The sequence below is a fragment of the Symphalangus syndactylus genome, chromosome 7 (genome assembly GCF_028878055.3).
Source record: "Symphalangus syndactylus isolate Jambi chromosome 7, NHGRI_mSymSyn1-v2.1_pri, whole genome shotgun sequence".
NCBI lineage: Eukaryota > Metazoa > Chordata > Mammalia > Primates > Hylobatidae > Symphalangus > Symphalangus syndactylus.
Window position 1 is genome coordinate 108731452 of NC_072429.2, and position 72089 is coordinate 108803540.

Genomic DNA, 72089 nt, shown 5'->3' on the forward strand with positions numbered 1-72089 from the left:
AGGGTCAGAAATATTGTGTTACACTTGCGTTCATGTTCTTTTTGCATCCTGAAATATGACTGATTGAAAAAATACAAACCAAAACAATCAGTGTTTGGTCTGTTTTAGTGAAGATAATCTTCTACTTGGTAGTACCTAGTCTAGTTCCCCGAAACAACTATATCTGCCTCTATGTTAAGCATTAGGAGCCATCTGAAAGAAAAATTCAAACACCTTTGTCAGTGTTCATGGCCATGAAAGTAGGAACTCGATTCCATTAATCCTTCGTTCCAAATTCCATCCTTTCTCAATCTTCTAGATTTTGGATCATATTTCTGTCTCTCATTTCTCCTTACCACATATTGGATAAGTGGTGCCCAAACTTGGTTGCACCCAGTACCTGAAAGATCAGATTATGTGATGATCAGGCCCAGAAATGTGCATATTTAACAAGAGCCTCTGCTGATTCTATTGTAGCCACTTTGGTACTAATCTTTAGCCTGGCGCTTGGGAACCACTAATCTAGGATCTTTCATTATGAAAATTCTTCACCAGTCTGGCTTAAACTATGTTGGATACATACCCCTTCCAATTTTACAGAAATGGTTAAGATCAGTTGTGGAGTCAGAATTCTGGGTTTTCATCTTGGCTTCAATATTACCAACTTTGGGTAAATACTTTGGGTTTCCTGATCTGTAATTTTTATAATGAGATTGTTGGCATTACAAAAATTAAAGTGTGTATATTACCTGCATAGTGCCAAGAACATAAATTGTTCAATAAATATTAATTTTTGGTGCTCATATTGGTTTTGAGATTACAACTTGCATGCTGGAAGCCTGATGGGATGGCCCTCTCTGGGCCTTCTCTAATCCCAGAGATGAAATCTGATAGATAAAGATGATTTTGTCATCATAGAGGAGACTTAGGATCTTACGAACTTGTCTGAACATTCACATTATACAACAGTATTCAGAAGTTAAGCGTGGTCCCAAGACATTTGCCAAGTTGAAGGCTAGACTTCCTGCTGATAGTATAATTTTATATTTGGATTCTGTGGCTTTAGAATTAAAGCTGTTTCTAGCTTTAGAATTAAGTAATCGATGGGCACTAACTTCATTAAAATTTTTCATTAGATTCTTCTGGTGTCATTCTAAACTAAATTTTCTAAAAATATTCTAAAATAAGTTTCTGTTGCTTTCCTCTTGAAGTCGTTTCTGTTGCAGTGGTATTTGAAACTCTGGTCTTTTCTCAGGGTCGCATATATTAGAAGCAACCCTGCCCCTCCTGCCATCCTCAAATACTCTTGTAAGAATGGATTAATGTCAAGGATTTTACTCTTTACTATTCTTATTTAGGTATTAATACACTTGGAAAAGTTATACATTGAAGGAATAGTTGGAGGCCTGAAATCTTACTCATGATCAGACCACTGCTACTCATTTGGTTCTCTTTTCTTTTGTTAATAACAAATATGCAGTTATTAACTTCTATTGGTGGAGACATAAATATTATTTGCCTATTTACATAATTTTGATATTTTAGCTTTTGAATGCCACCATTATTACATGTGTGTTCTTTGATTGTTATGATTCAAAGCTGTCCTCCTAAGATCTGTATGTTTCTTATTTATTTCTAATTTATTCAAATGAAACCATTTCCAGTGGCGACTGACAGTGATGTCCATAGTTCTGATAGCTGTAGATGGTTATCAACAATGGAATAAATTTTGCATATTTTCCTGCATTAATTACAAAATAACATTTATGAATGAAAAAATGAATGGAAAAATAATTGAATTTCTATTAGCTCTTTAATTTCTTCTTAAATTTTGATTTCCAATATATGTGTTTATTTTCTTGAGAAAAAGGCAAAATGTGCAAAAATTATCTAGAGGCTGATATTACCATTTTATAAGTTAAAAAATAATTTTCAGGATGCTAGTAGTAAACAAACTAAATAAAGATTTATTCTCGGGCCAGGAGCAGTGCTCATGCCTGCAATCCCAGCACTTTGGGAGGCCAAGGTGGGTGGATCATCTGAGGTCAGGAGTTCGAGACCAGCCTAGACAACATGGTGAAACCCCATCTCTACTAAAAATACAAAAATTAACAGGGCATGGTGGGACACGCCTGTAATCCCAGCTACTCGGGAGGCTGAGGCAGGAGAATCTTTTGAACCTGGGAGGTGGAGATTGCGGTGAGCCAAGATTGCACCACTGCACTCCAGCCTGGGTGACAGAGCAAGACTCCATCTCAAAACAGACAAACAAACAAACAATAAAGGGCTTATCCCCAGGTGGTCCTGGCCATTATAATGATCAAAGACTTTTTAGTTTGAGAGACAATGAAAATACCAGTTTTTTTTTTTTAAAAAGTATTCTGTAGAGTATGGAAGAGAGAGAAGTCACCTCTTTACTAGGAAAAAGTAGGAAATGAGATTGGTATTTTAAAACTATTGTTTACGTGTACATATTTCATCAAAACATGAGTCTTAATTTGTCATGATAAAGAGAGATAAGGTTACAACTTCCTCCAAAGCAAGTAGAACAAAGTGTTTAAGACAACTATAACAGTAATTTGCAGACTGGCAGAGAATGAAAAAGTATTTCGGTTATTTTTCCATCTTTTTAATTTCTGTTCTTCCGTGGAGTTTCATTTCCCTTCTCAATTTCTCCCCTGAAGCTCTCACAAATAAAGATAAATAATGAGAGAATGCTTTGTTATAAAAACGAAAACAAAAATAGATATCATGGAAATATGTTAGTTAAGACCACATTCACTTTTTCCAAAAGTATAATTGTTTGCATTTTTTTCACCTGACCAGAGCACTTTAAAAGGCAAAAGATATATATGATGTGAAGAGAAACCAGAGTACTGACCAGAGCATTTTAAAAGATATGTTCAAAATCGCCTTTGTGCGTACCTTTTAACAGCTGAATTAGAGCAAGGATATCAGTCACCTAAAGCAAATTAATAATAATAGGAATTTGTGCCAAATCAGAGCAGAATGTCAACTTTTCTGTGGGAAAGATGATTCAGCTATTTAGCCCTATATTTTTTATAATGACAATTTTTTTTTATTGGCAATTCCCGTAGACCAGTGCATTAGTCTCAAATTTAACCATTGGATTAAAATATTTTTTATTTTGTTTCTACAGAAAGCATTTTTTTCAGAACATCAAATGAGCATGAATAATAGTATGAAATGAAAGTCAGGAGGATAAAAGAAACAAAGCAAAGGGAATAACTGAAATTCAGCACACCTTACAGGGAAAAGTGTATTTTTTTAAGAAGAGATTTTATTTAATCAGGGCAGTATAGCAGTCAAATTTCTTGGTTCTCAGATTATTGATATTCAAGGACTACTTTGAGCTCCATAGGTTTATTAACCGGAATTTGGTGCAATTACAGACTGTGGCTTACAGTGAATCAAGAACACAGAAGAACCTGACCCCAAAGCTATTGATAAATACATTTCTGATTAGTTGGGTTTGGTGTTTTGATAGAAATTTCCCTTTTTTGTCTAGAAAGAAACTTTCTTTTAAAATTTAGATATTTAATACTAAATATTATATAGATAAATAGAACTTAACTAAAACATAATAAGCACCAGATACATAAATTGTTCAAAATACAATTTTGCAATAGTACAACGTTTTATTAAAGCAAATGACCATGTGATGAGTTACTTTATCTTAAAAAGGAATGTAAAAGTATTATCCACTATTTATTAGCATTTAGAAAATTTATTTCATTTTAATAGTTTTCAGGGAAGCCTTTGCTCTTGTTTCAGGGTTCTTTCACTTTCACTCAACATTGTGTTCAAGTTAAACACGTGTTAAAAATATCACAGAAATATGTGAAGACAAGGTTCTTAGTTACCTCTGTTAAAAAATGTACTTTCAACAGGTCTATTTTTTAAATATTTTGTTAAAGTATAATTTCCAAATGCTAAAAGCATGACTCCCATAAAACTAAAAAATGAACACATGTCAAAGATTTTATTTAGCTTACTTAATCAAAGGAGAATTTGAAGTTTGAAATATATATATATATTTCAGGTATATATATATATATGCATTTCATATATATTTATACATATATTTCATATATATGGGTGTGTATGTGAGTGTGTGTGTGTCTAATCTTCAGGAATATATAAATAAATTTGCTAATTCATACAAAAATGGTTACTACCTCATAAGGTAATACTATACACTGTTTGGGTCACCTTTTCTATAGAATAGGAATAAATTTTATCTCTATTAGAAAAAAAATCACTCATTTGCATTACTATGAATGTAAATTATTTGCATTACTATTAGTTTTCTGCAATTTAACTTATATCTGCAGAGTTGCAAAATGGCCTTGTTAATAGACAATCAAAGGAGAAGGCTCTTATATGAAAAGATAATTCCTGGGGGAATCTTTAAACAATTTCTGGGCCTATTTGCTTCTTTATCTTGCTTTCTTGTTCCTCTGGGGTGGTTTCTGGAACTCTAATATCATCTCTCTCTAACTTAATTTCTTTCTTTATTTTTTTAGACAGTGTCTATAAAGTTGCCCAGGCTGGGGAGCAGTGGAACGATCTTGGCTCACTGCAACCTCCACCTCCCAGGTTCAAGTGATTCTCCTGCCTCAGCCTCCTCAGCAGCTGTGATTACAGGCACATGCCACCACATCCAGCTAGTTTTTGTATTTTTGTAGAGACAGGGCTTCACCATGTTGGCCAGGCTGGTCTCGAACTCCTAACCTCAAGTAATCCACCTGCCTCAGTGTCCCAAAGTGCTAGGATTACAGGCATGAGCCACTGTGCCTACCTCTAATAATTTCTAATCTCTGTTCCAGGTCTACATTTGTTATTTGAATGCATTAATGTACTTCATGGAACAAAAGAGTCTTTCATTTAATTTGAAAGCAGTTGGGTGTTAAAAATAATTTTCTTCCATTCATTTCATATGTATTAAAAACCTCTATAGATATCTGAAAACCTTTCAGGTAATCCTTGGCCAAAATTACTAAATGTTTTCTCTCCATGCCTTAGATATTTGCTCTGTCTGCTGCTACAACCCTGGCTCCCAAAAAATGAATTTCAAAACTTTCCTATAAGTTGATAACATATTTCTACGTAAAATGCTAATGAGGATCTTAAGAACAGGACTCTTGGAAGGAGGACTTCTTACTGGAAATGTAGGAATCCTTGGTTCTTGTCTAACTTGGAAGAAAGGATTTAGCCAAGAGATGCATAGCAAGGGTTAAGTAAGAGTTTATTGAAGGAAGATAAAGTACATTTCTAGAGAGGAGTGGAAAACAGCTCCAGACTGACCCAGTTGGAAAAATAGCAGCAGCAGTGTTTATTTAAAGAGACAGTACACTCTGAGAGATGAGACAGAGTGGGCTGCTCAAAAGAATGAGCCAGCAGCAGCTTGTGCTGGGGGACTCTATGAGAATCTTACATGATTATTCCTGAAGGGGGGTGAGAGGGTGTCACTCGCAAGCATGTTTTGAGACGTCCCTTTGGGCACTCATGCTCTGTGGTTATACATGGTAGTAGACATGTTGCCTATCTCATTAGCATCTAAAATATCCATCCAGGGGTGTGTTTGGTACTATTATAATGAGCAAAAGGCTACTCTGGGGCAAGTTTTTGGAGGAGCGTGCATGGGCATCAACAGGAAAAATCCCTAGCATTGTTATATCTGGTTAGGGCCTGGTAAGTCTTCTTCAGGGCCAGAGGAGCTCAGCCACAAGCACACGTGTAGCCAATGTAGCCATTGTCCTTTTTGCTGACTGTCAGTTGGCAGTGCTGACTATCAGTGGGCAGCATCTCTAGAACTTTTAAAAAATTCCAGGGTGGCCAGGCATGGTGGCTCACACCTGTAATCGCAAATCTCAGCACTTTGGGAGGCAAGGTGGGCAGATCACCTGAGGTCAGGAGTTCGAGACCTGCCTGACCAACATGGTGAAACCCCATTTCCACTAAAAATGCAAAATTAGCCAGGTGTGGTGGCACATGCCTGTAATCCCAGCTACTTGTGAGGCTGAGGCAGGAGAATAGCATGAACCTGGGAGGCAGAGTTTGTGGTGAGCCGAGATCGCAACATTGCACTCCAGCCTGGGCAACAAGAGTAAAATTCTGTGTCAAAAACAAACAAAAACAAAACAAAAAACAAAAACAAAAACAAACAAAAAATTCCATGGGCTCCCTTTCCTGCTTATTTCTGGTTGTCTGCCTACTCAGACTCACCAGTTAGTCTAGCCTAGGCAATTGGTTCTCTTGGAAACCATGCTTGCTGTTTTACTAAACTACAAAGATCATTCTTTCTTTACATCAAAATAAAAAATATTATGGTTTTAGTGTTAGAAAAACTTCATATTAATTAGTCATATCGTGTCCGGAATTGGTGGGTTCTTGGTCTCACTGACTTCAAGAATGAAGCTGCGGACCCTCGCGGTGAGTGTTACAGCTCTTAAGGCGGTGCATCTGGAGCTGTTCGTTCTTCCCGGTGAGCTCGTGGTCTCGCTGGCTTCAGGAGTGAAGCTGCAGACCTTCGTGGTGAGTGTTACAGCTCATAAAAGCAGTGTGGACCCAAAGAGTGAGCAGTAGCAAGATTTATTGCAAAAAGTGAAAGAACAAAGCTTCCGCAGTGTGGAAGGGGACCCGAGCCGGTTGCCACTGCTGGCTGGGCAGCCTGCTTTTATTCTCTTATCTGGCCCCACCCACATCCTGCTGATTGGTAGAGCCGAGTGGTGTGTTCTGATAGGGCGCTGATTGGTGCGTTTACCATCCCTGAGCTAGACATAAAAGTTCTCCACGTCCCCATCAGATCAGTTAGATACAGAATATCCACACGAAGGTTCTCCAAGGCCGGAACAGAGCAGCTAGATACAGAGTGTCGACTGGTGCATCCACAAACCTCAAGCTAGACACAGGGTGCCGAATGGTGCATTTACAATCCCTGAGCTAGACATAAAGGTTCTCCACATCTCCACCAGACTCAGAAGCCCAGCTGGCTTCACCCAGTGGATCCCGCACCGGGGCTGCAGGTGGAGCTGCCTGCCAGTCCTGCGCCGTGCGCTCGCACTCTTCAGCCCTTGGGTGGTTGATGGGACTGGGCACTGTGGAGCAAGGGATGGTGCTCCTCGGGGAGGCTCCGGCCACACAGGAGCCCATGGAGGGGGTGGGAGGCTCAGGCATGGCGGGCTGCAGGTCCCGAGCCTTGCCCCGCGGGAAGACAGCTAAGGTCTGGTGAGAAATCGAGCGCAGTGCCGGTGGGTCGGCACTGCTGGGGGACCCAGTACACTCTCCGCAGCCGCTGGCCTGGGTGCTAAGCCCCTCATTGCCCGGCCGGCAAGGCTGCTCCGAGTGCGGGGCCCGCCAAGTCCACGCCCACCCAGAACTCCAGCTGGCCCGCAAGCGCCATGCGCAGCCCGGGTTCCTGCTCGCGCCTCTCCCTCCACACCTCCCTGCAAGCTGAGGGAGCCGGCTCCCACCTTGGCCAGACCAGAAAGGGGCTCCCACAGTGCAGCAGTGGGCTGAAGGGCTCCTCAAGTGCGGCCAAAGTGGGAGCCCAGGCAGAGGAGGCGCAGAGAACAAGCGAGGTCTGTGAGGACTGCCAGCACGCTGTCACCTCTCAATATTAGGTTTGCTTAGTCATTGGTCATATGTTAGGTTAGCTTTAAGAAGTGTTTGATGCATTTTTGTGGGAAATATATGAGGGCTATCCATGTTCATTGATGTAAAACTTGAGGGCTTTGGTCAAACAGAAATATCTTTCTCTTTCCTTCCTACCCTTTTACCTTCTAATCTTCCTTTTGGTTCTTATGAAGGTGCATTTTTGTATGGATAGTTGTTTAATTCTGTGTTCCTGCCAGGGTGTAATCCATGGAGGGTTCTCTATAGCTACACTTGCTCTGCCTCCTTCCTCAAGATCCCTAACTTTCTTTCTCTTCCTTTTTACCACATGTATTCATTTAGCATCTACTAAGTGACAGTCAAGTGCTAAGCCCAGGTTTATAATTGTAAATGAAAGAGAAAATCTGTTCTCAAATAGCTTTAAGTAGGTGGAAACAAATACATCTATTTATTATAAAATGGAATTATAATAAAGTGTCATGACAAGGGAAGTACTAGTATTACAGGTGGACATAGTAAGGGTATTGTATTAGTTACCTATTTCTATGTAACAAAGTTAGTGACTTAAAACAATAATAAGCATTTATTATCTTCAGTTTCTATCTGTCGGAAATAAGGAAGCGCTTAGGTGCATGGTTCTGCCTCAGAGTCTCTCACAAGATTGCAGTCAAAATGTAGAACAGGGCTGGAGTCATCTGAAGGCTGAAGTGGGTCTGGAGAATCCACATTCAAGATGGTTCACTCACACAACTGGAAAGTTGGTTCTGACTGTTGGCAAGAGGCATCAGAGGTACTGACCTCTCTATAGGTCTGCTTAAGCTTTCTTATAATATGGTGGCTCACTCTGGCTTTTCCCAGAGTGAGTGATTTAAGAGAGGACAAAGAGGAAGTTTTTAATATATTTTATCACCTTTCCTTGAAAGCCCCACACCACCAACTCTTAAAATATTCTGTTGGTTTCCTAGGTCACCCCTATGCATTATGAGTGGATGGAGGAAATATACAACAGTGTGAATACTCAAGAGATGAGAATCATTGGTGGCCATATGGGAAACTGGCTACCACAGAAACCCAGCCTAATTTTGGCAGGGAGAGTGGTTTAAACATCTAGTCATGGAAATGAAATTTAGATCATAGAAGATTTAAAATACTGGGAAAAATAACTGATTTTGTGGCTCTAGTTATTTTAATAATCAATTGGATTGATTATATGGATGACAGATCGTGCAATGTCATAACTGAAATGCCTAAAGATCTTTGCTTGGAAATAGCTGACTGTAAGTTGCATAGCTGTATCTAATGCCACCGTTATGTTTTCTAAACCTCATTGCCTGTATTGTTATCAGTATTATCAGTGTAAAATTATCAGTATTAAAATGTTCAAGAGAGCTGGCAATGAATGACATTTTTTACTAGTTGACTTCCAAGTACACCAAATTTAAATTGGTTGTATGTTCTTTCTTCTTTCTTGTTTATAAAGAAAATGTTTTCCACTCCTTTCCCTTCACATTCTCTCCACCATATTTTGACTCTTTTTCTCTGAATTATTTTTTAAAAATATTTTGAATGTCATTGGTATACTCTCCCTAGAGCCAACCCTGGGAAAAAAGTAGACTTTCATTTTGAGAAAAGAATGTCAAGGGTCACTCACTGTTACCATTGCCATTTAATATTGAACAAGAGTTCCTAGCCAGGGCAGTGCAGTAAAGAAAGAAAGATATACAGATTGAAAAGGAAGAAGTGAAAATGTAGTTTATGGTGGTAATATTAATTGTGTATGTAGAATTTACAGATAATGTATATAGAAAATGAAAAATAAATAAATTACTAAGTAAGCTTAGGAAGATTTCTGGACAGAAGGTCAACAAGCATTTAAAAAATACATCAGGTACATAAAATACCTAAGAATGTGTCTAATAAAACACCTCTACATAGAAAACAGTAAAACAAATTGAGAGAATTAAAAAGATTCAAATATTTGGTGGGCTTGTGCAAGAGTTAGAAAACTCAATATTTTAAATATATCTCTCCCTAAATGAATAAATTAAATCAATGAAGTAATAAATATTAGAAGTTTTTAAAATGAAATTGATAAGCCGATTTCAAAATGCCAACAATATCCTGGAGAAGCTTGAGTAAGAACGAGACGGGAGGACTTGCTCTAGCTGTTACTAAGAATTATTAGAAACCTGTAATTAACATAAGATGGCACAAGATGGCCAACTTAGACTCACAGGTTAAATGAGGGATCTGAGAAGAAGAATCACGCTTATATGAACACTGAAAGTTCAACTAATGTGGTACTACAGACCAGGGAAGTTTTTCTAATAATGATTTTGAATTGTTGTTTTTTTTTTTTAATTAAAAATAAGGAAACCAACTACATCCACCCTCCTTCACACCATATAAAAAATAACTCCAGGTAGATTGTAAATCTGTGTCAAAAGAACATTTTTTCTAATAAAACTTTTAGAAAAAAATCAGGCCGGGTGCCATGGCTTATGCCTGTAATCCCAGCACTTTGGGAGGCCTAGGTGCGTGGCTCACCTGAAGTCAGGAGTTCGAGACCAGCCTGGCCAACACGATGAAACCCTGTCTCTACTAAAAATACAAAAAATTATCCTGGTATGGTGGCGGGTGCCTTTAATCCCAGCTGCTCGGGAGGCTGAGGCAGGAGAATTGCTTGAACCCAGGAGGCGGAGGTTGCAGTGAGCCAGGATCGTGGCACTGCATTCCAGCCTAGGCAACAAGAGTGAAAACTCAGTCTCAAAAAAAAAAAAAAAATTCATATCCTATTGTGTGCCATAGTAATGCAACTCAAATGGTAATAAGCAAAAAAAGTCCTTTAGTTGTTAATGTATGTAATTAGAAAATCTGTGAGCCTCGGTATCTGAAAATTGTGAGCCTCGGTATCTGAAACCCTGTGTTTCTTTCCATCACTTGGCTCTCCTAACTCCTGCTTGGTTTTGTTTTATGTATTGGCCCTCTTTCAGGTGGACAGTAGCCACCTGTGGTGTCAGAGTCACATCTTCTGACACTGGCATCTCCACTAAAGAGATTATCTTCTCACTTACTGACTTTTCCTAGCCTTGGTTCGCATACTCATGGCAAATAGAGCACAGTGATCGCTGAGGATAGTGGCCATCTCCTAGTTGATTGCCTCAGCCTTGACTGTGCTCCAACAGTGAGGCAGGACAGGACTGCTCACCTAAAGTGGCATAAAGTGGTAGAGCGGTTCTTAATTTAATTAAATTATGTATTTATTTATTAATGAGATGATGCTGACAATTTAGGTTTAAGATGAAAATTGCAAAAATAAAATTTTGGCCTTAAACTCATAAATTATATGTGAGTATAATGTAACAGAAAAATGACAATAAAATGTTTCATGCAGTTTTTAAATACTGCACATATATTTTTCCATGAATATAATAAAATGTATTGTGTATTAAGCATATAATAAGTGCCCTGCTTTTTATATACATCATCTCTACTCTTTACAAAAAGCATAAATTATTCTCTTTTTATTCCCATTTGAAGAGGAGGAAAAATGTCAACATGGCAAGATTGTGATTAGACACCAAATTTGTCTTGAGTCCAAAAACTGTTGCTTTTCAGTGTATAATATTGCAGTTCAGTTGAAGATTTGCTATCTCAAATAACAGTCAATAGCTAGTATAATCAGCAAAAGTCAATAGGTAGCTCCTTGTGAAACAGACTTAGACATAAATTTGAAAAATAATTAAGCCGCAATACAATTTTTAATTGTAGGGAGGACAATTTTTACATACTAAATTTAGAGTTAGATTGCATATAAATTAGGAATAACAAGGGTAAAGCCAGAAATATTAAAAACAGCATACATTGTTTTCCCTGTGACTAATACAATATTATTTACGGGTTTGGTTGCTGTGGTGATGGACTCATATGCTCATCTTCATCCAGAAACCTAGCAGATATTTTTCTAATAATGTAAATAAATTCCAAATTAAAAATTTTACTTTAAGATATCACCTAATTTTCATAAATACAGAAAACATTCAATTATATAATTATATTATATCCCATTATTAGAGTAATACATTTAAAGATGTATTAAAATCTGTAGACTTCTAAGATTAGATTTGGAAAACAGGATTCATTCCCTCCTGATATATACTTTGTTTACATATTCTGAAAATGATGTGACTTCTTGTTGTTATTGTTAAGCCTGGGAAATTTGTAACCTTTCACAAAGCTAATAGTGCAGTTGTAACGAGTAACTTTTCTGTTTGATTTTTTTAATACAAAGTCCAAATATATATATATATATATATATATATATATATATATATATGGCATATATATATGGCTATATGAAATGTCCACATATAAATAAATAAATATATTTATATATATATAGGCTATATGAAATGTTCAGCCATTTGGAGGAAAAATATTTTCCTGCATGATCTCAAACTTTCATTCTTATGGGGACACAGTTCCTGTTTTCATCACATATAGATATTTGATGTAGAACTTTCCTATTGAGTATTGAACATTTATGGTATTTAAAATCCACGGTCATGTTAATTAGATTTTCTTTTCTTTTCTGAGATGGAGACTCACTCTGTCACCCAAGCTGGAGTGTAGTGGCACAATCTCAGCTCATTGCAACCTCCGCCTCCCAGGTTCAAGTGATTGTCCTGTCTCAGCCTCCTGAGTAGCTGGGACCACAGGTGTGTGCCACCACGCCTGGCTAATTTGTTGTATTTTTAGTAGAGATGGGGTTTCACCATGTTGGCTAGGCTGGTCTCGAACTCCTGACCTCAAGTGATCTACCTGCCTTGGCCTCCCAAAGTACTTGGGATTACAGGCGTGATTTCCATAATTCCTTGGGATTACAGGCATGATCGTCATCCGGCCAGCTTTTCTTCCTTTGCTACCCTCTTCCAATTTCCTTACATTGATTTGAGAGCTAGATCATTTAATTTTGCCATTCATAGCCAACTGAATGACTAATTGACTATTTTTTGTGTGTTTCTGGATGTTGGGGTAATGTGTATAGAGTATTTATTTTGACAGGTTAATAATTTTTCTTTGTTTTCTTTTTTCGATATCAGTATTTAATTTACCCTTGTCAGAGATTAAATTTTTTGTCCTAATTGCTGTCAGTACCTGGACATTTTGAAATGATCAACCTGCATGTAGATTAACATTAACTGTCTGATAATTATCTAGGAATTGGTTCTAAAGGCTTATGATAGATAGTTTAATTGCTGAGGGAGTAAGGCATTTCTAATTATGTATGAACACAGCTTTTATTTCTGCATAAAGTGGATTACTAGTGGAAGTCAATTTAATGTAATCCTAGGTGATGATATTGATGAAATTACAGCATTAATGTGCTGATTATATTTTCCTAATATACACTGAAATAATCATTAGGATTATAAGACTGTAATATCTCACACAAAACGTTCAGCATACCATCAGTAGTATGTTTGTTACATTTTGCAGTACTGGCTTAAAAAGTAAAGCCCAGATTCCCTGATTTCAAAATATGTTATATTCTTTATAATCTCATCTCAGCTAGATTCTAATTCTATCTTTAGTTTCCACCTATTATATACACATTTTTTCTAGCTTTCTTTATAAAAAGAACCCCTTCTTTTTGTTATTTCTTCTAAAAAGAACCCCTTCCTTTCAACTTCTCCAGTTAGAAAACTCACATGATTTTCTGTATGCTTCTCTTGGAGCAATTATTACATTATATTTTATAGATTTATTTGCTAACAATGTATTACTGCTCATAGACACGCTTCTTATAGACAATTTGTCTCTGGCTTTAATGAATCAAACCTCAAAAATTACTGGCTACTATAAATAATGTTTCCAAACATCAGTGATTATGTTTTTCTTTTTAGAGACAGAGTCTTGCTATGTTTTCCAGGCCGGAGTGCAGTGGCTATTCGTGGGCCCGATCATAGGGCACTGCAGCCTTGGACTCCTGGCCTCAAGTGATCCTCTCCCCTCAGCTTCCCAAGTACTGGAACTACAGCTCATCACTGTGCCCAGCCATCAGTTATTTTTGATGTTTTATGTATTAAATTCATTTCTTCATAATACAATTATCACATGTTAATTGGAAAATAATTGGAAATGTATTAGAAATTCCTTTCTGCTAGACTGATTTAGAACCTGGGTTGGCTTTAATGTTGAGCCAGGCTTGTGGGTTCGTTTTCAATGCAATTTTCTTAAAAACTTGGCACATTGGTCAGTGTGGTGTCTCAGGCCTGTAATCCCAACACGTTGACAGGCCAAGGTGGGAGGATCACTTGAGCCTGGGAGTTTGAGACCAGTCTGGATAACATGGTGAAAACTTGTCTCTACAAAAAATACAAAAAATTAGCTGAACTTGAAGGTGTGCACCTGTAGTTCCTGACACTTTGGAGGCTGAGGTGGGAAGATCACCTGAGCCTGAAAAGTCGAGGCTGCAATGAGCCGTGATGGCACCACTGCACTCCAGCCTGGGTGACAGAGTGAGACCCTGTCTCACAAAAACCAACCAACCAACAAAAAAAACCAACAAATGTAAACAAACAAACAAATACCACTTTGCCTATCCAGTCTATGTGGTTCTTGTCAGTTATTTGAACAAGTAACTACAGTCAAAGATCTTGTCTGATTATAGTTGGTTAACCTGAAGAATCTTTATTTTCTGTGACCACTATGCAGGACCCATCACTCTTTCCTTTAAATGGTGAAATAATTTAGAATTAGTTATCAGCCTAGTTTTCACTCTCTAACAGAGAAGTCTGAATGTGAGATTCTTAAGAAACATCACCCTGGCCTGAGCACGGTGGCTCATGCCTGTAATCCAAGCAAGCACTTTGGGAGGCCAAGGCAGGTGGATCACCTGAGGTCAGGAGTTCTAGACAAACTTGGCCAACACAGTGAAACCCCATCTCTACTAAAAATACAAAAAATTAGCCAGGAATATTGGCGGGCGCCTGTAATCCCAGCTACTCAGGAGGCTGAGGCGAAGAATCGCTTGAACCAATGAGGCGGAGGTTGCAGTGAGCTGAGGTCATGCCATCCATTGCACTCCAGCCTGAACAAGAGCAAAACTCCATCAAAGAAAGAGAAAGAAAGAAAGAGAGAGAGAGAGGGAGGGAGGAAGAAAAGAAGGAAGGAAGGAAGGAAGGAAGGAAGGAAGGAAGGAAGGAAGGAAGGAAGGAAGGAAGGAAACATCACCCTGAAGTCTCATCTTCTCCTTAAGCTATAGATGCAGTTGACTTTTTCTTTCTTTCTTTCTTTCTTTCTTCTTTCTTTCTTTCTTTCTTTCTTTCTTTCTTTCTTTCTTTCTTTCTTTCTCTTTCTTTCTTTTTTTTTTTTTGACGGAATCTCACTCTGTCACCCAGGCTGGCAATGTTTACCATTGATAGAAATGTTTATTTAAATAGAAGTGAAAAAATAGTAATGACATAATAATGCTGATATAATAATATTTATATGATATATTCAGGTTACTACTTTGCCTAAAAAAATGAAAGCTATCTTCTAGAATGGCACAGAAAGGAACAGCTTAAAAGAGACGTTCTGAATAAGAGTCCTCTTTCAGATAAGCCAGTGCTTCCTACAGGAATAACATGGAAATCCATCTATTATGTACAGTCAATGGGATTGCAATACCCACATCTTCCTCTCAAGGAAAGTAGATGAGGAGATTTCTTGGTCATAATCAGAGATTGCAATGGTGTTGAATAGGCAACATAATGTGAATATCCTCTTAAATATAAAGGCCAAACTAAACTGATCTGTTTTTATCCATGCAACTATTTCTTAGCATCTTTGCAGGAGGTAAGTCTCTCTCTACTTTTTTTAGACAAGGTCTTGCTCTGTTGTCCAGGGTGGAGTGCAGTGTCAAGATGCAGCCATGACTTCCCAGGCTCAAGTGATCCTCCCACCTCAGCCTCCCCAGTAACTGGGACTACAGGCATGTGCCACCATGCTAGGCTAATTATTTACTTTTTTTTTTTTTTTTTTGTAGAGAACAGGCCTCACTATGTTGCCCAGGCTAGTCTTGAATTCCTGGGCTCAAGCAAACCGCCTGCCTTAGCCTCCCAAAGTGCTGTGATTACAGATGTGAGCCACTGTGCCCAGCCTAGAGGTAAGTGTCTTCTAATACAAGCAAATAAATAACTAGTGCCCTTATAATTATGCTGAAGTAAAATAAGCCTGAGAGAGAAAATAATCTATCCAGAATCAAATGATTACATGCAGTGTGGACAGTGTGGATGTAGAATTTGATTAAACATTTAAATGAGCATTTAAAAAAATAACTAAAATGTAATTTTGAAGGAAATTTTAAACAACCCCATATTTCACTGGAATTATTAATTCTCCTGTCTTCACAGTTTAAAGGCTGAATTATTAAACATTATAATAATATCTTGGTCACCTTAAGCATCAAATGAATTATTTAGAGAAGTGATCTGAGACTTTCAGTGAATCATTAAAGACTCCTTTTTTTGTGACTTATTCCCTTCTCTCTGGAACAAAACACATATTTTGATACAACACAATGTGAAAGACAGAAAAAAATTGTTTGAAGTTTCTTCAATTTTTGAATAGATTTTATTTGAAGTAGTTTTTGAGTTACAAAAACATTAAGAAGATAGTAGAGAGTTCCCATATACTACTCTACAAAGTTCCTTCCATTATTAACATCGTGCATGTTAGCATTGCATCGTTACAATTAATTGACACAATAACTAATATAATATTAAATAAAGTTTATAATTTATTCAGATGTCCTTAGTATTTGCCCAATACCCTTTTCTGCCCTAGTTTTCTATCCAAGATACCACTAATTACATTTAGTTATCGTATCTCTTTATGATCTGCTTGGATGTGAGAGTTTCTCACACTTTCTTTGTTTTTGATGTCCTTGAAAATTGTGGGAAATACTGGTCAGCCATACAGTAGGAGTCTTCTCTCTGGAAATATTGCAGACTATTGTAGGATTCTACTCTCTTAAAATGTGCCCATTGTTTTTCTCATGATTAGACTGGGGTTAGGGGTTTTGGAAGGAAGATCACAGAGGTAAAATTTCATTTTTAAAAAATCATATCAAAGGTATTGTATTAGAGTTCTCTAGAGGAACAAGACTAATAGGATATATATAGATAGATAGATATAGATATATATCTTATTATATATAAAACACTATATATAATATAGTGTTTAGGTTTAAAATAAAAATTACAAAAATAAAATTTTGGCCTAAAACTTATAAATTATATGTGAGTATAATGTAACAGAAAAATGACAATAAAATGTTTCATGCAATTTTTAAATACTGCATACATATTTTTCCATAAATATAATAAAATGTATTGTGTATTGAGCATACAATAAGTTCCCTACTTTTCATATACATCATCTCTACTCTTATGACAAACATAAATTATTCTCTTTTTATTCCCATTTGAAAAGAAGGAAAAATGTCAACATGGCAAGACTGTGATTAGACTCCAAATTTGTCTTGAGTCCAAAAACTGTTGCTTTTCAGTGTATAATATTGAAGTTCAGTTGAAGATTTGCTATCTCAAATAACAGTCAATAACTAGTATAATCAGCAAAGGTCAATAGGTAGCTCCTTGTGAAACAGACTTAGACATAAATTTGAAAAAAATGATTGAGCCTTGATACAATTTTTAATTATAGGGAGGACAAGGTCCCACAATAGGCTGTTTTCAAGCTTGAGGAGCAAGGAGAGCCAGTCTGAGTCTCAAAACTGAAGAACTTGGAGTCCAATGTTAGAGGGCAGAAAGCATCCAGCAGGGAGAAAGATGTAGGTTGGGAGGGTAGGCCAGTCTCTCTCTTTTTCACGTTTTCCTGCCTGCTTTATATTTGCTGGCAGCTGATTAGATTGTGCCCACCAGGTTCAGAGTGGGTCTGCTTTTTCCAACCCCCTGACTCAAATATTAACCTCCTTTGGCAACACCCTCACAGACATACCCCAGGATCAATATTTTGCATGCTTCAATCCAATCAAGTTGACAGTATTAACCATCACAAGTCCACCCCTTTTCAACTTGAACCCATACACATCTCCTAAGATAATACATAATTTTCAAATAAAGACAATAATAAGGTCATAATTACAACTAATATAATACAACTATCTTTTGTACAACCAGAAACACCCAATCCCAACCCAAATACTGTTACATAAAGTTAATAATACTTAAATGCTGATATGAAGTCAAATGAATTTTATGTCACATGATAAAGGAAAATGAAATAAAATGAAGAGATTTTCTTAGTACAAGTGTATACATGCACAAACATGCTTTTAACAATAGAAAGAGGAAATACTCATGACAGTTACAATCCTCATTTCTGCAGCTGGTCACATGGTCATAGCTGGTATTGATGACTACCTTCTTCTACTACCCATTCTGTATTCCCTTTGCCTTCAGCAAGCACCTCAGCAGGTTATGGTTTTTTTCCTGGTGGAGTGACTCAAGCCTTCATTCCTAAGGGGTCTGAACCATTTGTAGTCTGGCCTGGATTGGGCTGTTGTAGTTTTCCACTGACCTTAATCAGGGCAGGGTAATACTAAGAGAGGCCCTAATAGATCTCCTGTATTAAATGCATACTCTTTCCTACCTTTGCTATGGAGTAGTAGACTGATTTCATTTTAGCAGTCTGGGTCAATCACCCCAGCCAACACTGTAACTCCCTTCTTAGCCTGTTGACTTAAAGGTAGGAGGAGCCCAAAGTGTCCAGGTGGCAATGCTAACTTCCAGTTTAATGGAATCATTGTTGTGTCCCCTGGTGGCAGCATTCCTTCCTCTGGAACTAAGACTTCTAGGTCAGTAGAAAATAATGTTGCGGGAACAAGAAGCAAAAATTTTGCTAGTGGATCAGTAGGGGTGATGGTGAGTGGTGCCACTTCCACTTCCACCTCTTGATTCCTGGACCTATGAATCTTGGCTATGGGAAAAACAGTACCATATGTTGGATGCTGACTATTCAGAACATACACGGCCTTCTGGAGAACTGCAAACTATTGTCACCTAGTTTGCCCTGCAAACTATTGTCATGTAGTTGGCATTGTGATTGTTACTTCAAAAGGCCATTCCACTGTTCTGTCAATCCAGCTGCTTCAGGATGATGGAGAAGTGGTATGACCAGCGAATTCCATGAGCATGAGCCCACTGCCGTACTTCTTAAGCTGTAAAGTGAGTGTCTTGGTCAGAGGCAGTTCTGTGTGGAATGCTATGATGGCAGATAAGACATTCCGTGAGTCCACAGTCTTGGCAGAAGCATTGCATGCAGGATAGGCAAGCCCATATCTAGAGTAAGTGTCTATTCCAGTGAGGACAAACCTCTGTTCTTTCCATGATGGAAGAGGTCCAACATAATCAACCTGCCACCAGGTAGCTGGCTGATCACCCTGAGGAATGGTGCCGTATTGAGGGCTCAGTGTTGGTCTCTGCTAATGGAAAATTGAGCACTCAGCAGTAGCTGCAGTCAGGTCAGCCTTAGTGAGTGGAAATCCAGGTTGCTGAGCCCATGTGTAACTTTCATCCCTGCCACCATGGACACTTCGTTCATGGGCCCATTGGGCAATGACAGGGGTGGCTTGGTAAATAGGCTGAGTGGTATCCACAGAATAGGTCATCCTATCCACTTGATTATTAAAATCCTCCTCTGCTGAGGCCACTTGTTGGTAAGCACTCACATGGGATACAAATATCTTCACGGTTTTTGACCACTCAGAGAGGTCCGTCCACATACATTCCTCTTCCCCACATTTCTTTGTCACCTATTTTCCAATCATGCTTTCTCTAAATCCCTGACCATCCAGCCAAACCACTGGGTACGGCCCATGAGTCACTATATAATTATACACCTGGCCATTTCTCCTTCCATGCAAAGTGCACAGCCAGGTGCATGGCTCAAAGTTCTGCCCACTGGGAAGATTTCCCTTCACTGCTGTCCTTCAGGGATGTTCTAGAAAGGGGCTGTAGTGCTGCAGCTGTTCACTTTTGAGTGGTGCCTACTTATCGTGCAGAACAATCTGTGAACCAGGCCCTAGTCTTCTCTTCCTCTGTCAACTGATCATAGGAAACTCACCATGAGCCCATTGGTGCAGTCTGGGGAAGAGAAGGCAGGGTGGCAGGAGTGGAGACCATGGGCATTTGAACCACTTCCTCATGTAACTTACTTGTGCCTTCAGGACCTGCTTGAGCCCTATCATGTATATACCACTTCCATTTAATGATGAAATGCTGCTGTGCACAACCAACTTTATGGCTAGATGGGTCAGAAAGCACCCAGTTCATGATAGGCAGTTCAGCTGTAATGGTGACTTGATGATCCATAGTCAAACATTCAGTTTCCACCAAAGCCCAGTAAGAGGCCAAGAGCTGTCTCTCAAAAGGAAAATAGTTATCTGAAGAAGATTGCAGGGCCTTGCTCCAAAATCCTAGAGGCCTCCGCTGTGATTCACCTATGGGGACCTTCGAAAGGCTCCAAACAGCATCCTTATCTGCCACTGACACCTCATGCACCATTGGATCTGCTGGGTCATATGGCCCAAGTGACAGAGCAGCTTGCACAGCAGCCTGGACCTGTTGCAGAGCTTTCTCCTATTCCGGACCCCACTCAAAACTGTCAGCCTTTCAGGTTACTTGATAAATGGGCCAGAGTAACATACTCAAATGAGGAAGGTGTTACCTCCAAAATCCAAATAGGCTTACTAGGCATTGTGCCTCTTTCTTGGTTATAGGAGGGGCCAAATTCAGTAATTTATTCTTCACCTTTGAAGGAATATCTTGACAGGTCCTACACTACTGGACTCCTGGAAATTTTACTGAGGTAGAAGGTCCCTAAATTTCAGTCAGATTTATTTCCTGTCCTCTGGTATGCAAATATCTCACCAATAAGTCCAGCGTGTTTGCTACTTCTTGTTCACTGGATCCAATCAGCATAATGTCATCAATGTAATGGACCAGTGTGATATCTTGCAGAAGTGAAAAGCGATCAAGGTCTTTCTGAATAAGATCATGACACAAAGCTGGAGAGTTGTTATATTCCTGAGGTAGGACATTAAAGTATATTGCTGGCCTTGCCAGATGAAGGCAGATTCCTTCTAGTGGGCCTTATGAACAGGAATGGAGAAAAAGGCATTTGCCAAGTCAATGGCTGCAAACCAGGTACCAGGAGATGTGTTAATTGGCTCAAGCAATGAAACCACATCTGATACAGCAGCTGCAATTGGAGTCACCACTTGGTTAAGCTTAAGATAATCCACTGTCATTCTGCAAGATCCATCTGTCTTCTGCACAGGCCAAATGGGAGACTTGAATGGGGATGTGGTGGGAATCATCACCCCTGCGTCTTTCAAGTTCTTGATGGTGGTGCTAATCTCTGTAATCCCTCTAGGGATGTGATATTGTTTTTGATTTACTATTTTTTTAGGTATAGGTAGCTCTAATGGCTTCCATTTGGCCTTTCTCACCTAAATAGCTCTCACTCTACCAATCAGGGAACCAATATGGGGGTTCTTCCAGCTGCTAAGTATGTCCATGCCAATTATACATTCTGACACTGGAGAGATGGCCACGGGATGGGTCTGGGGACCCACTGAACCTACTGTATGTCAGATCTAGCTAAAACTCCATTAATTACCTGACCTCCATAAGCCCCTACTTTAACTGGAGGACGACAGTGACGTTTTGGGTCGCCTGGAATGAATGTCAGCTCAGAACCAGTATCCAGTAGTCACCGAAATGTCTGATCATTTTCCTTTCCCCAATGCACAATTACCCTGGTAAAAGCCTGGAGGTCTCCTTCAAGAAGGATGGGAGAGAGATTCACTGCATAAATTGTCAGTAATGTAGTGGAGTCCTTCCTCAAGGGGACCTGGCCTCCTCTTCATTCAAGGGGTTCTGGTCTGTAAACTGGCCCAAGTCTGGAAATTGATTGAGGGGCCCTGATTCTCTGTTTTTATAATTCGAATTAGTCTTTTGTCCATTTGACCTAGAAGTTTTCTCCTTGTATAAGTTAAGTAGGAATGCGGTAGGCTTCCTATCAATTTCACTTCTAGGAACACTGTGATTAACTAGCCAATACCAGAGCTCTACACGAGTCAGACTATTCTGATTGCTCTTTTGTCTCTGCTGTCCATTACAGTAGCCACACCCACCTTGCTTCTGATAGTTGAGTGCCACCACTAGGCTTCTGCTACCTCATGATCCAATTTTTCCCATTGTATTTAGATTTTGTAGTTGAGTGATTGTGGTTCCCACTGTTAGATCTGACACACAGAAAAGAGCTTATCCCATATCCTTAATATTCATTCCTATGCCTGTTTTCCAGATTTCTGTTTACATAAATTATAGAACTCAAGTAGTTCTTTTCTAATGTAGCACACCTTCTCATGGGTCAACCTCATCTCTAGAAGCCCACTGGGACTTGAGTCTAGTTATAGGTCTAGAAGGAAACAGGGGTATTAGGGTGGCTCCTGGGGAAAATCAACATTATTTTGCCTGGCAACTGCCTCAGGGGAGGCCATCACTGTTGCTTCAGGCAGCACAGAGTTTATCTCCTCAGGCAAAGATGGAAAGATTGATGGCAGGATGAGTCAGGGAGGAGATGCTGCCTCTACTGGGGATGGGGAAGGTGTTCCTGCTGGCAAAAAAGGTTCATCAGAGTTTACAAACTCAGTGTCCCCAGGTCCATCAGGGTCCTCCCACACATCCCCATTCCAAGTTGTAGGGTCCCATTCTTTTCCAATCAATTCCCTCACTTTAACAATAGACACCTGGCAAGGCCGTGCATGCATCTTTCATTGCTGGTCAGCCACTCACATAATAAGAGCTTGAGTCTGTTTTTCCACAATTTCAGCCCTTTCTCTACAGGAGATAAGACTCTCACTCAGGGCAATCTTAGCAGATTTGAGGCTCAGTATCTGCTTCTGAAGCTGGGAGACAGAATCCTCAAGTTCATCAATTTTCTTTCATCACTTTGTTCACTGAACTTAGGAGCAACCAACCAGCTACATTATATTCCTTGGTTCTCCACATATGGTCAAAAGTATTATGTATAGAGTCACTAAACACTAAATTTCTTGCCTCTCATAAGCAGTGAATCAGAAGTGTCAAATGCATTTATTTTGCATAATTCTCTAAACAGTTTATGCCAAGTACTATCAGTGTTCTCTATACTATTAGAAGTAGAGTCCTTAGTATTTTTGGGTCTATTCATAAGCAGCCAAGTCCAGAAACCCCAAAACCAATGAAAGAACTTTATCCTTAATATTCTGTTCCTCTAGAACTACTCCTAGTGCCAAAATCTGTATTAGTCAGGGTTCCCTAGACAGAAAGAACTAATAGGATAATATATTTTATATATACATATATATAAGTATGAGTTTATTAAGTATTTACTTACACAATCACAAGATCCCACAGTAGCTGTCTGCAAGATTAAGGAGCAAGGATAGCCAGCCTGAGTCTCAAAACTGAAGAACTTGGAGTCCAATGTTTGAGGGCAGGAGGTATTCTATGCAGAAATATGTAGGCTAGTAGGCTAGGCCAGTCTCTCTCTCTTTCATGTTTTTCTCCCTGCTTTATATTTGCTGGCAGCTGATTAGATTGTGCCCACCAGATTAAGGGTGGATCTGCCTTCCCCAGCCCACTGACTCAAATGTTAATCTCCTTTGGCAACACCCTCACAGACACATCAAGGATCAATACTTTGCATTCTTCAATTCAATCAAGTTGACATTCAGTATTAACCATCACAGGTATATACTATCAATGTGATTTATGATTATTGGTATTGACCCTGGACACATAGCTAAAACAGTGTTTGTTATGTTTCCTTACTGTAATCTGTTTTCTTTTCCATTGTCTATGCTGTAAACTTTCTGTGAAAATCCCTATGAAAAGCCAACATTTATGGAGTGGGAAGCTAGGCTTCCCATTTTATGGGATGGATTATCTTAATAAATTATTTGGATTGTTTTCTGCAGGAAAGATTTGTCTTTTCTCTGACATTTATTAATTTATTCAAACATTTATGCCAATATGGACTGATATTTATTTTATACTGTGAGTTATGATACAACACTCTTTGATATATTGTTGCTCAGATTGTTTCAGCTTCAGCTATTGGGAACTTTTATAGCAGTTGGCTTCATTTGACATAGATCTACAATGTATATAGTGTTTCTGGTTTGGGTTTTTAAGAATTCTTTTTGCATTCACTTTTTACTCTCTGGCATTACAAAATGCTCCAGGCTTATCTTGTATAGTTCCTTCCCTGGCCTAGAATTAGCCATTTATCCAAGTATCTCTATTTATTTTTAGAGAATGGTTTTAGAAACCAAGATCTGGACACTACCTGTGCTCAGTTACTGGACTGCTGTTTCTTCTAGGCCCACTGATGTGGTTTATCTGTATCCCCACCCAAATCTCAACTTGAATTGTATATCCCAGAATTTCCATTTGTTGTGGGAGGGACCCAGGTGAAGGTCAGTGAATAAGTCTCATGAGATCTGATGAGTTTATCAGGGGTTTCTGCTTTTTCTTCTCCCTCATTTTCTCTTGCTGCCACCATGTAAGTAGTTCCTTTAACCTCTCACCATGATTCTGAGGCCTCCCCAACCATGGGGAACTGTAAGTCAAATTAAACCTCTTTTTCTTCCCAGTCTTGGATATGTCTTTATCAGCAGCATAAAAATAGACTATTATGGTAAATTGGTACCAGTAGAGTGAGACATTGCTGAAAAGATACCCAAAAATGTGGAAGTGACTTTGGAACTGGGTAACAGGCAGAGGTTGGAACAGTTTGGAGGCTCAGAAAAAGAAAGGAAAATGTGGGATTTGTTGAATGGCTTTGACAATAATGCTGATAGTGATATGAACGATAAGGTCCAGCCTGACGTGGTCTCAGATGGAGATGAGGAACTTGTTGGGAACTGGAGCAAAGGTGATTCTTGTTATGTTTTAGAAAAGAGACTGGTGGCATTTTGCCCCTGTCCTAGAGATTTGTGGAACTTTTAACTTGAGAGAGATGATTTAGGGTATCTGGCAGAAGAAATTTCTAAGCAGCAAAGCATTTGAAAGGTGACTTGGGTGCTGTTAAAAGCATTCCATTTTAAAAGGGAAGCAGAGAATAAAAGTTCAGAAAATTTGCAGCCTGACAATGCAGTAGAAAAGAAAAACCCATTATTTTGAGGGGAAATTCAAGTCACCGCAGACATTTGGATAAGTAGCAAGAAGCCTAATGTTAACCCCCAGGACCATGGGGAAAATGTGTCCAGGCCATGTTAGAGACCTTCATGGCAGCCCCTCCCATCACTGGCCTGAAGACCCAGGAGGAAAAAGTGGTTTTGTGGGCCAGGCCCAGGGTTCCCATGCTGTGTGCAGCCTAGGGACTTGGTGCGCTGTGTCCCAGCCACTCCAGTCGTGGTTAAAACCAGCCAATGTAGAGCTCAGGCTATGGCTTCAGAAAATGGAAGCCCCAAGCCTCGGCAGCTTTCACGTGGTGTTGAGCCTGTGGGTCCACGAAAGTCAAGAATTGAGGTTTGGGAACCTCTACCTAGATTTCAGAAGACGTGCGGAAGTGCATGGATGCCCAAGGGAAAGTTAGCTGCAGGGGTGGGGCCCTCATGGAGAACCTCAGCTAGGGCAGCGTGGAAGGGAAATGTGGGGTTGGAGACCCCACACAGAGTCCGTACTGGAGCACTGCCTAGTGGAGCTGTGAGAAGAGGGCCACCATCCTCCAGACTCCAGAATGGTGGATCCACCGACAGCTTGCACCATGTTCCTGGAAAAGCTACAAACACTCAATGCCATACCATGAAAGCAGTCAGGAGGGAGGCTGTACCCTGCAAAGCCACAGGGGTGGAGCTGCCCAAGATTATGAGAACCCACGTCTTGCATCAGTGTGACCTGGACGTGAGACCTGGAGTCAAAAGAGATCATTTTGGAGCTTTAAAATTTGACTGCCCCACTGGATTTCAGACTTGCATGGGGCCTGTAACCCCTTTGTTTTAGTCAATTTCTCCCGTTTGGAATGGCTGTATTTACCCAATACCTGTATCTGCATTGTGTCTAGGAAGTAACTAGCTTGCTTTTGATTTTATAGGCTCATACGTGGAAGGGGCTTGCCTTCTCTCAGATGAGAGTTTGTACTGGGAACTTTTGGATTAATGCTGAAATGAGTTAAGAGTTTGCAGGGCTGTTGGGAAGGCATGATTGGTTTTGAAACATAAGGACATGAGATTTGGAGGGGTCAGGGGTGGAATAATATGGTTTGGCTGTGTCCCCATGTAAATCTCAACTTGAATTGTATCTCTCAGAATTACCACATGTTGCGGGAGAAACCCAGGGTGAGGTAATTTAATCATGGAGGCCGGTGTTTCCTATGCTATTCCTGTGATAGTGAATAAGTCTCATGAGATGTGATGGGTTTATCAGGCATTTCTGCTTTTGCTTCTTCCTCATTTTCTCTTGCCGCTGCCATGTAAGAAGTGCCTTTTACCTCCTGCCATGATTCTGAAGCCTCCCCAGCCATGTGCAGCTGTAAGTCCAATTAAACCTTTTTTTCTTCCCAGTCTTGTGTACGTCTTTATCAGCAGCATGAAAATGAACTAATACACCCTCTCAGCTGACAAAGCATAGCTATATATGAGTATGCACTAAGTCATTTATTTATATATGTATCCATAAATATTACACTATGTAACCATCTTTTAGTATACTCAGATTAAACTGATATGTTTAACTCTAATCAATTACCACATGGATTATTCTAGCCTCCTCCCCTTGTTTTCCTCCAACACTGAGAAACCTGCAGCCATCCACCAGGCTTTTACTTAATTGTTCAAAGTCAATGTAGATATGTAGCAGTATTAAAATTGTTAACACCTACTTTCACGGGGAACAGGTTTATCTACTAGAGCCCCATCCTTATGTCCAGTTCTTTTTGCTTTTAGTCTTATGAAATCCTCTTATTTCTAAAGTTACTTAAGTCAGCACTTTTACCTCTATCTTCAGAGTTTCATACATTTGTAATATACTTAGATTCATTTGTCAGTTTGCATTCCTTCCTAATAACCTTCTAAATTTTTATTTTTTTAATTTGCAAAAATTATAGTTTTTTTGTTTTGTAAATCTTTATGAGTATCGACAAGTGCATAATGTCATATATACACCATTATAATATACAGAAATATTTCACTGCTGTAGAAAACCCCTGTGCTTCACATATTTATCCCCTCCCGTGCCACCAAGCCCTGGTGTCTTTTTAATGGCTTTTTATTGACCCTATAGTTTTTGCTTTTTCCAGGATGTCATATAATTGGAATCATGCCATATGTGTCCTTTTCAGATTTGATTGCTTCACTTAGAAATCTGCATTTCAGGTTCCCCCAAAACTTTTTGTGTTTTGATAGCTCATTGTATGTATGTGTCACAGTTTGTTTATACCTTAACCTATTAAAGGATATCTTGGATGCTTCTAGGTTTTGGTCATTATCAATAAAGCTGCTATGCATATTTGCATGCAAATTTTTATGTAGACATAAGTTTTCAAATCAATTTGGTAAGTACCTAACAGCATGATTTTTAGATCATATGTCAGTCTGCGTTTAGCTTTTTAAGCCAAGAAACTGCCAAATTGTCTTCCAAAGTGGCTGTTTCATTTTGTAATCCCACAAACAAAGAATAAGAATTCTTGTTGCTCTGCATCCTTTATGGCATTGGGCATTGTCAGATTTTAAGTATGTAGTGATATCTTGTTGTTGTTTTAATTTGAAATCCCTTAGTAACAAATTATATTGAATATTTTTTTCATAGAAAAATGTGATGATCAATTTCATATGTCAGCTTGGCTAAGCCATGGTACCCAGATATTTGGTCAAACAATATTCTAGATGTTTCTCTGAAGGTATTTTTTAAAATAAAATCAACATTTAAATCAGTACACTTTGAGTAAAACAGATTGTCCTCCATAATGTGGATGCACCTCATGCAATCAGCTGAAGACCTTAAGAAAAAGACTGAGGTCCCCAAGGAAGAGGAAATTCTGCCAGCAGACTATCTTCAGATTTGAACTGCAACTCTTCTCTGGGTCTCCAGCCTCCTAGGCTGCCTTGCAGATTTTGGACTTGCCACCCTCTGTAATAGTGTGAGGCTATTACACACGTACACACACACACACACACACACACACACACACACATATCCTATTGGTTCTGTTTCTCTGGAGAATACTGACTAATATAATAATTAGCTATCTGTCCCAGTGATTAACATGAAAAATAATGTAATAATTTATTGGTAAACCTGGGTCAGTTTGAGTGACAATGACACTTAGACATTCATTATAGCACATTTATTCCTTATCAGTGTTAATAGCTCTTGTTTTATCTTTGTTTTTTAGTATCTGACACTCATATTCATCTTGGTTTCAACTAAGATATTCACAGACTCCTGTCACAGTTTTAGAGAAAGAATATCCTTGATGGTTCTTAATTTATGGGGCTTGTAATTTTCTTTAGAGATCCCAGAAGTAATTACTATAAAGTTCAAGAGCAATTTTTTATTAGGAAAAATGTTTTGGGACATTACCTAATGCTGTCCATTAATATAGTACTGCAAAATACCTAATTCTATTTGACTTTAAGGCAGAATGATGAAAAGGAAGAATTAGGAGCTTTGAGAGGTAAACCAGAGAATGTCTCTTGGATCCCTATTTTATGTAAATTTTGGGTAAATTTCTGTATCTGTGGGTATTCCAGCTTCTTCACTTGTTTACATGTTATAATGATTATTTTTATGCAAATGGGTGCCCATATATTTGCCTAAACATTATTCTTGGTATGTCTGTATAAGGTCTGTTTCTAAATTTATTTATTTGCTTGTGAATACATAGTTGTTGCAGCACCATTTATTGAAAAATACTCTATTTTCTTTATTATGTTGCCTTTGCTTCTTTGTCAAAGATTAGTTGATTATATTTAAGTGAGTCCATTTCTGGGCTCAAATTCTGTCCCACTGACAGCTTTCTTTATTCTTTTGCCAATACCACATTGTCTTGATTACTGTAAGTCTTGAAGTCACATAGTGTCAATCCTTTAACTTAGTTCTTCTCATTCAATACTGTGTTGGCTATTCATCTCTTGTCCCCCTATATAAACTTTGGAATCAGATTTTTGATATCTACATAATAACTTGCTGGGATTTTTATTAAGATTGTGTCAAGTCTATAGATCAAGTTGGGAAAAATGGACCATTTGTCAATATTATCTTTGAATCTATGAACATAGTATATCTCTCCACTTATTTAGTTCTTCTTTGATTCTTTTTCATCAGTTTATGACCTTAAATGTATTTTGTATAAATATTTATTAGATCTTATACATATTTTGTTAGATTTGTACCTAAGCATTTCATTTTTGTGGGTGATAATGTAAATTACATTGTGTTTTAATTTCAAATTTCATTTGTTCCTTGCTCATCTGTTTTCCTGTTTAGAAAAAAAAAATGCAGCTCACTGCCAGTGCTCATTTAATTCTATATAAACACACTCTTTGAGGCTGAAACAAATCTGACTGATTTTCAATATGAAAATAAAATATAAAACCTGTTCTTGGATTTATTTCTAAACAGAGCTAACATCAGAATTGTCTGAATTATCAGAATTGTCTATTTCACAAAAATCAGATTCATCAAATTAATCTTTGGCAAACTACAACTCAAGAACGATGTTAATATCCTGCGTAGGAATGCTATATTTTCTAGGATTTGACATTTTCAGTGATCGAGATATACTATATTTTGTAAGTGGAAATACCACTACTAAAAAGAGAATGCAATAAATAGAATGACGTCTTTTGTTTCCAAAGTTGATATACTCGAATGATGTGAAAATAATAAAAGTGAGATACTTTGTGGCAAAGTTAGCTTGGAGTCAATGCTGCAGCTGCAAACCCCACTGGTGAATATTCTTTGGGCAAATGGGAAAAGGGTTTTATATATAGGAAAGTGATTGACATTTGTATCTTAATCTTGTGTCCTGCAACTTTGTTATAAACACTTATTTGTTCCAGGAGTTTTAAAAGATACATTTAGATTTCCTATGGAAATGAACGTGTCTTCTGTGAACAAAGACAGTTTTATTCTTCTTTCTCAATCTGTGTACCTTTTTTAGAAAAAGAAAATTTTGATTCAGGGATTACATGTGCAAGTTTGTTATGTAGGTATATTGTGTGATTATTTCTGTCATTGTGGAGCTAATGGTAGTTCTGTTTTGAGTTCTTAAAGAATTCTTTAAACTTCTTCCCTAGATTATTGACAGAAATAATTTACATCCCCACCAACAGTATATAAATGTTTCCTTTCTCCACAGCCTCACCAGTATCTGTTATTGCTTGACTTTTTTATGATCGCTATTCTGACTGGTGTGAGATATTATTCCATTGTGGTTTTGATTTGCATTTCTCTGATGATTAGTAATGCGGAGAACTTTTTCATATGTTTGTTGGCCATGTACGTATCTTCTTTTGAGAAGTGTCTACTCATGCCTTTTGTCCATTTTGAAATAGGATTTTTTTTTCTTTTTTGATTTGTTTAGTTCCTTATAGATTCTGGATATTAGGCCTTTGTCGGATGCATAGTTTGCAAATACTTTCTCCTATTCTGTTGGTTGTCTGTTTGCTCTGTTGATAGTTTCTTTTGCTATGAAGAAGCTATTTAGTTTCATTAGTTAAATGGGAGTCACTCTTGCTCAATATTCTGGAACAGTTTTACTAGCATTGGCACAAGTTCTTCTTTGTATGTCTACTAGAATTCAGCTGTGAGTCTATCTGGTCCAGGGCTTCTTTTGGTTGGTAGGTTTTTTTGTTTGTTTGTTTTTTATTAGTGATTCAATATCAGTGCTTGTTATTGGTCTTTTCCAATTTTCACTTTCTTCCTGGTTCAGTCTTGGGAGTTTGTTTCAAAAAATTTATCCATTTCATCTAGATTTTGTTATTTCTGATTGTGTTTATTTGGATCTTTTTTTTTCTTTGTTAATCTAGCCAGCTGCCTATCAATCTTGTTTATTCCTTTAAATAACCAACTCTTGGTTTCATTGATCTATTTTATGGACTCAATTTCATTAAGTTCTTCTCTAATTTTAGTTCTTTATTTTCGTCTTTTAGCTTTGAGGTTGGTTTGCTCTGTTGTGTTTTCTAGTTCCTCTGGGTGTCATGTAAGTTGATATTATTCTAACTTCTTTATGAAGGTGTTTAGCACTATAAACTTTCATCTCAACACGGATGGTCATCTTGTATCATATCTTGCAGGGGTTCTCTGTAGTTCTTTAATGTGCATGTCAATCTCTCAATCTCTAGTGAGATTGGGAAAATTTTCATGGACTATACTCAAATGTTTTTCAAAGTGCCTACTCTCTCTCCTTCTCTCTCTGGAATGCCAATGAGTTGTAGATTTGGTCTCTTTACATAATCTCATATTTCTCAAAGATTTTGTTTATTTTCTAAAACTTCTTTTTTCTTTGTTTTTGTCTAACTGAATTGATTGAATGAACCCATCTTTGAACACTCAGATTCTTTCATCAGCTTGGTCTCTTCTGATGTTAATGCTTCTGACTGTATTTTAAAATTCTTGTAGAGAATTCTTTAATTACAGAATTTCACTTTGGTTCTTTCTTAAAATGGATTTTTTTTTTCTTTTGGATAGTTTTACTTGACTCCTTGGATTCCTTGGATTGGGTTTCAACTTTCTCCTGCATCTCAATGAGCTTCCTTACCATCCAGATTCTGAATTCTATGTATATCCTTTCAGTCATTTCAATCTGGTTAAGAACCGTTGCTTGGGGATATTGTGTTCATTGGGAGGTAAAGTGACATTCTGGCTGTTTAAATTGTAAAGAATTGTTGTACTGATTCTTTCTGATCTGAGAGGGCTGGTGTTCCTTTATGATGTAAGATGAATTAGAATCAGTTAGCTTTGTTTGTGGGTGTTTTCAGTTTGCTAAATCACTGTACAGGATCCTTTATATATGGCTGGATTTTTGCGACAGGTTTCACAGGCTTTGTACGCTGGCAAAATATGTTATTTTTTTTTAATTGAAGTAACACTTACTTTACTTAATAGTGAAATATTTTTGGTGTTGTAATTTGGGCTGAAATCCAGTAGATGGTGCTTAAGAGTAATGGCTGGCAGTTCTTAGGCAGCAATTTTGTATTTCAGCACATCCATAGTAGTGCTTTGCTTTGCGGTAGTGGGAAGAGAGAGATGATGCCCTCACCAGATCCACTGCTGGGCATCAGAGGAGCCCCTCCCCAATCACTGGTGCCATACCCGTGTTTCCTTTGTTATGTGTTCCAGCCTGGGGACTTTCTCAGGCAGAGGTCACAGCTAGCAGACAGGCTATTCCCTTCCTGAGAAAGGAGGCACGCCCTGTTCCCTGGCCAGCCCACAAACGAGATCATCTCACTTCTCTGTGTTCTGAGAGTGGAGGCTCCTCCCCTGCATGGGCACCACCCAAATGGGCAAATCTTGCCTGCTAGGAGCAGTGGCAGGGTGAGGTGGGGGGCAGTCACACAATCTGCTTCCTAGGTGTTTCCCAGGGGAACACAGAGCTGTGCCCACCTGCAGAGTTCAAGCAGGGGCAGGGCCACTGTGCTGGAAGCCCAAGCCTGTGAGTCTGTCCCAGCTAGTTAACAGCGGCAGGAGTGGCTGGAGTGGCACAGACTGACCTCCAGGTCTTCCCTGGGGGAACAGAGAGCTGTGCCTGTTGGCAGAGTTCAAGAAGGGGTGGGGCTACTTTACTGGAAGCAGAAGCTGAGCCTTGTCTGGCAAGAAGTGTTGCAGTCTGACTGCTTCCTGGCACCGTGACTATGGTCTCTATCAGGGCTATGGCAGCTGGTTTTGGGCTGCCCAGGGATCCAAGACCTGTGAGGCTTCCTGTGATTTTGAGTGGTGCCTCTGCAAAAAACTCCGTGTGGATCTCTGTATCTGTCTGGAGGTCCAGGGGGCTAAAACTGGTTCGCTCATTCCCAGGATTACACAGGTCCCTGTAGGGCATGTGAATCATCTGGGGATTCTTACTCCCTCACCCTTTCCCTGTGTTAGGGAGCTTCTCTTGGCTCTATGCTGGTCCCAGGTGGGTGACTACCCAACTTCAGTCTTCTCTGTTGTCTGTGTCCCCTGGCTCCCTTGATCAATCCTAACATGATTTCTTAAGTGATCTACTTTAAGAGTTAGTGTTTACTTTCCAGTTTGTTTCCTCTCCATGAGAGTGGCACACACTAGCTGCTTCTAGTCAGCCATTTTGAACTTCTCCTGTGTGTTTGAACTTTACTGTGTGTGCCTTATTTTCTTGTCTTATTACATGAACTAGTACTTTCCAGTCCTTGTTCTCTTTGCTTTTCAGTTTTTGAACATTCTATTGATATATGCTGAAGTTCAAAGATTCTTTTCTGAGCTATATCCAGTCTACTAATCAGTCCATCAATGGCATTTTAAAATTTTCTGTTACACTGTTTTTGATCCCTAGCATTTCCTTTTGGTTCATTCGTAGATTTCCATCTCTCTGCTAACATCACCCATCTGTTCTTGTATGCTATCTACTTTATCTGTTAGAGTCCTTAGAATGTTAATCATACTTGTTTTAAATTACTGGCCTGATAGTTCCAACATCCTTTTCATGTTTGATTTTGATGCTTGCTATGTCTCTTCAAATTGCTTTTTTTGTCTGTTTGTTTTTTGTATTTTGGTATGCCTTGTAGTTTTATCTTGATAGCCAGATGTCGTGTACTGGGTAAAAGGAACAACAGTAAATAAGCCTTTAGTAATGTGGTGCTATGATGTGGGGGAGGGGAATCATTGTACTGTGCTATGATTATGTATTAGTCTTTTAGTAACCTCATGCCTCTGACTGTTACCTTCACAAGTGTTTCTCAGCTTGCCACCCATCCTAATCCAACCCTTAGGTGGAACAGGATTACTAGAGTGGACTAGAGTTGGGTATTTCCCTTCTCACTGGTAAGTTAGGCTCTAAGAATAGCCCAGCAAATCAGGCTCTGGTAAACTAATTCTCTTGAGGTCAGGCCTTGTTAAGAACAGGGTGCTCTGATGTATTAGTATTTAAACATGGTTTCATTTTTCCTCTCCGTGCCCAAAGCATAAGGGGATTGTTCTCTGACATTTACTGTGAGAATTTGATTTCTTTCCTGGAGTTAAATCTTACAGCACTGTGTTCCCCTTCCCACCATGACAGGGTCCCCCTGGAGTTTTTGTTTGTTTGTTTTGTTTTTTCTCTTTAATTATACTTTAAGTTCTAAGGTACATGTGCACAACTTGCAGGTTTATTACATATGTATACATGTGCCATGTTGGTGTGCTGCACCCATTAACTCGTCATTTACATTAAGTATATCTCCTAATGCTATCCCTCTCCCCTCCCCCTACTCAGATGTGTCCACATTGAGTCTTCAGCAATTTATCAATTACAGTTCAGATTTTCCTACCCCAGGACTGTTTCCTGCAGTAGTTTCCACTGATGAGTCTTTGCTCCAGTAGGATGTGACTGCCTGTTTTTGCCTGTCTCTTCAATTTTGGGAGCAGCAGTTAGCCCTATGTCCTTGCCTCTCTTACAAATGCAAGGAGAGTTGTTGATTTTTCTGTACATTCAGCTTTTTATTTGTTGTTGGGACACAGTGGTGACTTCCAAGCTCCTTACATGCTGAATCAGAAATTGTAAGTCTCATTATAATTGTTTAAGATAATAAAGCAATCTATTTTATGGGTAATTTGTTTCAATTAAATTAACATATTTCTATTACCATAAATATAAAGACTGTTGTATCAGATATCCTTTTTTTTTTTTTTTTTTTGGCCAATAGCAGGTTAAATTTACTTATCCTACCTCAGAACCCACTGCAATATGTTGATATAAAATTGAACTGTGAAATCTGAACACCCCAGTTATAATGACAGTCAAAATCATATACCATATAATCAATAAATAAGATCAAGTTATCCCCTCCTAGCCAATACGTGCTTTGAGCACATCCCCTTCCTGTCCCTTTCCAAATCCCTTCACAAACTTACTACAATGCTTTTTGCAATGTGTTCAATTTTTGCTTAGAAGTTGTGAGGTGCAAATTGATATCTTCTATTGTATGTTATGCTATACTATGCTATGCTATACAGCCTATTCCATCCAATCCTATCCCATTCTATGCTATTCTGCTCTATTCTACCCATTCCATTTTATTTCAGCTCCATTTTTTAAAAGCAGTAGTCACAACTCAAATATATCTTATAGCCCATTAATTGCTTTTGATTTACAGTTTCAAAAATAACATGCTGTGTATGCTAAAATAATTCAAGCTGTTTCCAAATCTTGGAGTAAAAGCCATGTAATTACTTCTAATAGGAACTTCTCTTTATTATTAAAATAACACAGAATTATACCTTTTCTATACAGGTATCAAAACAGTTCCAGTGTTTGTTTTATAAAAACTACTTTTATATGACTCCAATATGTATGATTGCTTCATTTCATTATACATTCTTTGATCTACAAAATTTTTCTTCGAAATTTAAAAGAAGATAGAAAAAGACTGTTATTATACTGTCCTTGCCAGTTCTAATATGAATTGGACACATTATGCCATAATTCTTTTTTTCTAGATCATGTATTATCTTATTCATATCTGTACCAATTAACTAGCTCCTCTCTTAGAACATGTACAATGTTCTTAAAAGGGCGTCATATAAAATTAAAAGAAAAAGTCTTGCTCTGTGCTCTGAAGAACAGTTCTGGAAGATAAATGTCAGCATGTGAGAAATGATTTTTCTAACTGAATTATAAGATACACTTGCTGAAAGTTCTCTGAAGATTTATTTACAATATAAGAAGATAGATGCTTAGTGAAGAGATAGGACCTATTTGTCTATGGATTGCAGATTTTGAAATCAAACAAACTGGTTTATTTAGGTTATTTCCTTAGCATATTTTATTAGCCTGTGTAAAAAATAATATAGGATATTTTATTGAAAAGGGAGAATTGAGGCATACTAAATTAAAAGGATTTGTTAAATATCTTTTGATAATACTTTTATTAAAATTATCACAAAATTAGCTATTCTATCATTAAAATTATATAACAAATTGTACTGTTAGAGGTTTTTTTCAGGGAGTAGTTACTTTCTGTGGTTAAAATCTTAAAGAAAACTAACTAAATAAATAATAAAGCTTATATGAGGAAAGAAGCTATGAGTTCAGCTAATAGTGGAAGAATTACTTTATTTTTACATTTTTCATTCATTTTTTTTTCTTTTCCTGACAGCTTGTGGTCAGAGTTGTACTATTGTTTGTAAATGTTTTTTTTTTTTTAATTTTAGAAGCAAGACTTGTTGAAATAAATTTCCTACGAAGTATAGTTTCCGTGGCAACTGTAACTGTCTTTTATTTTCACATGTACCATTTAGAATTAGTTGACAATAATTATAGACCACTTAAGCTAAAACATTTTCTGTACAGCAGAGACGTGTATAAAGACAGGGTTTCAGAAAAATCGTTCTGGTTTAGAGAAACTTAAATTACTTGTTAAGAAAGACTTGATTTTCTTACTTAGGTAGATGACTGAAATTCTATCTAAATATCCAGTGTGAAGTTTGAGATGACTGTGTCAAGGGACATTTTCCCTATTATAATTTTAAAATTCCATTTGTTACCAAAACTTTTAATTTCTCTTGTGCTGGGTATGTTTACATGCACATTCCTGACTTCTCAAATCTTCTTTAGTTCAATTAGTACTTCTTTGGAAACAATTTGGGTATTGGGCAACAGAATAATGTAGAAAGTATATGCATTAAAATTAACTTTTTTATTTACCAAACCTCTTAGACCATAGTTTTCTAAAGAAGGTAAAGCAAGGTTTCATGTAATTAGAAGAATTGCCAATTAACTTGACAAGGAAATCCATAAGTTAATCAATTAAGTTGCATCATGCTATTGAAAGTGAATATATTTATTTATCTCAGTGGCCTTACAGAAGTTAATTTGTAAACATGAAATTATTTTTCAGTTATTGGACTATTAATAGTGTCCATTAAAACAGTATTTCTCTGGGTGAGATGTTACTAGTTTAGAAAAGAAGAAAATGAGATTTAGATGGTTGTAAAATCTCCCCCTGAAATACCTTTACTCATGCCATTTCTTTGTTCAATAATAAAGGTAAATAGCATGACAATGACAATTTTGTGCAGGAAACCTATGCTGTGCTTTAGTACACAATAAAAAGTGTGTTCTAGCATGTAAAATTATTCTCTGAGGTTAATAATGGCAGGCTAAAATTTTCTTTATAACTTTTTTAGGATGCTGGGGTATAGTGGAAGCAATTATGTGCTTTGATGGGGTACTGTGGACAGTGGAAGAAGGAGCAAATGACCACAAGCTGCTGTCCAGAGACTAACTGCAACAGTGAGGGCTCTAGTTTATTTCACAAGCTCTTTTACTAAGTTTCCTCTCAGAAGAGGCCATGGGATTCATGGTGGGGCTACTTCTGAACCTGCATTAGCTCTATGGATTACCTGTGGTGGCAATAAAAAGGTACTTTTCATATCTCCTGCTGAATGAAGTGTAATTGACTGATGGCCTGAGCTGTAGACCTTTTGGAGTATTAATGTAGAGGCATACCTCATTTTATTGCACTTTGCTTTATTGATATGTCAGCAGCATGTGATCACATCAGGTCTCTGGTAACTCCAATTTTGGTAACTCTCACGATATTTCAATTTTTTAAATTATTATTATATCTAATACAGTGATCTCTGATAAGTGACTTTTGATGTTATTATTGTAATTGTTTTGAGGCTCCACAGACCTCATCCATATAAGATGGCAAACTTAATAAATGTGTGTGTTCTGACTGCTCCACCGACCAGCCGTTCTTCTCCTTAGGCCTGAGGAAATGACAATATTAAAATTAGGCCAATTAATAACCCTAAAAGGGCCTCTCTAGTGTTCATCTCTCACTTTAAGTCAAAAGCTAGAGATGATTAAGTTTAATGAAGAAGGCATGTTAAAAGCTGTGATGGGCCGATAGCTAGGCCTTGTGTGCCAAAAAGTTAGCCAGTTGTGAACGTGAAGATAAAACTATTGAAGGAAATTAAAAATTATATCCCTGTGAACACACACATGATAAGAAAGTTAAACAGCCTATTGATGATACGGAGAAAGTTTTAGTGGTCTAGGTAGATCAAACCAGCCACAACATTCCCTTAAGCCAGAGCCTAATCCAGTGCAAGGCTCTCCCTCTTTTCAATTCTATGAAGGCTGAGAAAGGTGAGGAAGCTGCAGAAGAAGAATCTGAAGCTAACAGAGTTTGGCTGATGAGGTTTAAGGAAAAAAACTATCTCCAGAAACTTTAAAAACTTTAATATAAAAGTTGAAGGTGAAGCATCAAGTGCTGATATAGAAGCTGCAGTAATTATCTAGAAGGTCTAGCGAAGATAATTGATGAAAGTAGCTACACTAAACAATAGATTTTCAATATATGTGAAATAGGCATGCATTGGAAAAAGATGCTATCTAGGACTTTCATAGCTAAAGAGGATAAATTAATGCCTGCCTTCAAAGCTTCTAAAAACAGTCTGTCTTTTTAGAAGTGAATGTAGCTGATGATCTTCAGTTGAAGCCAGTACGTATTTACCATATGAAAAATTGTAGGGCCCTTAAGAATTACGCTGTATTTATTCTTGCCGTGCTTTATAAGCGAAACAAAAAAGCCTGGATGACAACATGTCTGCTTGTAGCATGGCTCACTGAATATTTTAAGCCCACTGTTGAGACCCACTGCTCAGGAAAAAAAAATCCTTTCAAAATATTATTTCTCATTAACAATGCATCTACTCACCCAAGAACTCTGCTGGAGATGTACAAAGAGTTTAATGTTGTTTTTATTCTTGCTAACACAACACTCATTCTATATCCCATGGATCAAGGAGTAATTTTAACTTTCAAGTCTTATTACTTTAGAAATACATTTTACAAGATTATAGCTGTTATAGTAATTCCTGTAATGGGCCTGAGCAAAGTAATTTGAAAACCTTCTAGAAAAAATTCACAACTTTAGATGCCACTAAGAACATTTGTGATTCATAGGAAGAGGTCAAACTATCAATTTTAATGGGAGACTGGAAGAAGTTGATTCAAAACCTAATAGATGACTTTAAGGGGTTCAAGATTTTAGTGGAGGAACTAACTGCAGATGGGGTGGAAATAGCTGGAGAATTCAAATTACAAGTGATATCTGAAGATGTGACTGAGTTGCTGCAATCTCATGACACAGCTTGAATTGATGAGGAGTTGCTTCTAATGGATGAGAAACAAAGAAAGTGGTTTCTTGAGATGTAATTTACTCTTGGCAAAGACACTGTGAATATTGTTGAAATGACAACAAATGATTCAGAATATTACAAAGATATAGGATAAAGCAGCAGCAGGGTTTGAGAGGATTGACTCAAATTTTGAAAGAAGATCTACTGTGGGTAAAATGCTATCACAGAGCATTTCATGCTATGGAGAATTCTTTGTGAAAGAAAATGTCAATTATCGATGTACATACTTCATTGTTTTCTTATTTAAAGAAATAGCCACAGCCACCCCAAGCTTCAGTAACCACCACCCTAATCACTCAGCAGCCATCAATATTAAAGCAAGACCTTTTATCAGTAAAAATATTACAACTTGCTGAGGTTCAGATGATTATTAGCATTTCTTAGCAATAAAGTATTTTTAAATTGTTAATACATTGTTTTTTAGACCTAGAGCTATTGCACACTTAATATGCTATAATATAGTGTAAACACAATTATATATGCAATGGAAAATCAAAACAATTTGTGTGACTCACTTTGTTGTGATAATCACTTTATTGTGGGTGGTCTGGAAATTAACCTGTAATATCTCCAAGATATGCCAATAGTCCCATTTATAAAAAAAGTAGGACTCCTTAATGGGCTACTTTTTCTCAAGTATTCTCCATCAAACTGGCTGAAGTTTCTTAGGAATGGGATGTAATCAGTGCCTTTTTTTTTCCCCCCAATTGTCCTCCTTCTCCCTCTTCTTCATAGCTGTCAGACCTGCATCGTGGTCTGAAGATTCTTCCCACCTTCTCTAGATTCCTTCTCTTTATTATTCATAAGCATTTTTCCCCAAGTAAATATCTTGTACATAATCAATATTGTAAAAATCACCTGTCTTGGCATCTGCTTCTCAGAGGACTTGAACTTAGAGTTTGGGGAAAAGATAAATAATTTGATATTGGATGTGTAAATTGTGAGATGTTTATTAGACATCTTTTGAATAGGCAGTTAGTTCACAAATCTGGAAATACAGTAAGTGAGAGGAAAGTTCTAATCTGGATGTAGGAATTTGGGAATTGACCAAGAATCAATGATACGTAAGCCATGAAATCAGATGATTTTTGTCAAGGGAGCAGAATAAACGAAGCATAGAAGAGGACTGATGATTAAGCTCTGATTTATGACCTCAATTAGAAAAGATGACTGAACAGTGAAGTAGGGATTAAATTAGGAAGGCATGAAGGGCTGGAAGTCAAGTAAAGGAAGTGTTTTAAGGAAGAATCTGTAATTAATCTTGCAAAATGCTGTTGATGAATCTGGCAATATGAGTTCTAAGAAATGATTGGATTTGGCAATGATGGACTCACTGCTGACCTTAAGGAAAAGTTTTACAGGAGTTGTAGGGGTGGTAGACTTATGTGAATTTTCCAGAAAGAATGAGAAGATAAACAGTGAATACACAAAGGGAGAGAGTGAGTATGGATACTGCTGTCAAAGAGTTTTGCCATAAAAAAGAGAAGAGAATTCTATGTTTTCTAGAGGATGAAATAGATTCAAGAAATTTTGACGGCTTGTTTTTTTTTTTTAATTTTAAGATGGGAAAAAAATGTTTGTGTGCTGACAGGAAGTAGGGAGCGGAAAATTTGATAACATAGTAAGCAGAGGGGAAAAGCTCTCTGTAGCAACGTCCTGGAGTCGGAGATAAAGTGTGGATGGACGATCCAACCCTCGTAAAGTGAGGAAAGGCAGAGTTAATAGGCACAGATGGAGGTAGGTGGATAAATGTGGGTGATGATTCTTTTTAAAAAAATCCCTTCTGATTCTATTTTCTGAGTAAAAGCGGAATCCAAGGGAGGTGTTAGAGGTTTTTACTTGTCTACAGAGAGTGAATGGACTCAGGAATTGCTGTATGAGATTGCCTGGAAGCTTTAAGAACCCATTTGGGATTGTAGGCATGAATGTAAAGTGAGAGCAGTCTGCAGGCATTGTGTTTTTCTCCGTAGGGCATGATCTGCTCTACAAGGGCAGGCACAAGAAGGCATTGGATTGAATTTAATTAGGGTCAGGATATTGCCAATTTAATACCAGGAAGGAAGAAAGGGGTACTAGAGTTGGGAGGGCAAGCAAGGGAGTGATTATAATATAATACAATACAATATAATATAATATAAGCACAGTGAGAACATAAGGATGGTGAGTATCCAGGTTTTCCTATCATTACTAAAAATGTACCATGTAAGCAACTGCCTGTTGATGAGTAAAGCTCTCCCTGTGTGACATTTGTCTTCCTTATATTAGTATGGCTTGGAGAGAGTTCTGGGGTGGTGATGCTTTGCAAAGAAAAATCATGAAATCATCAGAACATATCATTTGCCTGCTATCCAATATCTTGTTGGATCTGAATTGAAGGATTCATAAGACAGTTATTAATGGCTAATATTTCAAAAGAAGAGACTTTTCTTGTTAACATAATGTATCAATAAAAATATTTCTCAAAGTAATAAGCTTATCCAATGACAATGTTTTGCTTAGATAAATTGGGTCAGCATATGTATTTTCTGCAACAGCTAATCAAAATATTTTAATAAGCATAAGAATTCCACATTAAAACACAGAACTGAGATTCCTACCTCAGTTATTTGTGCATCTAATCCATTATAGTTGATACTACTTTGCATTAAAATGATAAATGCAATAATTTCTTGTATGTTATAGAAATAATATATACATAAAATAAAATGTGAATATGTCACTCTTAATAGAGATACTTCAGTAATTTCTTAAAATTGCTTTTTTAGGTACTTAAGCATTGCCTATATACATTTAAACGTCTGAAAGTGGTGTTTTCTAACAGGCAAAGATTTCATGACGAAGACACAAAAGGTGGTTGCAACGAAAGCAAAAATTGACAAATGGGATCTAATTAAACTCTAGAGCTTTGTCAGAGCAAAGGAACCTATCAACAGAGTGAACAGACAACCTACAGATTGGGGGAAAATATTTGCAAACTATACATCTACAAAGGTCTAATATTCCAGCATCTATAAGAAACTTGAACAAATTTACAAGAAAAAAACAAATAATCCCATTAAAAAGTAGGCAAAGGATATGAACAGACACTTTTCAAAAGAAAACATACATGCAGCCAACAATGATATGAAAAAAAGCCTCAATATCACTGATCATTAGAGAAATGCAAATCAAAACCACAATGAGATGCCATCTCGCACTAGTCAGAATGGCTATTACTAAAAAGTAAAAAAAAAAAAAAAAAAAAAAAAATGCAGATGCTGGCGAAGTTGTGGAGCAATTGAAATGCATATACACTGTTAGTGGGAGTGTAAATTAGTTCAACCATGTGAGAGTGTGGCAATTCCTCAAAGACCTAAAAACAGAAATACCATTGGATCCAGCAATCCCATTAATGGGTATATACCCAAGGGATATAAATTGTTTTATTATAAAGATACATGCACACGTAAGTTCATTGAAGCATTAGTCACAGTAGCAAAGACATGGAATAAACCTAAATGCCCATCAATTGTAGTCTGGATAAAGAAAATGTATGTATACACCATGACGTACTATCCAGCTATATGAAAGAATGAGATCATGTCATTTGCAGGGACATGGATGGAGCTGGAGGCTATTATCCTTAGCAAACTAATGCAGGAAGAGAAAACCAAATACCACATGTTCTCACTTATAAGTGGGAGCTAAATGATGAGAACACATGAACACATAGAGGGAAACAACACACCTTGGGGCCTATCAGAGGGTGCTGGGTAGGAGGAGGGAGAGAATCAGGAAAAATAACTGACGTGTACTAAGTTTAATACCTGGGCGATGAAATAATCCGTGCAAAAAAGCTCTCATGACACAAGTTTACCTGTATAACAAATCCACACATGTATCCCTGAACTTAAAATAACAGTTAAATTAACAAAGAAAGTGGCTAACACGGTGAAAACCGAGTAAAAATACAAAAAATTAGCCAGGCGTGGTGGCGGGCGCCTGTAATCCCAGCTACTTGGGAGGCTGACGCAGGAGAATGGCATGAACCCAAGAGGCGGAGCTTGCAGTGAGCCGAGATCGTGCCACTGGCACTCCAGCCTGGGCGACAGAGCGAGACTCCGTCTCAAAAAAACAAACCAAAACAAAGAAAGTAGTGTTCTCTAAATAGCTTAGAGAAAGACAATAATTCAATTATTTTATATTTTAAAAAATTAAATATTGTTTTATAACAATAATTCTTAGATGTTTAAGAAGTGTTAACTGTTTTAAAATAATGGAATATAAAATTGGCAGATTTCCTGCCTTGAATTTTTACTGAAATGAAGTTTGGTTTGCTTATATATACATTCATTGAATAAATAAACTGATATTTTATTTAAAAGCAAAATTGAGTAAGCAATGATATTTTAAAACTTCTTTCTGAATACCTACATCTTGACAACATTTATATAGCTGACAGCACATTTGTAGAGAAGATGTTTAGGATCCTCCATGATAAAAACATATATACATAAGTATACACATAGTTTTTAATTTTTTTATTTTCCAACTACTATTTACTCTAAAGATAATATATTTTTAATCTAATAATGACTATAAGGTGTCACCACAGCCTTTTCATAAAAGCACCATTCCACCTCTGAGAATAAGCTGATATTTTACTTAAGGCATATTGAACTTCTCCATGCACAAGAAGTTGGCTTGCCTGCTTAAAAAATAAATTTCTATGCAGAGCTTGTGTGGGAAGAATGAAATCTGCAATTTGACTTTTAGGAGTGTCATTTTCAGGGTCAGGCAGATTGGTGTTCAGCGCTGGCTCTGCCGTCTATAGCCTGTGTGAATTTAGACAAGTTTATACCTTTTAATGTTTCAGTTTCGCTGTCTTTCCCTCACACACCTTTGAACAGAATATTAATTACAAGAAAACAGGACCTAGTCTTGTTTAAGAAAGACTCCCTAGTCCCCGGCACACCAAAGATCCTTAATAAATATTTGTTGAGTTAATAAATATATAAAATATGTATTTTGAAGAGTGTAAGAATAGTAATTATATAATAGGGATATTTTGAGGATAAAATGGCATAATACATGATGAATACAGAGCATAGTCCTGGATCAGAGTAACTATTCTTATTAGAGAAAGTTCTAGAAAAGCTGGAGTAAGTTTACCTTCTGCGTCTAACTTCTACTTTCCCTTCAGATTGTGGAAGGGATTTATACTATGACTAGTGGCCCTGTGCCACAATCTAGCACCCATGTATGTGTGTAAGAAGGAAAGTATTTATCTTATTAATATTCATATCTCCTGAACCTTTTATAATATTTAGGAGAAGTGGAAACAAGTTAAATGAATTAAAGTACTTTAGCACGCAATCTAAAACTCATGCCATCAGTGAAAATGTTTTCAGAGCTTAACCATGCATACCAGAAAACAGGAGGTAGTACATGCGATATTTCATTGATTTTAAGGTGCTTATTTTAAATTTTTACATATCTGAAATCCGGATGCATTTTACAGTTAATGGCATCTTACAATTGACTGGCGTCTTTCTTTCTTGGTAGTGCATAGCATAATAGGATGTCTTAAATAGAGTTTATGAAATACGTTATAGCTATATATTAAAGCAGTCCTCAATGTTTATTTCTTATCACCATTCACCCCTGGCAAAGAGCCTTCTAGGCTTTTTTCCCTAACATCTCGCCCCCATGAAATGTTAATACCACAGATATACTCAATATGCTTATCTGTGTTTTGTAAATGAAGTGATAAGATTTTTTTTCCTCAAGAACCAATATTCTTCCCCTTGGGGGCTCTATTATATTGGAAATGTAGGTATTAAAGTGATGCATTCCTTGTTATTCTTAGGTTGTAGAATCTCGTTTACTAAAATAATGGGAATCATGAGCTAGTTCTTAGCTTTAGAGGTTTTGGCTTTAATTATATAATACAATGTCTAGGAATTGTGTTATTATCATAAATGTCAAAATGCCTGCAAAGTTTGAACATTTGCTATTTACCCCAACAATCAGAAAGCTGTTCATAATATTTTTTTTGTTAACAAATAAAAGATCTTCAAGTTCATCCAGTGATGTCATTTAACATATTTCCCATTTTATGAAATAAGATTATTTAATAATTTCAGTGTAGAAATTTAGGATGTTCACTACCTCACTTTTACATATTCATTATTTTAAAGCCATAACGTGAACAATACATCCATAAAGTGACATTTAAAGACCATCTGATATTCATAAAATACTAAGAAAAATGCTGTTTTATGCTCCACATATTACACTGAGTTGGGAGAATGAAGATGTGCAATTGTTGAAGTGTTTGTGTAGACTCATGTACTGCAATCTAAGCAGTTTTGGGATTCCCACCTCTTATAGTAATAATGGAATACAGAGATCAGTTCACTTGTGACCAGTGGTTTACATGAAAAAGAAGATAGGGATACAATCTCTGCCCATCAGTAATGATTTTCTCTTGTAAAGCTAAGTATTATATTCAATAGCTTTAACTGATAGAGAAAGGAGTAATTTATGTACTTGGATAAAATCTTTAAATAGCAAAGTTGTTCAATATGTTCTTAAATATTTACTTATCTTTCTTTGGGCTATGCAGTTTGCCTTCCATTTTTAAAAAATTAGTGGTTCAAAAAACTTGTAATATTAGTGATACATAAAATCTTTAACTTTTTTGTATGTATTGCAATAACATTATTTTATATTTGACAATTCAAACATGTTTATATTGGCCCAGTTGTATTTGGTTGTGTTAATTGGCTATTTTGGACACTCAAATGTGTCAGAACACTGTGCAGTTGTTATAGGTGATGTGAAATATTCTAGTAGACGAAGCAATGTATCAGCAAAAATTAATTAAGATGAGCAGTACTCTGAAGAGACTCATCATCAGAATACAGAAATCCACATCACTGCTTTATCATTTTAGTTAATTGTACATAGCTTTTGTAAATAAATTGAAAATTAATTCAAAACCAGAAATCATCTCCCCCGCTGCTCCTAGTACTTGCTCTTTCTCTGCCTTTCAGTCGCAGCATCTCCATGATACTCCGGGCATAGACATCTCTCAAGTTAACACTGATATATGAGTCAGTGGCTATATTCTTGGTAAGCTTCTTTAGGGCTTCACGCTGTCTAACAGCTGCTTCCTTGAGTTTCAAGGTGAAGTAGCAAGCAGAGAAGCGATCGTTAATAATAGCAATAGGCAAGGCCAAGACAAGAATTCCCGATAATATACACATGAAGGCCACGATTTTGCCTGTGGTGGTGTCTGGTCTAATGTCCCCATATCCCACAGTAGTCATAGAGGTGGTGGCCCACCACCATGCACAAGGGACACTTGTGAAGGTTGTGTCAGGAATGCTTTGCTCAGCAAAGTATTCTACAGTTGAAAATATAGAGATTCCCACGGATAGAAATAGGAGCAGTAGGCCGACTTCTTCATAACACTGGGTGATTGTCATCCCAAGGGAACGTAATCCTGCAATAGAACAAATGCTGTCAGTCATTGGCATCCATCTTCTTTCTCTTCCCTCCCTTCCCCTCTCCCTCCTTGCTCTCCCACCCACAAACTGCACTGCACACTTAAATGTCCCCAGCACTGGGCAATGTTCTGGGGATACAAAGTTGATTAAATCATAATCCTTGTGCTCAGGAAGTTCACAGTCTAGTTGATGGGGCCAGGTTGGGAAGGCTAGAGAGAAATATAATTAGATTCATTAATTCACCTGTAGAATTATTGAACTTCTACTATTAAAAAGAAGGCGAGAGGTAAGACTGAAGGCAGGCAGGGGTGGTATGATAGGAGTTTTGTACTTTAGTCTGTACAATAAGAGGCCTTTGCGGTGTTGCATGTGGAGGGCATATTTGGTCACACCTGCATTTCAATGCATCATTTTAGCACTTGTTTCAAACGCCAATTTTATGTTATCTTGTATTTTATGTGTCTGTTTTTCTCACCTTCCTTGTAAAGTTTAACACAATTAGGAACCTGATTACTGGAAAGCCAGAAAAAGTAAACAGTGGGCACCATAGCAACAAAGTGAAGCAGCAGAAGCAAGTTAGGCATTGGTGATAAAATTGACATGAGAACATCACATGTCTATTCAGGGGACATTCTCGCGGTATGTCAGGAGAAGGTCTGAACTCCCAAGACACCCACTGAAACCCTAGTCCTTAATACCAAAGCTGTAGGAAATTATCTCCCTTGAGTACATAAAATTTCTGCTTTCCTGTAATAACATAGACCTGAATACAGAATATTCCTCCATTGCAAAAAGGTATGGGAAATGGAACCACTAGAGAATTTACTCTTTATGAAGCATTGGCTGCTTTTCCATTCCTAGATCTGAGGATTTATTAAACCCCAGGGAGACAGACCCACGATGGTCCAATTCTGTCTCTGAAGACACTAGGCCTAAGGCGAGTAAGAGCCCATCATAGGCCGGGCGCGGTGGCTCACGCCTATAATCTCAGCACTTTGGGAGGCCGAGGCAGGCAGATCGTGAGGTCAGGAGTTTGAGACCAGCCTGGCCAACATGGTGAAACCCTATCTCTACTAAAAATACCAAAATCAGCCCAGTGTGGTGGTGCGTGCCTGTAATCCTAGTTACTTGGGAGGCTGAGGCTGGAGAATAACTTGAACCTGGGAGGCGAATGTTGCAGTGAGCCAAGATCACGCCATTGCAATCCAGCCTGGGCAGTAGAATGATATTCCGTCTCAAAAAAAGAAAAAAAAGAAAGAAAGAGAGAGAGAGAAAGAAAGAGAAAGAAAGAAAGGAGAGAAAGAAAGAAAGAAAGAGAGAGAGAGAGAGAGAGAGAGAGAGAGAGAAAGAAAGAAAGAAAGAAAGAAAGAAAGAAAGAAAAGCCCATTATGGAACCAGGCTTTGAATGAACCATAAGATTTATTCCCTAATACTAGAGAGGTGGTTATTAAAGTTTGTCCACATTTTGAAATTATATCAACATGATATCAAAATGATATTGCCCCAGAAGTCCAAAACAATACCTCTTAGAATCATTTTTTGTTTTTATTCACTCACTAGAGACTATTTCAAATGCATTAGCATACTAATCATACTCTTAGGATTTTGAATTTTGCTCTTCAAATTTTGAGATATTCTTGAATTATTAACCAGCTATTTTTAAAAATCATTGAGTATTTTGAAGTTTAACTTCAAAAGAATATCTTTCGGAATACCTTTATAATACCTTTGCTTTTATAAAAAACTGGCCTTGATGTGTCTACGTGGAATTATGTTCCTTAAATAAATTCACAACACATGAGGAGATGCATAGCATTTGTCTGGGAACACTGTTTTAATTTAAAGGCAAAATGTTCAAAACAATTTTGTAAAGGAAAACAAATTGGGTGGAATTTCTAGCATGTTATCTCTGTTAACTCAGAGAATCCTCAAAAGAAAGGATATAAGAGGGACATGTTAATTGTTCTGCCATTATACAGATGAGGAGGCTGAGGCATAAAGAGATAGCTTATCTAGTAGAAAGCTACAGAGCCAGGATTTAAACCTAGTTGTCTGGCCAAAATCCCATTATCCTATAACATCTCTCAATTTGAATTTATAATTAATACATGGAGAAATAGGTCATCTATGTTTACATTTTAATAAATGTAGTGTTGAGGCAAAATTGTCAAATATGCAAGTCATATATTTTTTAATAATTAAGGGTTTACTAAAACTTTATACTTATTTTAGAATGGAGAAAATCTTTGAAGAGGTGACATTGTGGAAATTACTGTTATTTTCCTTTTCCTTTCTTTTGGAAAAAAATGTAGTTTTTACTGGGTGTTTTTAAATTGAGTCTTGTGAAGAGTTTATAAATACTTGAAGAAAGCATCCCATTATCTGTGTCAGAAAACAAAGAGTGGTATTTGTAAAAGTTGTTGGAAACCCCGTTATCAAATTCCTGGTATGTGAGACTAGCTAGGAAAATACACTACCAAAATTACATTATAATAAGTTCTAATTACCAGAGAAATGTTGAAGAAAAACATATCAGAAGTTAATTTCACCCAACATTTATAGGAAGGACAACTACCATCAACCTTTTTTAGGTGGTCAGTCCAGGCATATATCTAGGGAAATAAAATAAGGATAGTGATCTCTAGCCAATTTGTTTGTGCTAATACATATTTGTATCAACATATATAAAATTAATATGGCATCATACTCCAGTGTTTCTCAAGGTTTGGTCCAAGAACCACCTATATCAAAGTCATTGGTGAACTTATTATTTATAAAATGTGTGCTCCTAGATCTGATCTCAAGCTTTCTGGGGGTTGGAGCCAGAAGTTGTATTTCAACAAGCTTGCCTGGGGATTCTTATTTTCATTAAGGTATGTCATAAGGAAACTCATATACTCCAGAACATCTGACAGCTGCAGGGCCAGCCACTGATAACTACTACTGTTGGGGGTGCAAGAATCATTTTTAATCAGTTCCTGTGATTTTCACTGATATTGATTATAATTTTCACATACCTTATGTGTTTGTGTGTGTGTTATATGGAGACACTTCTAGGAAAATATTAATTAGGTTTTCAAAGGCTCTATGACACACAAAAAACTAAGGGATTTCTGTACTTCCCTCTCTCATGCATCCCAGGTTAGGGACAAGAAAACCTTCAGATACTAGATAAAGCATTTAATTAGTTTATTTTGCTTTCTCCCAAAGCAAAATATTTTCATTGCTTCTTCGAAAATTTTGGAAAGGCCACCTGCACCTAGTCATTTCTCTTTCTGCATGGCCAGAGACGGCTCTGAAGGGCCGACTTTCCCTTCTGCCAAGGAGCATATGTGGCAAGCACTTCTTGGATACTGAAGAGATATTGGCTTATGTCCCTATATATCATATATATATAATTTATGTGTATCTTTTTATGTGTCATTTATGCCTGTTTTGTCTAGAATCTTGAAGAGGCAGAGTGCCTTTAATTTTTGTATATCTTCTGGGCAATGGTTTCAAATAAACTGAGGTTAGCAAATGGTCAAATTTTCTCTCAACATTTCTCTTATGGAGAGGAAGTATGGGAGAGCTCACTTCTCTATACCTGTGATAACAACTTCAAGGTTTTGCTTCCCAGTGTCTCCTTAGAGGTCATGATCAGGTAAAGTATGGGAGTTGGTAATTTTGAATATCAGTTCAGCGTTATTTTCCTTGTACTGTGGTCAAATAACGAATGCTTACATGCAATGGCAAATTAAAAGGCATCAATGAAATCTGAATACCTGTGGAATGTCTGCCCAGCTTTAGCATGCGCAGAGCCCTGAGCAGCCTCAACACTTGGACGATGCGCCCCACGTTCTCCAGCTCCTGCGTGGTCTGGCTCCCACTTAGGCTCTCTACCAGAAGAGTGATGTAGAAGGGCAAGATGGCAAGGAGGTCTATGATGTTTGGCACCTTTCTTAGGAAGCGACACCTATCCCGCACACACAGGAAGCGGAGGATAAACTCCCCGGTGAACCAGCTAATGCACACATACTCCAGGATTTCCAGCAGCTGCAGGTCCAGCCAGCTTAACTCGGCTGACATCAGGGCCATGTTAATGATGGACACCACCACGAAGATAATGGAGATGACCCCAAAGATACGGGCAGCTGTGGAAGATCCAGGTTTCTCCAAGATATTCCAGAGCTTCTGGCGAACAGTGGGACAAGGTCCTTGGGAGAAGTCCTGTTCACTCTCATGTTGACTTTCCTGGTCTTCTGTGTCCTTCTTGAAGTCTAAAGTTTCACTCAGCTCTTTTCTTCTGAAGTATCTTTTAGAGAAAACAATTTGGTGATTAGTCTAACTTTATTAAAATACAGAAGTATAAGATAATTAAACATGACAGGGAGGTCAGACTTTTTCATTCAACAAAATGCAGAAAAATGTCTATTCATATTTTACTTAGGTTGTGTCTTACCCACAGTATTCAGAATTTCTCCCTTTGGATGATTTTTTTTTTTTTTGAGACGGAGTCTCTCTCTGTCGCCCGGGCTGGAGTGCAGCGGAGTGATCTCGGCTTACTGTAGCCTCCGCTTCCCAGGTTCAAGCGATTCTCCTGCCCCAGCCTCCTGAGTAGCTGGGATTACAGGTATGCGCCACCACCCCCAGGTAATTTTTGTATTTTTAGTAGAGACAGGGTTTAGCTATGTTGTTCAGGGGGGGTCTCGAACTATTGGCCTCAAGTGATCCACCCTCCTCGGCCTCCCAAAGTGCTGGGATTACAGGCATGAGCCACCACGACCGGCCTGGATTATAATTTTTAAAATGACACTTTCTTAGTAGAAGTTTATACATAGTAAAGCTACTTTGGATTAATACATTTTATTACCCATTTTCTGGTAACAAGAACAGATGTTTGGCAGATGGAACTTTTTTGTGTGTGTAAAGGACATGTATTCATGAAGAAATGGTAGTAATAGCAAGGTAACCTCAGAGTTCCACAATCATTCAATCAAGGGACCAGCCTTTTATCTTCTATATTTAAAACAATTCTCCATTCAAGTTTTTCAAAGTCAATGTTCTAGGTTTGATAAATGATAATGCTGCGTGCCAAATCTTTTATCCCTATGCATGCATTTTTGGAGCATGGCTTTTGTGATTCATTTATTCAGTCACCAAATATTTATTGTGGGCCTGAAGTCCCTTGCCTTATACGTTAAATTAGCATACTCAAAAAAGGGAACAAAGAGATTCAAAAAGTTCTATTCAAAAGTTGGCGTTGATGCTTTCCAGTCCCCCACCCCCACCCCACCTGTAAGCCCAGAAGTGGCCACACCTTATTGCTAGGCCTGGCTCCAGCGAAGCTTGCGTAAAGCCTGAAATCTACCTGTGCCTTCCTCTCTTTCTCTGCCGCGCCCGCCTCCCCGCCCAGCCGCCGCGTGCCTCCGGGGTACCTGTCCCTGCAGCAGGAATCGATGCTGAGCTCATCGATGCCCCAGTACTGGATCTCCTGCAGGAAGGAGAGCGCGCACAGCTGCTCCATGACATGCAGGCGGCCGGTGCGGTAGTAGTGCAGGACATATCGGAACGCCTGCGAGCTGCGGTCGAAGAAGTACTCGTTGTCCACGGGGTTGGCATCGTCGCAAAGCTCCAGAGGGCTGGGCACGGCGGCCAGGGCCCCGGGGCGGCGGTAGGAAGCCACCACCACGGCCAGCTTGCCAAGGCGCGTGTGCGGGAAGCAGGACAGCGCCTGCTGCGAGAGCACGAAGCGGCTGCCGCCCACGTTGACCGTGAAGCAGTCCCCGAGCGCCAAGGGCTCCCCTTCACCCTCGCTGCAGAAGACACTAGAGTCCAGGGAGGTCAGGGAGCCGCTGTCCAGCGGCGAGTCCAGTAGCGCTCTGCCGCTGGAAGGCATCTCTATCCCAGTCGCCGCGGCCTGAGGGCGCCACAAAGTTGGGGACACGCCGGAAGCGTTGGTCCCGCGAGGGCGGTGGCACGGCCCCTGGTGGCGGCCGGGATTCCCCGGGCTCCCGAAGGGGTTACCTCTCCCTGGCGCACTCTCTCCGCCCGCTGTGCGCCTTCCTCCTCCTGCCGCTAGGGAGCCGCGAGTGCGCGGAAGCAGCGCACAAGTGGCAGAGAGAGGAGACTGGGAGCAGAGGAAGGGTCGCGCTAAGAGAAAGGATCAGGTGAGGTCCAAGCCCGACACAGTCCCTGTGCACACTGCTGGTCGCCCTGTCCCTTCCCTAACGTTGTCACCCCGCCTCCCAACTTCGCAATTGCGATTCCCAGCCCAGGAGGTGTACAGATTGAATGACTCGCTACTTGGTGGGTGGAGGGGTTGGGGAAGGGAGGAAGGAGGGAGATGTGGGGCGGAGGAGGAGGAAGAGGAGAGAAGATGACTCTTAGCTGAACGCAAGCAAGCAAGCAAGCAAGGGGGATGGCGAGACTCACTTCTGCCTGCAGGAGACCAAAACAAAAAGTTCAGAAAGCGAAGGAAGTGGTAACCGGGTCCCTTCCAACTTGAGAATTTATATTCCTCCCTTTTCTTTTACTGCCGCTTCATAGGCCTCCCCGGGGGTGTTCGCTGGAGGTGTGAGCAGGTGGGGGAGGGTTCTCTGGGTGAGGGGGCCGCACCATTTTCTCCCAATTCACTCTCATTCTAGTCTGATGATCACTGCCGCTCCATTTTCTTCTCCCGTCTCCCTTGGGTTCTGACCTCCTGGTTGAGAAACAAGAATAATTAATCATGACTTTTTATTGAAGATCCAGTGGGTCACTAAGAACCAGGAGTGTCACTGTCAGCTCCCACCCTGTCGAGGGTCCACCTCGTGTTGAGGCACTTTTTTGAGGCACCCTTCCTTTTAGCCATTTCTGTCCCTACAAGTTTCCCGGAGAGCAGGTGTTCTGAGCACAGCGGAGCTCTCATTTTAGAAGGAAAGGCAAAAAGACAAGGAATAGAACAAGCGTGGGCTGGGGCAGGAATTTAAATAGTAACGACGGCCTCCCTCGGTAAAGGGAGAAGCCGAGGCCAGCGCCCAGGTGAGACTAGAAGTGTACCCACGGGGCCCCTGGAAGCTGCGCTCGAGCCAACCTGTTGGACTTGAGGCGAGGAGGTGGGGGCGGGAGGGAAGAGCAAGTGACTCACCTGCAGCTCCCGGCACATCTGGTCTGCGCACAACCGGCGCCGCAGGTAACGTACTCTTCCTTTGATTCTCTTGGTCTACACGTGAGGTCTGACTCGACCGGTCCAGGAGGGAAACTGTGTTCCCGCTGAGCTCTACCCAGCGCCTGCTGCCTTGCCTCGCCTCCACCTCCCTCCGGGCTCCTGGCCCCTGGGCTTAGGCTAAGCGTGTCCGCCCCGCCCGCTCTAGCTCTGAGAGCCACTCGCCCAGTGCTTCCAGCACCAGCAGAGGGGAGTGGCAGGATCTAAGGGAGGGAGGTGAGAAGGCGGGGGTGGGGGCGGGGGGTAGTGAGGTGCCCGGTGACACTCAATATTATATTCATCCTGAACATACTTGCGGAATTACTGCATTTGATTCCCGTTTCCCTGGATCTGTGCCTTTGCAAATGCTCCAGAACAAAATTTCCAACTGGATCAGTGTGCTAAACTTGAGGTTAGGGCAGTTATATTAACTGCTTCGTTTGGCATGGTTCAAGGTTTTCATATTTTCAGCAAGCATCTCAGAATCATGCATTTTTCAAGTCTTTGCCAGAGAGAGTGAACCACACTCATCTTCGTTGTTTTCTAGTACGTATATATAGAATACATATTGGAGAGCGTATATTATGGATACACTTACATATATAAGTATATATTAGAAAGCATACACACACACACACACACATATTAGGTAGTATATATAAAGACATAAGCAGGCAGCCTGATGTAGTAGAATAAGCTTTTTCATAGATTGGACGGAAACGTGACTGTTTAGTTCTAGCTTTGCTAACTGACTGTGGGACGTCTAGCTATCATTTACTTCCGAGGGTCTCAGTGCCTTCCTCAGTGAAATTTCAAGTTTTAATAAAAACACCCAACATTTAATGGGTGCTTACTTTATGCCAGGAAATTTGTAGACTCTTTATTCATGCAGTACCTTATTTAATCATAATGACAACATTATGAGGTAGCATATATCCATTTGACAGAAAGGAAAAGTGAGGCACAGGGAAATTAAGTGATTTACAAAGCGCCACACGGTTCAAATCAAACCCAGGATTACATGTCAGAGGCTGCCTTCATAAACAAAATGCTAGAAACGTTATTTTTTGTTGACAAATCAGTGTGATTGTTTTTATTTTCTTTGCAAGCTTCTAATGAAGGACAGGAGTTTAATGAGGTATTTTCATCACTCTTTCAACAAAAGTTTACTGAGCATTCACTATACACTGGCACTATTCAAGGTACTTGCGATATATCAATGAAGAACAGACAAGATCTCTGTTGTTGTGGAGCTTATAGTAATCCTCTGAGAATAAATCGGGGACATCAAGAAACTTTTTTAAACTATAATATTTATAAGCATGGTTCTTTTGACAGCCATCCATTTGGTTAACTTCTCTCCTTAAAGAACTCTTCCATACAGTAAATACAGAGATGCTAGAATTATCCCAGTCAATAGTTCACCATTCTGTATAGGTACCGCATTGTTATTATTTTTTAATGTAGCAGAGCTTTCCCCTGCACAGCAAGAAAACTCCTTCAGCATCTCATTGTAGATTATTTACGTATTGAAAAAGGCAAAATGCCATAGTTCTGTTAAGGCTTATTCATACCATGATTAGCAATGAAAATCTATACTAGCTTTACAGATTATTGTGAGGAAAGAGGAAAGCATTCAAAGGAGAATGACAGCTTTAGGTGAGGAGAGAGATCTTGGACAGGTAACCAGAGGTTAGTGAAAGATGACTGAGGCTTCCATGTCTCCTCCCCTGCCGCTAAGCCACTGAACCTCAGTTATGATGAACGTTGTCCTGTAGAAGTAGTTACAATAACCTCTCCTGAAGAGTCAGGCTCTCTGCTGCACATCTGACTTCTCACAATGATCCTATGAAGTAAGCATTGTAATCCTTAGTTATAGATTTCAGCTTGGATGCTCACAGGCACTAAGAAAGTAACTTTCTACCTTACATAGTGAATACGTGAAGGGGTATGTGAAAGGCTTGAAACAGGCCCTTTCTGACTCCTGACTCGATCTCAACTGCTAACAGCCTAAATGTTTCAATTGGGCATTGATTGTAGTTATAGCAATTTACACTAATCAAGGCAATCATAACTAGAGGGATGATTAGTCAACATGGACTATATAAATATAAATGACCCCTTTTTAAAATATAGAGTCTTGAGTAATACAAATCCCCACCTGTGCTCTGTGCCTTTCCCTTAAGTCTGTTGATTTTCCTTCTTTGATGGCCCAGGTTTTAGTAAGAGACTCCAAGGAAGAGCATACCATAGAAGGGAAATGTGTCCACTTGAAAGATACTTCTTTTAGCCCTAATCCTGACCTGAGGTATAACCTGAGGTATGTCAAAGGAGAACTGCTGATAAGTAGTTGGGGGTGGTGAGGTCTTGCTTTCCATTTCATTTCTACATAGCATAGGAGGAATGTGATTGTCATGTGGGAGGTTGCTCAGTACTGCAATGTGAAAACTCGACAGTCTAAAGGCTTTGGGTATATTTCCTAGTCATCAGATGTTATATTCGAGTGATTTTCCATTAAGACTCTTGTTATGAAATACTCTACTTGCTTTTGGCTTCATCTATCAATTCTACATGCATTGACTTGAATATGGAATCTCCAGTGACAACTGGTATTTTTAATTCTTTCCATTTTTATGAGTATTTTAAGTTTATTAATGAACAGTGTATATGCTTAAAAGTTACAAATAAGATCAAAAGAAAAATCATGGCATACTTTAAATGTCTAACTCAATAACAGTTATGAAAATAAAAGTTAAAAGTCATTTTAAGCTTATTAGAAAATCGTAGTGTTAAAAATATGTAACACTTCATTTAGGTTTTGAAGAAATCATGAGAATATTTGTGTTAATATCATATTCTGTTTAACTGTGATACTTTTGAACAATATATTATAATATTTCTGTGAAATCATTAATGCTTATCTCTAATATGAATGTTTAAAACAATTACACAGATATAAGTCATTAAAATTTTTTAGGAAAATGTACATTCATTATTAATTTATATCCAAAATACTGCAACTTTTTTTTTATAATTAGATAGACATGGGAAATATAATGAATGGATAATCTTGAATAAACAGCTTTATAAAATTCAACTTAAATAAAATCTAGATTTTCATTTTTAATTCCTTCACTGTAGTTTCATACATTTATACTAAATTCCTTTAATTTTTATCATTCATCAACAGTGCAGACAATGTTTTGTGTGAAGTATGCATATCTTTGGCTCTGTCTTTGATTTCTCAGGAACTGACAACCAGATAGATGTACCAATTGTGATGATGTTTAAAAATGTCTTTGTGTGTGAACAAAATGGCTTTATCTTTTTTTCCTTCATTGCATTGGGATATGTTTAAAGGTAAAAGAAAATCTGACAAATTCTATCTATTCATCTTTCATGTGCCTTCTAGGTGCTTGGAATAAATCCTTCCAACTGTATGACAGCCCACTCTAATGCAGAATTTAGCTTAATGTGGGCTTGTTCTGGATTTCTTCCAAGGGAAGGCAATTATCTTTGGAAGTACCCAAGAAATCATTTTTATAGCCTAGTCTGCTACAGAGATAGCATGATGGGTTGATGACGGTGGTGGTGAGGATAATAATATGATAATAATAGCTGTTGCCTTTATGTATTTAGTCCCTGTTCTGCCTTCTATAGGCTGCATGACCTTAACAAGTTTCTTAAACCCCGTAAGTCTCATTTTCCTCATCTGTAAAATGGGGATAACAATAGTACTTTATGTTATTGTTTTAAACTTAAATGAGATAATCCATGTAAAATGTATAGTGCAGTGCCATTCTTATCACTTTTATTATTGTTATGTTTCAGGAATTTTTTTGTACTTCCCCCTACCCCCAAGGTCCTAACTAAAAACCTGCGAGATGATAGGCATTATGTTAAGAACTTTACAAACATTATCTCATTTCCTTTATATTTTACATAACCCAACAATGAAGGTAATATTATGATTTTGGTTTTCCAGATGAGAAACCAGGATCAGAGTGTTAAAATAATTTTCCAAGTGTCAAACAGATAGTAGATGTAGATTTGAACACATTTGTTTGACTCAAAGCCTTTATTCATTGAAGGTCATTGATATAAAAATAATGTGATGATGAGAAATCACTGTTGGACATTTTCCTCTCTTCTTTACAAATAATTTTGAGAAATGAACATTTCTATTATATGCTCCAAATAATTAAGAAATGACTATACTTATCAGCAATAATCAACATATGACTGTGATTTCACATTTAAATAATTTGATTTTTTTATCATCATTCTCCAAAGGAGATAGGCGATTGGATTGATCATTAAATGATTTTTCACTTTGTCACTACTATATACCAAAGACATTTTGAATTTTTCTTGAATTATCAAGAAGTGCATAGACTCAGGACACTTATTGTTCATCAGATTAATTATTATAATTATGTTGAAATTAAACTTTTATAAACAATATCTAGAAGCAGTGGAGCAAAAGCATCTCAAGTTCTCTGCTCATCATGTTCTGGGAGCTGTTATGTGAACCCAATATTGAAGTTGAAAATTCCAATTAAACACTTTTTACTCAGCTCTATAGAATTCCCTTGTGTTGACAGAGAAAGGTTGAGTCATATGGAACCATTAAAAACTGTGCCTCTCATTTGAGTGTATATGATTCATTAATACTAGAAGTAAAATTGCCTTTAGACTTATTCCTTATTCTATTTAGTACTTTCCTTCATTACTAAGGAACTCATTAAACTTGAACTTCATCTTGTAATTGGAAGAAAGGCAACCTTTGCACTCCACTGTTATGAGGTTTTTGTAGTTGTTGTTTTGAGACGGAGTTTCATTCTTGTTGCCCAGGCTGGAGTGCAATGGTGCGATCTCAGCTCACCGCAACCTCCGCCTCCCAGGTTCAAATGATTCTACTCGCGAGTAGCTGGGATTACAGGTGCCCGACACCATGCGCGGCTAATTTTTTGTATTTTTTAGTACAGACGGGGTTTCACTATGTTGGCCAGGCTGGTTTTGAACTCCTTACCTCAGGATCCGCTCGCCTCAGCTTCCCAAAGCGCTGGGATTACAGGCGTGAGCGACCGCACCCGGCCTGCGAGGTTTTTAATGTTAATTTTCCTTGGTTTTCACTATGAGAAGTAAATATTTATGGACATGTACTTTTACAATATTCAGGGGGTAGTTATGAGAATACACAGATAAAATATGTGTATAAAGTATCATATATCATGTATACAATACATATGAATATACACATTCAACACACATGATAAACTAACACTGCAGTTTATAATGAATACTAGTTTGGTTGATTACATTTTCTTACTCTATGCAAGAAGAGTAATGAGCAATCATTGACAATGTAAGGAAAATAGTAAAGATAAGCAAGAGGAAAGGCAATTTTTCTCTGCAGGATGCTTCTTAGTTATATGGTATAGTCCTTTTAAATATCATCCTCATGGCATTTTAAACATATAATCTAATAAAAGAAAAAACATGAAGTAACTTTTTAGGACACATATGCTAAAATCTGTGCCGAAATATTTTTGTTAAACGAATTGTGAAACTGTATAGAATACCTATTATTCTAATCTCAGTTTAAGCACATAGAACACTAATGTAAATATTGTACATATTAAATCATTGCACACAAATGGGATAACCTCAATTCTGTTTTAACTCCCAAGTCAATGCTTTTTAAACTTAGCAGCATGTTCTACTTTCTTACAGTTTTCTCTTTGGTACCAAAAAAAAAAAAAAAAAAAAAAAAAAAGGAATGTGCACATGAATCTTGTTTTGTTGTTTTAAAAAAGAGCCCAGAATCAGTGCATGTATTCCAGAATATATTTTCTCTACGCCATATAATTATATTGATGGCAAGTGAATATACAAATTTGTCATTCTTGCAACATGAAGAGTAGCAATGAGCCATATGGCTTCTCCTTTACACCACTGCATCTGATTGACATCTCAGTTAGAGACTCAGCCTCACAGTTCTCCCACAAACAGATTTCCCGGAAATCTAAACCAAATGAGAATCCAGAGGGAAGTCAAAACATAGTAAATTTGTCACAGGCCTACTTTTTTGTTTGATTGCTATAAGGTCAAATTTATCCATTTTAGTACAAGCGAATGTTTTATTATTAAGGTGACAGCAAGAAATATCATTTTATACTTATAATTTTTTCAAAAATGGAAATAAATCTCAAATAATCTGTAAAAGAATGGAAAAAATAGATAAGACTTTTTAAATAAATTTAAGAAATCATCAACGTAGTCATAGGTTCAATATTTATGATGACTCTGGGCCACTTTTAATAGCAGAAGCTTATGAAAAATTAAAAACAGATAATTATTGACTAAACAAGTAGAAAATTTGAGTATGTGTTTATATGTGTGTGGAGAGCAAGTATTTTAATTTGATTTTTAAAAATTAAGGCATTGCCAGGTGGAGTGAGTGACTCACACCTGTAATCCTAGCAATTTGAGAGGCTGAGGTGAGTGGATCACTTGAGCTTAGGCGTTCAAGACCAGCCTGGACAACATGGCAAAACCCTGTCTCTAAAAAAAAATTTAAAAAATTACCTAGCCGGACATTGTGGCATGTGCCTCTAGTCCCAGCTACTTAGGAACCTGAGGCTGGAGGATCACTTGAGCCCAGGGTGGTCAAGGCGGCAGTAAGCCATGATTGCACCACTGCACTACTGCCTGGGCAAACAGCGAGACCCTGGCTCAAAAAATAATAAATAAATATAGGTATACTAAAATTGTGTTTTATCACTTAATATTGTTCAATAAATAGGAAAGTATCAAAACAATTTTAAGCATAAGTAAGAAAAAAAACACTTCCTATTTGAAAATGGTTAACTTTTGGCCTGCTTCACTTTTTTTTCATAATAATGTGTTAATAGCTGGCAATGTAGCTGTTTGTAAAATATTTATTGATGACTAGATGTAAAACAAAAAGCAAGTTTGGGTGTATTTGAACGTACAGGTGCTTGGATAAGACCGTGAGAAAGCAGCGTGTGGCCTCTGTCAATGTCAGCATGGGCAATCATTGCCTGACATGGAAGCCATGTTTGCTTGTGAAATTATGATCCACTTTCATCATTTTTGAATCATATTTGAATCAGCACTTGTCCCTGGAGCAAGAAGACTCCTAAAGTAAGCGAGCCTCTCTCCCATAAAGTGATAGAGATCACTTTCTTATAGAAGAAAAACTGGATGAAAACAACCATTTTCTTAACATCAAAGACCCCTTAAAGGGTCTAATCAAACCCCAGGGTCTATAGAGCACACTTTGAAAGCTATTGTTATAGAGAATATACTTATTTTGACAATTTAAGTATAGGAATTATAATGTTTACATTGTTCAGGAATGAAAGAAAGAAGTATAGAAATTGTACTCTACTAAAAATGTTGTTCTCATGGCTTTAGGTTTTGAAATGATGGTTATAGAAAGCAGCAGCGTTGGGACCCCTTTACCCTCTTAAAAATTATTGAGGGCCCCAAAAAGGTTTTATTCATGTGAGTTATATGTTAATATTAACTATATTCAAATTAAAACAGAAAAAAATTAAAATATTCATGTATTAAATTATTTAAAAATAATAGTAACAAAACCAATACCTGTAAAGAAAACACATTTTTGAAAATAAATGTATTTGTCCCCCCTTAATTAGTGAGAAGAGTAACATTGTTTTACAATTTTTCATATCACTTTCATATTTGACTTAATGTCTGCTTCTGTATTCAAACTGTTGCAACTTGGTATTTTGGTTGAATCTTATGCAGAAAACCAGTGTCACACAGATATGCAGTTAAAAAAGAGAGGGTATTTTGATAACTTTGGCATATATTTTACATAAATTTCTCTTTGATACTACTCCAGAACCTGACAGATTAGTTACAATATGAAGTCTGAAACTGTATCAATGAATTTCTCATACCCATTTACATTAAAATCCATGATCTATCCTGTCCTTGGAATGGCTTCTTTTGAATCCGTACGTGATTTTGTTATGTCATGCACTGGTCACTTAGAAAATGGTTGTTTCTTAGATATGCAGACCTTCCCAAAGGTGACATATTTTACTAAACAACAACAAAACAATCACTTTTATTAATGTTATCACCAATTTAATCAGACAATTTTTTAATGATTGGGAAGTTATCAAGCATATGGTAGTACAAATGTGTTTTCCAAAACTCGAATTTTCACTTGGAAGCTCAAATTTTATCATCAGCAAAAAAAATATTGTTAGGTTTCCTTGACAGTGACAGGTTCCATCCATTCATTTTTATGAAATTATTATAAACCTCTGAATAACCATAGTTCATCTACCAGCTTTTTGTTTTTTCAAGTGAAAATGGTGATCCATGGAAACAGTGGCTAACTCATTGTGCAACCCAAAACAGCCACACTAATGCTTTGTCAGGAGATAAGCATGTTACCGAGATATGCTGCAGAAGGCCTCCAGTGTCCTTCCAATTTAGTCAAGTAAAACATTAAAAAGACATGTACTCCATTATGAAATGTAATAAAATTTATTTTTCTTATTGTTCATTGGTAATGTTGTTAAGTGAAACTGGAATTTTATTTCCTGAAAGTATATGAAGAACAGAGTGGCAGCTAGTGTAACTTGGTGCCACTGCTTTGAGGTGTGCTAAAACACAAGCAGTTGTACCAATCATTGATTTTCATCATCAGTGAAAACAGACTCAGTGAAAAACACAACTATTGTCTTAGAATAAAAAAAAACAACCATTTTCTTAACATCAAAGACCTCTCAAAGGGTCTAATCAAACCCCACGGTCTATAGAGCACACTTTGAAAACTATTGTTACAGAGAATATACTTATTTTTACAATTTAAGTATAGGATTTATAGTGTTTACATCATTCAGGAATGAAAGAAAGATGTATAGGACTTGTATGTTTTTCTTTGCATGGTTTCAGCAAAATGTTTCTTGCATATAATATATGTTATTTAGAGATAGAGAGAGAGAGAGAGAGGTGAACATATGAATATTTACATATTGTTAGGCAGGCAGAAAAAATATAATTAATTTTACCTCCAATTGATCAGCTATTTCTTATAAATTTCTTCACCCTAGATATCAGGTAAATCCTACATTTTTAGTATAATTAAATAAATATAATCTAATCCAATAATTTAAATATTTCCTTTAGGTAATGCATAGTCTTGTGGGAAAAAAATGTTCAGTCTCTCAGATTTTTGGAATCTTTTCTACCCTTCTCCAAATGGGCAGTGAGTGGCCCAAAGAGATAATGTTCTCCAGTCTAGTCTAAGTGGGGTCAGTTGGATCACCGGTTAACAGGACTATTAGTCCAGGCTTCCTGGACTAATAGCTACTGGGGTATTCATGGGTATGAAGTCCAGAGGCCATTAGCTTTTGGTCTCTACATTCTTCCTCACTTAGGCCTGTTCCCATCGGCTTCAGGTTATAAATGGTTTATCAGACCTCTCCAGCACCTCAACTCTGTATCTCCTTAGCAGTGTAAAGGGCCACTTCTATCTATCTTAGGTTTATCTATCTGTAATCTACTATTGCTTCCACAAAATGACAACTGCTTCATTGTGGCAGGGTATGGAGCATCTCCTAAAGCTTACAGCTTTTCACTAACACCAATTGCAAAGTGTTAACTCACATGTTCCTGGGCTGGCCAGTACCTTCTGGAAGTTTCTAAAAGCCCCTCCCTGACTTGCGAGGGTTTCTTATCAATGTATATTTGTACTTATAGAGGATACATAAGTCCTGTAGCTGAGCTATATAAAGACAAGTCCTATACGCCTTTCTTTCATTCCTGAACAATGTAAACATTATAAATCCTACACTTAAATTGTCAAAATAAGTATATTCTCTACCTCTTCCCATCACCTATTTTTTTAAATAATTATTCACGTGTTTTTTTTCCCTCTGCTTCTAAATCAGGGGTCCTCAATCAGTGTTAGTACTGCTGTCTTAAAGACATATTTGGAAATGTGGTCATGGTGTTGATGGTGGGTGGTATCTTTACCTGTCACAGTGATTGGAGAATATTATTGACAAGTACTACCCTGGATCTATAGATGCTAAACATCTTTTACTTTATGGGCAATAAAGAATTGACATTTCCCAAATGCTAATAGCACTCTCATGAAAAACACTGCTCTAGGATACAAATTCCTGAGACTCCAGGGAAGAAAGCCTCACAGCTTAGCCACGGTCTCTATAACCAAGGCAACACTAATTAGTCAAACCTTCCCACAACCCACCAGATGAAAGCCTTAGACCGACTGCAAGAAAAAAAAGTCATGAATCAGAAAAATGAAAGGTATTATGGTCGTTTTATAAAGTATGTACATACATTAGACTTTTGAATTGTAATCTTTTTTCTAGTATCATTGCATAGAGATGACACATTAAGCACAAGAAATAATATATATATAAATATGCATATATTTAAAATCTACAGTAAAATAACATTGTTTTATTGTGGTAACTGTTGAGAAGGTACAGACCTGGCTTCACTGAAGTAGACATGCTAATGGGTGGACTGTGGCACACATTATAGAGACAATATGTCATACATACTCCGCAGCTGAACTTTTATCTAAAAATTCCGGGAAGACTTCATAAAAAGCTTAAATAACTTTTAAAATATCTTTGGTGAGCCTTCTCAGAGACAGAATATCTTGAATCATCTCCTTGCTAGTTGCCAGCTTTATGTCCAAAAGGGCAAACAAGATTCACTGTTTTCAGAATGGCTTTGCAGCGCTTTCATATCCACTTCTCTATACTTTATTCATCTGGTTCTTCTTTTATTGATTTAGTTTCTGACCCCCTTGCATGTGAGAAGTTTGCATTGTAAAAATAACTAAACGGAGTGCAAATAATTAATAAAATGTCCCTTAGTTATTTTTTGATATAGTTCATTCAGAATATTCCAAACCTTACTCTGTTTAATAAAATGTATATCATATGCTTAATAGTCATATACAAAATTCCTAGAACTCTATTGATAAGCTTTGCGTTTTGGAATCAGAATTCTCTATAACATATAACATTGATTCTTTAGAAAATGTGTAATATTGAAAGAATTCAAATTGCATATTTTTCACTGGAATGTGAAAAATTTGCCAAGGTAGACCCACCCATAACTATCCTATAGTTTGCATTTAATTTTACTATTTTTTTCTTAAAAATACGTTTAGTACTGGGCATATTTCCTGTCTGCTGAGAGCAACACATTTAATTTGACTTTTTCTTGGTAGAGAAAATTAAAGAAGTTGCATAATGAATATTTCTTGAGTTGTGAATTAATATGGAGTGATTCAGAATCTGTGAAAGCTTTGGAGATGTTTTAATTTCAGAAAAAGGCAATGATGTGTGAGTTATCACACAAGTTACAAAAACTATAACAATTTCCAGTACATTGTGTATACTCTAAATGTCTTCTGCCTCACAGTATGCTTGAGGTGAATTAGCTGTTTTATTGACACCAGTATCATAAGAGAAGCTCATGTCATCTTTTAGAATTGTTGTATTCGATTGATCTCTTTTTTAGCTTTTGTAAAATGCCAAATTGAAAATAAAGATAGCCTCTGCCAGAAGTTGCCTTACTGTTGAAATTTGTTTTGAGTCCGTAGTGTAGTTTTTCTTTTGTTTTCAGTATTCACAATTTTGGTTACTATTTTACTGTTCATGCTCTGTCACCCTTAATATGAATTTAGTAAATTTTGTTTGGCATTTTGGGTTCAAACATACTGATAACTATATAAAATGATTTTTTTTTAGTGTACTCTGAAATTACAACATACAGTTCAAATTTTTCATGAGCAATGCAGAACTGGAAACTCGTTCGTATATTTTGCTCCCTGACACTTGTTCAGTAATCTGCAGTGAGAGACAGATTAGATAGTTGAATCAGAAAAGGCATAGAAGTATTAAAAACTGACAAAAAATGAATGATAATCTAGCAAAGTTTTGTGTATTCACTGGAGTACAAGGACCAAGCTTAACGGACAGACGAAAAGGTTAATAGTTGAAGACTTAGATGGGGTGCTGCGAATAGGTTGCTAAGAAACAGCATTTGTAGAATGTTCAACTAAGTATCAATCTATGAAACAAATGAAATAGGAGTGTTTTTCCTAAAGATAGGTAAGGAGGAAAAGGCAGAGAGCAATAAGGCCTATAAATTAAGACATCCAAACTTTTTTGTGGTGAAAGTTTGCTGTGTTTATGGGAATCAGAATATCAGAGGATTAAGTGAAATAATTTGTGAAATATTTTGAGATGTAAGATTTATTTTCATTTTTACTTATTTATTTTTGTTTTCTTTCCTGGGCATAAAATACAAAGTGTTACTAATATTTAGCAATTGCTATTTGTGTGTTTGACTGATAAGAAAAAGAAGCAGTAAATTCTCAATAGTCATTTCTTCCTGGAACACATTGTAGACACAAAAGAGTCATTTTCATGATGATTTCATCCCCTATTCCAGAGTCTGTCTTTCTTTAAATTGATTCCTAGACACAAAAAGAGCCAGTTGGTCTCTGATTACTGCACACCTGGCATGCTTGATTGTGTTTCCTTGTAAGCATTCAGCGAATCTTATTTATTGCTTGAAACTGAGCTTCAGCACACTCTTAACAATATCTGTTCTCCATTTCTTACTTCGGCTCTTGCTGTCTCTGCTTCAGTTTACCATAGATATCACATGTCTGGGCATCCTTACCTTACCCATCATTCTCATGTTCTTAACCCAGTGGGGTTTGAAGGTAGATCAGAGCTGCCTAGCTTCTAATTTTAGTAACAGACTATTTTATTATTGATGAGGGTTATTTTCAGTATGTAGAATGTGTTTGGCAACGACAGTCCTTCCTACTTGTTTTTGCTGCTCAGTGGTATGAGGTGGAAAAAGTTTGGATGAACTGCTTCTGTTAACATTTCCCAAGTCTTCCGGAACTCTCTCAGGCTATTAAAAGATGTTTTGTAAAATATTTTCTTAAAAAATCAAATGTGTGTTTGCATTAAACAAAATTAAAGAGCTTTGTTTTCTCTCCAAAATATTTTTCTAATCCATCCTCTTCTCTACTTCCCCACTGTTATTCTAGTCTGAGAATCAACTCTTCGTGTCCATTAAAAGCTTCAGTGCTTCCACTCTTGATATCTATCAAATTCCCATAGGCTGCATCATGACATTTGCACAACTTAAATTATGTAACACTGATCCCTACTTAAAAGCTTTTAATTCCTTTTCATTGCACACAGAATAAAATTTAAATTACTTTCCATGACCTTCAAGGCTTCTGCTCTTCTCATTGACCTGTCCCACCACTTATTTGTAACCACATGGACTGGTCATTTTGATCTTCTCCTGCCTGTCCCTTCTGTCTTATTTAGGATCAGTTATAAGGTGGGGAAGAAAAGGGTATTTTCAATACCTAATGCCTCCTCATCTCTCACCAACACAACTATGTAAGCTCCAGGAGGATACTGGTCTCACCTTTATTGTACACCACTGTGTTCTCAGAGCCTAATACAGGGCCTTTCACATAACTGACACTTGATAAATGTTTACTGATTGCATAGACAATTATTTATTACAATTTTAATATGTTACTCTGCAATGTAGCAGTTCTTAAATTCAGGATTGGAGATATTTGTTTATGTGTGTGTGTTTATGTGTATATATGTATAAATACAACTATTTACAAATAGCTACTTCATATATACGTGTATATATATATTTAAATAAAATGTATAAATACAGCTATTTACAAATAGATACTTCATATACACATGTATATATATATATATAAAAAATTGCAGCTATACCAGGGGCTACTGTCTTCTTATCGATAGACTGGTTGTTAAGACTTGCTTATTGTTCTCTCTAAGAATATCGCAAAGATATTCTCTCCTAACAATGCTTTTTTTCTGGAGTAAATAATCTCCAGGAGACTTTAAAGATAAGATTTATGTTATATCAATTATAATAGAATATAATCTGAAGCTCAGTGCTCTTAAATATCTTTCAGATGCTTAGCAATACTGAGAAAAGTATTTCTGGAAATTTTCTTGAAAAATATTCAGCCCATTGTTAATCTAGTTATTCCACATTTTGTACTTTGATTTAGTCAGGTCATTATCAAGACATTTACTGGGATCATACCAAATTGGTCTGATGCAGAATTTATTTTTAACTGAGTTACATTTGGTTTATCATTGCTGCCCTATGTCAATGGGCCTTAAAATACAGAGTCTTAAGCAGGTCATTGTTGTATTTATGAAATGATGTTGTTGAGGATGAGGCCCATTACACTACATACTGTCCTCTCTGTTAGGATCTCCACTATACAATTTTCTTCACTCTCAAATAGAGGAATACTTGTTATCAATGGATTTGTTTTGCTCTATGAGCTTTGGAGCCTTGAAGATTTATTCATGGAGGTTTGTTTTTTAAACATGATTAATATTTATCAAGTGCTTACCACAAGGTACTGTTGTAGAAAAAAAAAAAAAAAAAAAAAAAAAAAAAAACAAAAACGGGTTCTTGTCACGTGACAGACTCACAGACACTTTGAAGGACGAGGAGGAATGGAATTTATTCGGCTAAGAGAAAAAAACTCAGCAAAGCAAAAGTGGTTCCTGTTAACAGGCCCCCATCTCACAGACTGAATCCCAGGTTACCACACAGGAACAGGAGAGGCCAGCCTCCTCCCCCATGCAAAGGGAGCAAACTTCCTGAGGCTCCACCCCATCCTCTCAGTGCATAGGCTACTGGGAGATCCTCTGGGGACTCCTTCTTACTTAGCTGTCTCACTAGTATCCTATAAAATATTTTATATGGATTATTCCATTTAATTCTCAGAATCCTATGATATACATATTGTTATTAATCCTATGTTACAGATGAAGAAACTAAGAACAGAAAGAATAAATAATCATCCACAGTCATACAACTAGAAAACATTGGAACCAAATTGTGAACACAGCTGAATTCAGTAGATTGCCTTCCACCTGCATCTAGCTTATTTTTCTAAACTTTTTTTCTTTTGTCTTGTTTTTTATCTGTTTAAGCAATCTTAAATATTTTTTGGAAAATGTGAAGTATAATGAAATAAAAAAGTGAGATACTAATCTGCCTTACCTGATGAGTATTATGTTCTATCACAAAGCTCAAATAAGTCTATAGGTAGGAATCGAAGGAGGAAGTATGAGAAAATACATCTTTGTTAGAATAAGCTATTTATCAACTATTATTCTTTTCTACATTCATATTTCAAACTTGACTGTGTTGTAAATTAACTTTCATTTCTCTTGGATTGCTTTTTCAAACTATACCCATAGGAAATCTAACTTGTCATGTTAGTAAAGATTAAACTATGCCTTATAATCTTTCATATTTAGTCAATTATGATGAATGTTTGGTTTTCTACAGACTTTATTGAAATTAATAGTAACAAGATGTTCTAAGACATACTAGAGAGTTAATTATCTTTTCGATTTGTATCTACAATTAAGGCTTGCATTGACATTTAGGACTTTTTGTTTCTCAGTTTGCAAGTCACAAATTTTAATTGTATGTATTACATAGGTAATTCAGCCTCAGTTTTGGAATATAAAAGCATTGCATTAAATACATGAGTCATTATGGTTCAAACTGCTCAAATTATGGCTAGAAAACTTTTCTAATTTATCGATAAGACACCTACTATTTAAAAATTTGAGAAGGTCTATATGTACATAAATCCCACTAAAATTCACACTATTAAAAATTCCAGCTACTGTGTATTGAATATTCATCTTTAATAATAAAAAGTATACCCTTTTGTCTGAGTGCGGTGGCTCATGCCTCTAATCCCAGCACTTTGGGAGTCCGAGGCGGGCGGAACACGAGGTCAGGAGTTAGAGACCAGGCTGACCAACATGGTGAAACTCTGTCTCTACTAAAAATACAAAAATTAGCCAGTTGTAGTGGCACGTGCCTGTAATCCCAGCTACTCAGGAGTCTGAGGCAGGAAAATCGCTTGAACCCGGGAGGCAGAGGTTGCAGTGAGCTGAGATCGCGCCATTGCACTCCTGCCTGGGTGACAGAGCGAGACTCTGTCTCAAAAAAAAAAAAAAGTACACCCTTTCAAAAGTTCTATTAGTTATGTTAATATCTGACTAGATCCACCACAACAGCACAAGAAAAAATGAATCAAAGATATAGTAAATTTATCTTTATCTTGGGGCTCACTGCCAACCTTCTTCCTTTAAGCTGCTACTATATTTTTCATGGATTACCACAAAAGTTTTCTAACTTCCCTGTCTAAAATTTCACTCTTTGCCAATTTCTAACCCATTCTTTGCTTAGCAATTAGAGCAGTCTTTTAAAATGGTTTATCTGGCGATGCCATTCTGCTTAAAACTCTCCAAGGGCTCTCCATAACTCTCAAGATTCTTGCTTAATTTCTTGTCAAGACTCAAAGTGGCTTAGGATCTAGAGTCTTCCCCCAGTCTCATCTCTTACTCCTTTTTTTTTTTTTTCTGCCATCCTAAGCTGCACCAGTTCTGAGAATGAGTCCTGTTGTCTTTTGCATCTAGGCCTTCACACACTCTAGGTAGAGCAACTTTCCTCTTCATTTTTACCTACCTGACTCTTTATGTTTCAACCTAGGTATTTCCTCCACTCAGTCTAAGCTAGGTGCTCCTTCTTGGTTGTCCCATATCCCCTGTGAGTTTATCTCACCAGTGATTGCTTATTTACCCATCTGCTGTTTTTCATGGGAGCCTGAGGTCCACTGTGGAGTCCTGGTAAGATAGTTAAGCAACAACAAGGAAGGGGTCCCAGGTAGGGGAAAACAAATGCTCTGAGAAATGGCTAATTGCAAGTAACCTACTGGCACAACATCCTGTTCCCAAACACCTCTTTCCGCACATAGCCTTTTTAGCATAGGCCTAGAAAACTTCCCTCCAGCCCCTGCCTCTTTGCAGACAGCCCCTTCTCTGCTGTGCTGCCTGTTGCTTCCCTTCAACATACTTTCCCTGTAATAAATCTTCCTTTCTTCACCTAGGAATATCTTGGTAAAATCCTTTACCACCCACGACGACACTGGCCCCAGCCATTCGCACCCGCAACACCCACTTTAAAGGGAATGAGTGTTTTTAGTTCTTATTCTTTGCCTTTACTCTGGAGACAAGCACTTAATAGGCACTCAATAGGCCCCCAGTATTTTTTTCAACAAATAAAGGGATTTTCCGATATTATAAATAGTATTTTAATACCTCCTTAATTTTTTTCTTTAAATGTATAAGATTATTGATATAGCTGCCACTTGTACTGTCTCAACTGGAGTTCAAATCCTAATTCTTCTACTTACCAGTTGTTAGGAATAACGCTCAAAATCCTAAGGAAATTGAACACTCGTTCAAAGGATTCTTAGCAAAGCAGTTTTACTTCTGTGCAGAGGGGTGCCTCCTTGGCCAGTCACCATGACAGCGCACCTGAACAAAGGGGCACGAGAGCCTTTATTCCTGATACAAGTCCTGCCCCTGTACCCTTTCCCCATTGGCCGGGGTCGGGTCTTACAAGCTAAACTAATCCCGGTTGGCTAAACATTTGATTTTTTTTTTTTTTTTTTTTTGATAAGGTGGGCATGTAAAAGAAAGTGGAGAGGAAGGGGAAGGGGTGTCTGTAATGAGGTAGAAAGTTAGTCCTCTTTCCAAATAGGGAAAGGAAGGTGAGCTGGTACTGATAACGCCTGGTACTGTGGTGTGCCTGGGCATCTAACAAAGGAAAAAAGGAGAAAAAGGAGAAAGTGGGGAATGAATTAAAGGATAAAAGATTGATCAGATTATTTGAAGAGAAACCTCATCATATCCCACACATTTCTGTATCTCTGGGCAAATCAACCAGTCTTAGTATTCTCATTTTAAATTCTAGAAAATAATGGTGCTTCCATATGTTAAAATAAAGTTTAGCGAAAGCTCCTGTCTTATATATTTTAACTGGATGATGCTATGTCACATAAATTTTTGGTCCAAAATTTTGGCCTAGTGATTTCTCCATACATAGTAAACTGCAACCTAAATGGATATGTAAAGAGCCTGTAGCTTACTCTTGTACCAATCACAGAGTTTCAGTTAATCACAGGTATCCACCTGTTCTAAGCATATTCGATGATGTCAAATGCTGAACTGTAACCATCCTAGATGTTACTTTACCTAACTTCACTCTCCTTTCTCTGCCCTCTCATGTTATCTGATCATGCAGTAGCCCCAGAGTCATTCTGAACCTATTCTTGTTCTGGGGACTGCCTGATTTGAGAATTGTTCTTTACTCAATACAACTCTGTTAAATTTGTCTTAAGTTTTTAACATATAA

At 37.7% G+C, this 72089-nt stretch overlaps 1 protein-coding gene and 1 pseudogene across 2 annotated transcripts; both read right to left on the reverse strand.

The window, feature by feature from the left end:
- Nucleotides 1-17991: 17991 nt before the first annotated feature.
- Nucleotides 17992-21546, reverse strand: LOC129486727 (uncharacterized; annotated as a pseudogene).
- Nucleotides 21547-42422: 20876 nt separating this feature from the next.
- Nucleotides 42423-53921, reverse strand: KCNV1 (potassium voltage-gated channel modifier subfamily V member 1). 2 transcript variants are annotated; one of them, XM_055287085.2, is made up of 4 exons: nt 53649-53921; nt 51958-53222; nt 50305-50834; nt 42423-46536 (listed from the first exon to the last, which is right to left on the reverse strand). In XM_055287085.2, exons 2-4 carry the CDS (start codon nt 52416-52418, stop codon nt 46025-46027), a joined length of 1503 nt encoding a protein of 500 aa, XP_055143060.1. In that variant the 5' UTR covers nt 52419-53222; nt 53649-53921; the 3' UTR covers nt 42423-46024. The 2 variants fall into 2 exon arrangements, with proteins under 2 accessions (XP_055143060.1, XP_063499576.1); XM_063643506.1 differs by lacking the exon at nt 53649-53921 and adding an exon at nt 53313-53403.
- Nucleotides 53922-72089: the final 18168 nt, after the last annotated feature.

Excerpts from the sequence above, each read along its gene's own strand:
- KCNV1 (XM_055287085.2), bottom strand. The coding sequence starts at position 52,418 with ATGCCTTCCAGCGGCAGAGCGCTACTGGACTCGCCGCTGGACAGCGGC. Across the intron at positions 50,835-51,957 it reads GATTCCTGCTGCAGGGACAG|ATACTTCAGAAGAAAAGAGC; the intron begins GTACCCCGGAGG and ends TTTCTCTAAAAG. Across the intron at positions 46,537-50,304 it reads GCTGGGCAGACATTCCACAG|GATTACGTTCCCTTGGGATG; the intron begins GTATTCAGATTT and ends GTTCTATTGCAG.